The following is a 72089-nucleotide window of genomic DNA, read 5'->3' on the forward strand; positions in this document are numbered from 1 at the left end:
ACCGGCAGTGTTTAGCTCAGGCAGGTCAGATACAATTTGGAGATACAATTTGGTAAACCAGAGTTTGAAATCTACCTCTGCCTGACACACCTGTGAAAACGCTATAAATTAAGGTGGAGTTTGGTGATTGGACTGAACCATCTCCTGACGGCTGTGGAAACATATAGGCTGTTTATCTGTGAAACTGTGTTCTAGTGTTTCTGTTGGGTTTTTAGGGGCAGAGGATAAAGACAGGGAATTTAATCATTGTTAAATTTCTATATACCTGGCAGCTGACCTATAGAAACTTAGTTAATCCTCTTAACACTAGGGAATAGGTACATTTCTTACCATTTTGGAGATAAGATAACCAAACTCAAGAGACACTGTCTCTTTTCCTAGTTCACAAATTCAGTGAAATGGCTGTGGAGCTGAGATTCAGGGCAAGTTTCTGGAATCCGAAGACCTGTGTCTTTCCATTATTACACACAGTCTCCTAGAAGTAAAGTAAAGCACATGGGTCTTTGTCTCCTCCATCCATTTACATTTTATATTATGTTTTCTGTTCCCATCATGTCTCATGGGCAGTGTTTATCTTCACAGTGTTTGTGTGTACCCATGGTGATGCCTTTAAATGTGTTTCTGGGGGCTTTCTCTTTATTGCTCTAGGTCTGGGGTAAAACCTAACAACCTTCCCATAAAATTCTCTTTCTTTTTAAGACAGGACTCTTTGAGGGATTTTAAAGCAATTATAGTTGAAAAACCTGAGGAATTAAAAACAAATTAAATTCCTTTACATATAATTGGTACTCTATGAGCAGTTTTGCTAAATTTAAAGTAGAAAACAAAGCAGAAGTCAAAGACCAAAAGCCTCAAACACCGTGCCTGCTTACAAGGAAGTCAAAGAAATCTAACCTGAAACCAAACCCATCATTCTAGATTAAAAGGAACTTAAAACCAAAACTTGTAGGTTGACATGGTAAGTGTGACAGACAGTGACATAATCCCATTTTCTTTCTATTTTTTAAATTGTATTTTTTTCCTTCCTTCCTTCCTTCCTTCCTTCCTTCTGATGCTCCCTAATGGCCTAGTGGTTAGGATTGGGCGCTTTCCCTCCCCCTTCTTTCTTTCTTTCCTTCAATCCCATTTTCCCTTCACTGGAAAATCCTGACTTCTCTTGAGCAAACTGAGTCCTGGATTGCCACCATGATTCTCAAGGCTCTCCTAGCATTGCTCATTGTCCCCCTCTGCTTGAGTTCCCTTTTTCAGCTTGAATAACATGAAAACCCTCAAACCCTGCCTGTTCTTCTATACAATAACCCTATAAGCAAAATACGCTTGAGTCTTTGGTTAATTCATCCTAGGTTCCTAAAGCGTGTGGGATCACTCTTGTTTATTCTCAAGCCCTTAATGATAAAGAAGGTAAGATGTCCCAGCAGGCAACCACAGACCTCCCTCCTGTGGAGGCTTCTGTACTTGAGATGCTAAAGAGACTTTCAAAATGCAAAGGCACTCCCTTCTCGCCTATTTTTTTCCAGGTCTGAGACCTGACACTTACAATTCTTGGTCTGGGTCCTTTGGCGTCATTTCCCTCCACTGGAACAGGCTCTTGTAGGAGATGAGCTGTGTTTGAAAGTTCTGCTGGATGCTCCTCTTTGTTGACAGGGACTGCTGCCTTTTCCACATCTCTTAGAGGCCATCTGGTCTCCCAGAAACTCTGGGGAGTACCAGGAAGGAACTTGGAGTTTACACCTGATCTGGCCAATGACAGCCCTTTCTGCCAAGCGGCCTGCTCTTCCCTCACTGTACTAAGTGCTGCAACAGAAGGTTTCTCTTTCAAACTCTGCTCCGAGGGACGTGATCAGCCACACCTGAAACACACATGTGTGGCTCAGCAAATGACTGCAGCGACGATCACATGACCTTCTCGGCCAAGAACTTCATTTAATCATGGCGCTGGTGTGGGGTCAGTTAACACTGACCCCTTCCTCATGAGGACCTATGTCTTATTCCCATCTTGTTGTCTTTCCTCCCTTCCGAAGACAGTGGCTATGTGCCACCTCAGAGCCCCTTCCGCCATTTTCCCTGAATGGGCTTCAGCTTCCTCCTGTTTGCATGAGTATACATTCTTATTTTTTTAATTTAATCTCTTAAAAGATTTTATTTATTTACTTGACAGAGAGAGAGAGAGACAGTGAGAGAGGGAACACATGCAGTGGGATTGGGAGAGGGGGAAGCAGGCCTCCCACTGAGAAAGGAGCCTGATGCAGGGTTCGATCCCAGGACCCCGTGATCATGACCTGAGCCGAAGGCGGACACTTACCAACCGAGCCATCCAGGCGTCCCTGACTATACATTTTTTACACATGCCCAGGGCACCTGGGTGGCTCATTCAATTAAACATCTGGTAGCATCTACCTTCAGCTCAGGTCATGATCCTGGGGGGCTCTCTGCTCATTGGGGAGCCTGCTTCTCCCTCTGCCCCTCCCCCTGCTTATGCTTACTCTCTCTCTGCCAAATAAATACATAAAATGTTTAAACCACCCCGCCCCCCCCCCCACCAAAATGCCCAACACAACAGCTTTGGTAATCATTGTGAGTGCTGTGAAGTGTGTAAAACTGGTGATCCACAGACCTGTACCCCTAGGGCTAATAATACATTATATGTTAATTAAAAAAATTAAAAGTTAAAAAAAATTATTTGACCATTTTCCTAAAAAAAAAAAAAGATATTATCAAATTTTTTATCACCCCTGCCTTATCTGCTCTTTCTATAATCAGAATATGCTTTTTAAAAAAATTTTATTTATTTTTTTCACACTATGCTTTTAAAGAAATGTTCTTTGTGCTTTATTCATTATGGTTCTTTGCTCATGGTGGGGGTTCAATAAATATTGACTGATGATGAATCTGTTATACTAGAGAAGGCCCTTTCCCAGCAAAGTTGATCTTTTTTACTCTTTTTTTTTTTTTTAGGTGTTCTATCATATCACTAATGCAAATACTAAAGTTGCTTATTAATTAGAAACATTAAAAAAAGGACGTTAAAGTTTTTTATTTTTTACTCTGTATCAAAAATCCAAACAATCATTTGGCTAAACTCAAGTGATAAAAATATATTTTTAAAAAAGAGTTTATTTATTTGACAGAGATCACAAGTAGGCAGAGATGCTGGCAGAGAGAGAAAGAGAGGGAAGCAGGCTACCTGCTGAGCAGAGAGCCTGATGCAGGGCTCTATCTCAGGACCCTGAGGTCATGACCTGAGCCGAAGGCAGAGGCTTAACCCTCTGAGCCATTCAAGTGCCTCACAAATGATAAAATATTTTTAAGTATTTAATGAACTTTAATCTGTGACCACTGTAAAACAAAATCTTATCTGTTGAGATGATTTACTTGCATAGGAAAAAACTGAGATGAAGATTTACAAATGAGAAGGAAGTCTAATTTGTGTGAGTTCAAAGCTTGATACTAGAATGAGATTTCCAGGCATGAGATTATTAAGAATGTAGATAACTTTTATTCTCTATCCTTCCTTTCCTACTCTTTGAATCAAAATTTGTCTTTCCACCCTGTGTTGGATTGAAGGCATCAATGATCTCAGTTAATTTAATGGCCTCTGTCCATACCCCTTCTCCAACAACCTTGTAGTTCCTGCCCACTCTAACTTGGGCTGGTCTTGTGACTTGCTTTGGCCAGTGCAATGTGGCAGAAATGATGGTGTGATGATTCAGAGTCTAGACCGCAAGAAGCCTTGTGTGTTTCTCTTTCCTCTCTGGCTTCCCTGTGGTCACCATGACAACATGTCGGACTTTGGGGCACACTCCATGTGAGGCCACATGGAGGAGAGCTGAGTCATTCTAGCCATCATGGATGCTCCAGCTCCCAGTATGCCTGCCATCTACCCAGACTGAGCCCGCCCCAAATCTGGCTACGCCATATCAGTTGAACTACCTGCCAACCTATAGCCTCCTGAGAAACAATAGTTATTTTTTAAGAAGATTTATTTATTTACTTTAGACAGAGAAAGAAAGAGACAGAGAGAGAGAGAGAGAATGCATGAGCAGAAGGGGCAGGGGATATGGAAAGAGTATCTCAAACAGACTCTATGCTGAGTACGGAGCCAGAAGTGGGACTCGATTCCAGGACCCCGAGATCATGACTTGAGCCAAAACCAAGAGTCAGGCACTTAACCGACTGTATTATCCAGGCATCCCAAAACAATAGTTTTTTAAACCCATATGCTTTGAGATGTCATACAATCATAGCTAACTGCTTCACATCCTATATTAGTAATACTTATAGGATAAGATGGTGGTAGCTCCTCCCAGGGCTATTATATTTTAATTGTTGTCAGTCGTTTGAGCTAAATGAATGTGTTTTGAGGGTGTCTTTAGTTTCAGTAAGTGATGATGGGGGAACTTAGGGAGTGCAGTGGAATCTTCCCGAGATAATAGTCCCATATACTTCGGAAGCCGATTATCATTAGAATCAAGAAAAAAATAGTTTTAAAATCAGGTAGATGACATCTATTAAAGATCTCAGATTTGTTGTTGGTAGGTCAACAAACTGTTGCCATTACGTCCCCAAACCATGCTACCCACCCTCTTGGGCAGAGTTCCCACTCCACTTGGCCTCCAGGGGCAGCGGACAGCTGTACCCTCCATTGGCTCCTCGTGCATCTTTTTATAGAAGTCCTTCTTCTGACTGCTCAGTCAGCTCTGCTGGAGGGCTTTGCATTTAAAGGGCAACACCGACAAAACTGGCCTTCAACCATGTCTTAGGCCTCATGCTATGCCCTCTGACCCACTAAGGGTTTGGTATTTGTGTACTCTAGTTTTCTTTCCTGCAAAATGGTGATGGGGAAGATCTTGGCTTGTCAGTCCAAGGTTCTTTTGATCACTGGTAGAGATAGTTTCTGCTGATTTAGAAACTTTGTGTTATGGGCCAAAGCTTTAGCAAATATTAACTCTCATTTTACTGCCCTTATTATTAGCAGCCAGATAAATGGAAGTTCAGAGATTTGACACAACGTGGATGGATCCAAAGTCACACGCATGAATGGAAGCAAAACCATAAATATAGTAAGTTTGTTCTTTAGAAAAAAAGTGGAAGATCCGTCTCCCTCTTCATATTAGAATAATATATAATTATGTATATAATTAATATATATATATAACATATAAGAATCACAATAGTGATTCTTAGGCCAGTCCTTGTAAAGTACTTGTAAGCCCTTCAGACCCAGGAAGGAACTTGAGGCCCACCAGGGGCATCTTATCAACCTCAAAGTCTACTGTTGACCCCTCGTTAACTCATAACTCAGTGTAAAGGAAAATAGCAGGAATAGGCTCTCCGATGAGAAGGTTGGGGCAAGCAGTTTCATAGTTACAGTCTGTTTTTTAACAACAAACTCCAGGCCAGGTGACTTTATCCCGTTAGTGCTGTTTTCTCATCTATAAAATGTGTGTGTGGAGTCAGTCAGTGCTCTCCCAAACTGTGGTCTGTGGACAGTTTCTCAGGGGTGGGTGAGTCGGGAAATGCTGCATATGAGGCCTCTCCCTTAGAGACCTTTGTGAGGGTCTGCATTCAAGAAATCTGTTCAGCTTTATTACCTCAGGCTTCATAGAGATCCTGGAAACCTCTAAAAACCCTACAGGAAGAATCTCATTTTGGAAATGTGGAGGCAGACCATTCTCAGGACTTCCTTCAGCTTTAAAGACATCTGAAGATTTTGGTTCTATTGCAATTTACTACTGAGTCCATTTTTTACCCAGGAAAGGAATAAGAAAAAAAAATCATTATTTTTTTGATTGCTCTGTGTCAGACACTTAAATATTTTATATATTCTTTTGTTCTTTTTTCTTTTTAAGAGAGAGAGAGAGAGAGAGAAATCTTGTGTACAGGCTGGAGGGAAGAGGGGCACAGGGAGAGGAGAGAGAATCTTAAGCAGGCTCCACACCCAGTGCAGAGCCTGATGTGGGGCTTGATCTCACGACTCCCAAATCATGACCTGAGCTAAAATCAAGAATCAGTTGCTTAACCAACTGAGCCATCCAGCCGTCCCCCATATTTATTTTTTGCAATACCATATGGAATATGATTATTCTCACCAATATGGATCTTGATGACATCATTTTTTCCCATAACCACTACAGTGTTATCTGTTATCAATGTAGTTAGTAGGCTCAGTCTCTGATATTCTTTTACATCTATACACATACTATCCAGCTGTTAAATAATATTTATATGATAGGATAGGATATTATCCAGGCTTTAAATAAAATATATGCTGATGACTATTAAATCTCATAAATCCCCACTGACTGTTCCCATGTTAAGTAAACATTTCAAGCTTTGTATGGCCAAATGAGGATTTTAAATTCAGAGCTTTCCTCTAGACTTTTCTTGCCCATTTTACCCTTCATAATTGGTCTCCCCATCTACCTAGTTGATCAAACAGGAACTGAGGTGTTGTTGATTCCTCTCATGCCCTCATTCCCCACATGCAGTCCATCAGCAAGTCTGTCCTGCCAGAAACACTCCAGAATGTGACCACTTCTCTCCATGGCCATGCCTATTTCTAGTCAAGCTATTATCATCTCTCAAGCAACAATTACTGCCACGTTCCAGATGTTCTCTATGCTTCCATTTATATCCCCTTTGCAGTCAGGAGCTAAGATGATCTAAAAAGTAAATCTATAGGCGCTGTCATGGCACCTTTCCTGAGGACAACCTCCAGCCTGGTGGGGTTGGTTATATGTGAAAGTCCACATGAAAGGCTAACAATGTTGTACACAAAGATTCTTGATGTTCTTGAGCAGATTTCTGAAAATGCAGCCTATAGCACATATTCAGAACAGATTGCAAATGAGAAGCTGGGTCCACTGGTTAAAGTGGAACCAGATGTTAAGAAATTAGAAGACTAACTTCAGAGTGGCCAGCTAGCAGAGGTGATGCTTGAGGCTGAAAATGAAGTAAGTCTGGCAGGAAAAATGATACACTGGAAACCATGGGAGCCTTTAGCAGAAGAGCTTCTTGCCACCAGTGGAAATGACCAATGTAGTCATCATTAAATGACTAGTGTGTCGATGGGAAACCAATGTAATTAAATGTTGTGTTACAATAAATAAATAAATAAGACCATGTTGCTTTCCTCCTTAAAACCTTTTGGTGATTTTCCATTATATCTATCTATAGATAGATATAATTATATATATATATATCAGTCTCTGACCTTGATAGGGTCTTTCTTTGTTCATGTCTCCAACTTCATGGGGCTGATGCTTCCCTACGTTGGCTTCCTTCCTCATCCACCATGTACCAGGCTTGTTTAGTCCCAGATTGCTGCCTTTGCTCTACCCTCTGCGTAGATGGTTCATTTGTTCTTTTATTTATTTATTTATTTTGGTTCATTTGTTCTTGGTTCATATGCTGCCTCCTCAGTGCCTTCCCTGACCACCTTGTCAACACTAATCCCATCTTGTGCAGAGACTGTCACATCATTCTGCTTTACTTTTTGGAAGAGTTGTCACTCTTGTTATTTTATTCGTTCGTTTGCTAATCCCCCCATGTTTCTCTCAACTAGATGTATAAGTCCAGGAGACCTTCCATCTTCCTGTTGTATTCAACCTCGGATCTCCCCATTAGTGTGTACCACAGTGCCTGGTACATACAGTGGCTCAGTAGATATTTATAGGATTGATAAGATAAATGTTATTTGCTTTGTTCATCTTTCCAGCCCTTCCTTCTTTCCTCCCTTTCTCTCTCTCTTTCTTTCTTTTTTTTAAAATATTTTATTTATTTATTTGACAGACAGAAAGAGAGATCACAAGTAGGCAGAGAACAGGCAGAGAGAGGGGGAAGCAGGCTCAGCCTGATACAGGGCTCGATCCCAGGACCCTGAGATCATGACTTGAGCAGAAGGCAGAGGCTTAACCCACTGAGCCACCAGGCGCCCCTTTCCAGCCATTTCTGTTGAATGCACATTTAAAAATAATTAAATGCATGCAGGACTGCATACATGACCTCAAGTAGATTTCAAACAAATGGACAGTACAGAGAATTTCTCTCTCTCTCTCTCTTTTTTTTTTTTTTGTACAGAGAAATTTTTAAATGACATTATTATCTGCATGGGATTTGTTAATGTGCAAATCTCTGAGGAAGAAGAGAGGACAAAACTGTTAACAAGTTGTCAAATAGTTTTGCACTGAAGCAGTGGGAGTTTGGAAAGAATAAACGCGATTCTTGTGTAGTTTTGAAGTCGTGGTTTTGGGGAAAGGGCAGGGATTGAAAACTACAAATGGCTAAATACGGCTTTCGGGAACTTGTCATATAATTATTTTTTGTCGAATCACTCCTCGCTGTTGAGGCCAGTACTTACAGTGGATTTTCTTCTTCCAAACATTGCACTTGAAAGGGACAATGCTAAAGGAAAGTAGGGGCAGTGCTGAAAGAGCCCCCCTCCGGGGTCCCTGCGGAGCAAGATACTTTGTTATGACCTAAATAAGTTCAAGGAGAAAGTGCCAAACTCATACTGAGTGGAGAAAAGGTGTGATACACCCCTTTTCTAAAAGCTGGGGAGATGTGGAGAATAGAGAGAAAAGGGAAATATACTACTCACTGTTCTCTCAAAGGAAACAACGCCGGAGTAGAAATTTTCATCTTTGAAATTCTGGCGCCACCCAGTGGTGAATGAATCCTGCTTTAGCGTCATTTTCGTAACCGGTTGTCCTCAAACTTTCTGCTCTTTCTCAGAACCACACAGTGAGCTTGTACAAATACTCCTACAGATCCCAGAATTCTACAGGTTCAGTGGAAGGCTTGGGCATCAGAATTTCAAAAACGAGTTTCCCAGGCGATTCTGTACAATTTTTGGGTTTCTTTTCTTTTTTAAAGATTTTATTTATTTGACACACAGAGAGAGATCACAAGTAGGCAGAGAGGCAGGCGAGAGAGAGGAGGAAGCAGGCTCCCTGCCGAACAGAGAAGCTGATGAGGGGCTTGATCCCAAGGCCCTGGGATCATGACCTGAGCCGAAGGCAGAGGCTTTAACCCACTGAGCCACCCAGGGGCCCCTGGTTTGTTTGTTCGTTTGTTTGTTTTTTAAATAATCATTTGTCAAGTGGATCTCCATGGAGGTGTTTCTGGCCATCCTGCAGTAAGTTTGTCCTAGAAAGAACAACCTGGTCACAGATCAGTTTAATTGAGGTCACAGTGTCTGAAAGGAGAAGCTCCAGGAATTCATGGAGATCCAAGGTTTGCATTAGCACCTTAGAGGCCCAGGTGTTTCCCAGGAGACCTTTTATCTAAGACTTCCTGAAGCATCACAAGGAAATGGATCTTCACATATGACCACAGATACAGAACAGCACATGCAGCTGGCTCAGTGATTCACATGTGCTCTTAGATTTCAGCTGTGGCTATCCTGGACCGTTCCATGCAGGATTCCACTCATTTTAAGAATCTAAGTTTCCCCTTCAAGTGCTTTACCTAATACCTCAGGATTTCCTTGGGGGCTCTAGATGCTGTAAAGAACTTTCTAAGTTATGGAGTATGCTCAGCTTGGAAGCACAGGGTAGGTTAACACATCTGGGAGAAACTCTAGATCAGTGGGGAAGGGGCCAGTGGGTCTAGACTCCTGCCTCTTCTGCTTTGGAACAGGGCCTCATGAAGAGCTATGAAGGGGAGGCTCAGGACTTTATCCTGTAGGCAGAAGTATGCTGGAAAGGATGAGTGATGGCAGGGAGAATTTTAATTAGGATCTTCGATATTTTGGTGGTAACATGGAAGTGGGATTTGTTTGGTAAGTAAATGGGGGGGGGTGGGGAGGCAGATACTAGGAGTGAAATATAGTCGCTCCAATTTGAAATAAATTGGCTCTAAGTTAGATGAGAAACCAAAGTAGAAATTTGAAATAGGAGACCTGATAGTGAAGCCCCAACTCTGTTAGCCTGTTTTGCTCGCTGAATGGGTATGTTACCTCATGTAGTGGGCTCGGGGTGCCTCTCTCAACTTGTTGCTCTGTCACAAACCTCCCTCAATTTAGGGACTCACATGAGCAGTTTATTGTTGTTCTTCATGAAGTTGGGCTGGGCTCAGCTGGGCATTTCTTCTGCTCTTCCCTGGGGCATTTGCACATAGTTGTCTTCTGCAGGCTTCTTGGTCGGTGTCTCAGTCAGGGCTCTCTAGAGAAAGAGAACCAATAGTTACATGTGAGGAGATTTGGAGGAATTGGCTCAGGCAGTTATGGAGGCTGAAAGGTCCCACAGTCTGCCACCTGCAAGCCGGAGAGCCAGGGAAGCTGGTGGGATAACTCAGTCCATGTCCGAAGGCTGAGGACTAGGAGCTCCAGTGTCTGAGGGCAGGAGAAGATGGGTATCCCAGCTCAAAAAGGAAGAGATTTGCTCTCTCTTCCCCTTTTTTCCCTATAGCTTGGATGCTGCCTGCTTGCATTTGCCTGCACTGGTGAGCTCAGATCTCTTCACTCAATCTACCAAATCACTTACATACTACAACATGTTTTACTAGCTATCCCGGTATCTGTGAGGCCGGTCAGGTTGACACAAAAAATTACCCATCACCATCAGCGACTGCAGCCCAGAGAGCTTGTCTTTGCTTTACATGCTGCCCTCCCCTCAGGGGCTTTCTCCTGTGGAGGCAGCAGATCCGGACATGACAAGACAGAGCTGAGAGTCACATTTGTCACATCTGCCTCATTGTGTTGGTCAAAGGAATCATAAGGTGCTCACTTGTGGGGAAGTAGACTCACTCTCCTGGTGGAAAGACATAAAATAACTTAAGACCACTTTTAATTTACCACACAGTATATTTGAGTGGCCAATGAAATGAACTTTGGATGCCCTCTTATATCCGGATCTTGGTTTTAAAGCCAGGAATAAAAACAAACAATCCAGAAATCTGATTATTCATATCGTGACCGATCGCACCTACTATCTCTCTTCTGTGGTAAATACCCAACTTCCCTATTCCCGTTCCTGAAAAATAGTTTAAATCTGTGACAAGTTGAATTAACCTTCTCTAAATGGAAGGATTTAGGGAAAAGCTTAGATTAAAAAAAATTTTTTTTCCCCCAGATTCACTGGAATCAATTAATTTGTTTTAAAAACTATAGTAGATGTACCTCAAATGAGTTTATTTTAAACTAGCACAAGTTTTTTGTGTGTGTGAATTTGGGTTTTTTGTAAGGAAGAAGAAAAGGGTATTTTTATTTTCAAAATATGACACTGATATTTGTGAGATTATTTTGATAATTACCCTAAGAAGCATTTTCATAATGGAATAAAAATAATTTATGTTTTAAATGCATGTAATTTTATGAAGCACTAGTAAAAATTTCTGTATCTTAAATATTAGAATTAGCTGGTAGCAATAGTTTATTAATTTTATAAACTTCTATGGCATGGTAGCTCACCATAATGGAAATCCAAAAACTTAAAAGGAAACCTTTAATAACCTGTGTTTAAAAGAAGCAAAAACAGAGGGCACCTGGCTGACTTTGTCAGTAGCGTGTGTGAATCTTGATCTCAGAGTTGTAGGTTCAAGCCCCACATTGGGTGTAGAGATTACTTAAAAATAAAAATATCTCGCGGGGTGCCTGGGCAGCTCAGTGGGTTAAGCCTCTGCCTTTGGCTCGGGTCATGATCTCAGGATCCTGGGATCAAGTCCCACATCGGGCTCTCTGCTCAGCAGGGAGCCTGCTTCCCCCCTCTCTCTGCCTGCTTGTGATCTCCCTCTCTCTCTCTTTGTCAAATAAATAAATAAAAATCTTTTAAAAAATCTTGAGTGGCACCTGAGTGGCTCAGTAGTTTAAGCCTCTGCGTTCAGCTCAGGTCGTGATCCCAGGGTCCTGGGATCGAACCCCGCATAGGACTCTCTGCTCAGCAGGGAGCCTGCTTCCCCCTCTCTCTCTGCCTGTCTCTTAGTTTATGTGTGATCTCTGTCAAATAAATAAATAAAATCTTAAAAAAATAAAATAAAATAAAATAATCTTGGGAAAAAAAAAAAACCAAAAGGGCAGAAACAGAATGAAAATGTCTTTTTTTTTTTAAGATTTTATTTATTTATTTGACAGACAGAGATCACAAGTAGGCAGAGAGGCAGGCAGAGAGAGAGGGGGAAGCAGGCTCCCCACTGAGTGAAGAGCCTGATGTGGGGCTCCATCCCAGGACCCCGGGATCATGACCAGAGCCGAAGGCAGAGGCTTTAACCCACTGAGCCACCCAGGCGCCCCTGAAAATGTCTTTTCATGGAAAGAATTGTTTGGAATCATTTTATATGAGGAATCATTTACCATACAGTGTGAGAAAAGGTGGCAAAACCCGATCCCTCATGGAGGTGCGGCCATCAGAGAGCAGCTACAGAACGGCATAGGCAGGAAAAAAAGCAAGATTTTGCGAAAGAGATGAGAGCGAAGACAACCTGAATCGAAATAGTTTCTGAAGGGCCAATTTTCTTTTCTTTTCAGCTAAGAGAGATGTTTCAGTTCTGGGCATTTCTTTCCAAGACCATTTTTCTGGCTTATCTCATAGGGCTCTTTTTGGTGTTTTGCATTTCTCACCTCAAGCAGCTGCTTCTTAGCCGTTGACTTCAGGTTATTTCAAAAAGTCATCTCGTTCACTGTTTCCTCTTTTGACTAAAGCTTTTTTAATATTCTAACGCCGAGCTCCACGTGACTCTTGGCACATGCGAAAACAAAAACGCATCTCAGAAAGATCACCTGGAGCAAAAGAAACCAGACATTCTGGTATACACTATATGAGTCCATTCATGTAAAGTTCAAAAACAGACAAAGCTAACGTACCAGAATATGGGCTACTTAAGTAGGTAGACTGGCAAGTACATTCAAGAGCAGCTTTGGGGGTGCTGGGTATGATTAACATCCTAGTGACATTGCTGGGCTTCCTTTGCGAGCATTGATTGAACTGTGCACTTAGTATTTGTGCATGTCTCGATTTCTTTGTTACATTTCTTTTAAAAACGGAACAGTCAAGGAAACACGTTCTTCTCGTTGACTTAAGGGAAATCTGAGTCTGGGTATCTCTAGTGATTTATTAAGGAAAGAATCATTAAGTTGGCAACATTTATATGTTTTTCAGACTCACGTTATTGCAGTGTTGCTTTTGACTTCATCGGGTTTCAGTGTCCATATGAACCATGCTTAGGAGACCAAGCATTCAATAAATCAGTGGCAATTAGAATGAGAACAGTACGAAGTAATGCAAAACAACACATGATTAGGATTGCAGGGCTGTAGGACTGTGTTTTATTGAAAAAACAATTGTCATGCTTCGCTAAGCCTAGAAACCCTAGGAGGAAACTGGAAACTAAACATTGATGTCGCTGAAACCAATATTATCTAGACAACTTCTCTTTCTCTTTCTTTTGTTTCCTGAAAATACCATCAAAGACTAAGTTATTTGATATTCCTTGGCTGATTGTTCAGTAGAAAGTTCTGTGTTATTGGAAGGGGAAAAGAAAAGAAAGTCATAAAGACTGGTAAAGTTAATGAACTATTTCACATTTACCAATATTCACATTTAAATGTTACTTCTATATTATTGGCCGACTTTTGTTTTTTGTAACAGTATTGGCGGCTTTCTCACAGTGCATGCCTCTTCCAAAACTTTTCGATTTTAATAGGATGTTGGACATAATTCATGAATTCATTATCCCTCCTTACAGCAGAAAGAGTTCAAATGTTATCAATGTTACCATCCCGAAGACTCTGACCCCTTGGCTGGGTTAAGGACATTGGAGAGGGTATGTCCTATGGTGAGTGCTGTGAATTGTGCACTGTACCTGTACAGACCTGTACCCCTGAAACAAATAATACATTATATGTTAATTTAAAAAAAAAGACTCTGACCCTTGCATATAAGCTGAAAGTTAGTGGAGAAAACATAGATTAGTGATGTCAGTTGCTATGATATATCAGGAGGACAACTGTGGGGGTGAAAATGCACTTCATCCTTAGGACTCAGAACCTCAGCAGAATTGAATGTTTGATCCCATCCAGTTATACGTCTGTTCCACAGGTTGAGGGATTGAATTCACTTCAACAAACATTTATTGAGGGAAAGTTAACGTACAAAACATTAAGGATAGGGTGCCTGGGTGGCTCAGTGGGTTAAGCCGCTGCCTTCGGCTCAGGTCATGATCTCAGGGTCCTGTAATTGATCCCCGCATTGGGCTCTCTGCTCAGCAGGGAGCCTGCTTCCCCCTCTCTCTCTGCCTGCTTCTCTGTCTACTTGTGATCTCTCTCTGTCAAATAAATAAATAAAATCTTAAAAAAAAAAAAAAACATTAGGGATAAAGCCAGAATTGTGAGAGAGATAAATATTTACATAAAAAATTATTATACAATATGATGAATGCCATTGTATAGAAATATAGAAATGGCTTCACAGGCAGAAAAGAGAGCAGCTAATGCTGCTGGTGGCATAAAAGGCTGTAGAGGAGGATCTTAAAAGAGGAGTGAGAATTAGCCATGTTGACCAGGTGCTGAAGGATATCACAGGAATGCACAAAGGCTTGAGTTTCTGTGGAGTGAGCAGGAAATACTGGTTGGGAGAGATGGGGGTGCTGGGGTTAGAGCAGGAATCCCAAGCTAGGTTCTGGGACGGTCTTGGCTGCCCTGGGAAGGAGTTTGGATTTTACTCAAAGAGCAGTAGAAGGTTTATAAAAAAGGGGAGTAACATGATTTTCCCTGTGTTTTAGGAGAGGGTAAGGTCAGCTGTGATGTGGTTAGTGCATTGTAGAGGGGAAAGCAGATAAGAAGGCCAGTTAGGAACTGTTGGAATAATCAACACTGAACCAGACCAAAGAAGCAACTTCTTGGAAGGCAGAATTCATCCTGGATTTAAATAAGTTTTGGCATGTAGATGAAGGAATACTGTAAGAGCATGAGGACAATATTGTTGATCAATTTTTTAAAAAAGATTTTACTTATTTGACAGACAGAGATCACAAGTGGGCAGAGAGGCAGGCAATGAGAGAGGAGGAAGCAGGTTCCTGTTTGAGCAGAGAGCCCGATGTGGAGCCAGATTCCAGGATGCTGAGATCATGACCCGAGCCAAAGGCAGAGGCTTTAACCCACTGAGCCACCCAGGCACCCCAATGTTGATCAATTCTAATGATATAGAAAGATGTTCAGAAGTATTGTTGAATAAAAAAGTTTACAAAAACACAAGCATTGTGATTTGGAACACCCTCCTCTCCCTATCGACCCATCCGTACCTCTACAGAGAAAAAAGACAGAGAACAATAATATTTACTTGCTAGTAGGCTTTTCGGTAATTTGAGAAAAATCAACTAAAATATAGTATGAGGAGCTTAGAAAAACGTTTTCTTTTTCTCATTCAGACCCTACTGAAACCTTGTGGATAGTCTGGCATTTCAGGAGGAGAGGGGGATTTGCAGAACCAAGAGGAGTATATAGCAGGGTTGAAAGACACAAATAAAATAGAAACAGAAATAGAAAAATAAAAATAGAAATATGAGCACAACATGTGGAAATGGGGTTACTGAACTGACAAAGAGAAGACATGCAAATAATTTTATTTAAAGTTTGTGTTAAAGGTTATCTCTGAATGGTTTTCAGATTGTTTCTTATTGTCAGTGCCTAAGGACGTCACTCTGTGAAGGTGGTGGTGGTGGTTGGAATGGCCTATTTAAGGACTCTTCCTTCCAGACATAAGATTCCTCATGGCATCGGGTTCCACTGTTACCACTATATGAAGGGGACTAATAGCCTTATATTACCCCTTGTATTACTTTAAATATTCTCTCTTCTATGTTTTTCACAAAATAAAATTGCCCACAGATGCAAGATTGATAGAATTGATGCTTTCGGATAAAACAACTTACATGCCGTTGTGTGGGGCCATATTGGTTTTACTGATTCAGAAGAAAACCCATAGAAGGGTTGGGGTTTGAAGAGGTAGCTACCAGAAGGAGGAGGTATTTAGAACAGAAAGAGGAGAAAAGGAATAGAATCACTGAGGTTATTTTCAGGAGGATAAATATATTTGTGATGAAAAGGGTTAGTAGTCATGCTTCCTTTTTTTATTTCACTGTTGCAAGAAGATGAGGTTCAAAGGAAGAGGGACCAATATTAAGTCTGTGAACCAAATCCACCTTGGGTTTGTAATAGGTGCCAGTGACGCATCATCTCTTGAAAGTGCTCGTTGTCCTGGGTCCTTGGGTGATCTAAGTTCCCCTCCTTTTTCTTTAGATCTTGGTTGCTTGGTTTACGTATTGATCTCCACTAATCATTCTTTCAGCAGTACTTCTTTCTGGTTATTTAACTTCTCCTTGTTTCAGTCCCTTCATTTTTGAAGGTATAGGGTTAGCTTCGATTGTTTAAAAAAATTAAAAATCATGTACCCCTTGAAACAGGTAAGCTTAGCGTTTTGGTGGTTGAAATTGGGGTAGAAAGGCTGAGTATATCTGACTCTTCTTTCTCTTCCAAGCTCTCCCCAAAGGGGCATCCATGGAGCCAGGATTGAAAACTCCTGGACCCAAATCCGTGTCTCCCAGGATCAGGAGAGGTTACCATGGCCTCTAGTATCTTAGCTACCGTAAAGACATGTGTGGGGATGGTATTTTACTCTTCCACATTATATTTTCAGTTGGTTCTCTTAACAAGAAACATTTGTCTAACTGTGATTGTGTAGTCATTGGGGACCGGCCTCAGTTCTTGTGTTAGAGAAGATGAAATGTAACTCTCAGAGTCAGGAAAGCAGTTTTCCTGACCTGCCACTGTCTTGCTGAGTGCTCTTTTGAAAATTGCTCCAGATCTTCACACCTCGTTCCCTCCTCATTTTTCCATAAAGACCTCTGACGGCAATGTGCATCATTTTGTGGTTCTGGGAAAAGAAGAAGCTGGTCTCTGTCCTTCAGAGTCATGTGTTTGTTCTCAGTTGAGTGGAGAAGGTTTGAACTCTTCTGGACCTTGATGTCTCCCTGACTATCTCCTAGTTCGGTAGAATACTCTTAACCACTTAGCTTCTCTGGGCTCAAGTAAAGAAAATTGTTATTACATCTTTTGTGGAAAGCGTTTTCTGCTTCTATTTTGGTCTTCCCCTCTGAGCGTATTGTATGAAAAGAGTGGAGGATTATCCTCCTTTAAGGGAAAAAGAATCATTTTATCGTTTGGTTGCTGTGTCAGGGGTCCGAATCATTTCCAGTAGCTGGCCCTTCTCTGACCCTCTGAGGCTGCTGGTTAGCACCGACTGCAGAGAGCTCGGAGGAACGCTTTCAAGGATTGATTCAGAGGCAGCAGAAACCTCTTACGCCCACAACCTAACAACCTTTCTTGGGATTCACTCAAAAGGCATATCTGGGACCTCCACTTTGTGGCTTTTGAAGTAATACATCTTCATTAGGAGTTAGAAGTAAACATATATTTTTAAAGCTCGAAGAAGGAAGCAATTTGTCTTGAGCACAGTAGATTTGATCTTTAGAGAGAGGTGAACGGCCAACTTTTTTTTTCAGCAAAAGCTAAGGATGATGAATGAAACGCCCAGGGCTAAGAAGGCCCCTTCACGGCGGAGAGCGTTATCTTTAGAAGGATTTTTAAATCAACACGCATCTAGCTACCTGGCTAAGGAGTACTGGATCGGTGGCTTTTTCATGGGCTGTTTCAGAAGAATAAGACCCCGATATTGTATCTTGCATTTGTGAAAGAGTCAACATCCTCAGTGTCAAAGGAATTTATCTTATGAATTATAATTCACAAGAACTCTATAATAGATAGAGTCTTTGTTGAGAGGGTAAGCCCTTTTCGCCTGCCTGGTGCACAAGCTACAAAATACATGAGGCTTGTCCTCTGGAAATCTGCCCTTAAGTGAAGGCATGCACAGTTCTTTGACTCTTCCTTTATATGTGTCTTTTTATATTTAGACACTTTTTTTTTTTTTAGAAGATTTTATTTATTTGAGAGAGAGAGAGAAAATGTAAGCAGAGGGAGGAGCAGGGAGGGAGAGGGACAAGGAGACTCCTCGATGAGCACAGAGCTCAACTTGGGGTTCATTCCTAACACCCTGGGGTCATGACCTGACCGTAAGCCAAGAGTCCAATGCTCAACCAACAGAGCCACCCAGGCACCCCTAGGTAGACGCTCTGGGTATATGTGGGCATTGCCATCTTGTGAGAGTAGATGTTGCAGCGAAGTACTTAAGATGCGGTTTTATTTATCTACGTAATTAGAGGTTTGGTTGATGTACTAATCTAGAATTTGAGTGTCATTGCAAGGTTTTTACATTTTAATAATTTATTTTTGGTTTTTTTATTTTGATTTTGCTGGTTTAGCCCCTAAGCATTTGATGTTAAACAGACAGGCATGATCCCCTTCCCCACAAAAAAATCTAAGAAAATGACACAAATACATAGTACTCCTGCATAGAGCAGTAGGAGAAAACGTGTTTCACTGTAGAATGGTCTGATTTATGACCTGATTCCAATGAAATCTTAAAAATGGCCTAGATTTATAGCACATACTTCTCTGTGTGCTTGAGGTACATTATATCATTTAATCCTTCGAACAACTCCACGTGACAGGTACTATTATCACTCTGTTCAGCAGGAGAGGAAACTAAGATGTAGAGAACACAAGTAATTTGGCCAAGATTGCCTCGTTAGCAAGTGGCAGAGCCAGTGTTCGAACTTAGCACTCATAGTGCAGCGCCCAGGTTCATGACAGGAAGCTCCAGCATCCCAAGGAAACAGGATGGCCTGCATTTATTGAGCACCTACTACAGCTTGGGTTGACCAGAGAAAAGAGACACCGTATCACCCCATGAAGAGCATAGTGTTAACCCTGGGATAATGCATCCACTGAGGAAGGTGGCATACCAGGCTGATTTCAGACCACATAAGTACATGCTAGGTCTACATTAATTATCCTCCAGAATATGTAATTTAGAATCATTAAGATCTAAAAAAAATTGGAAGATTTAAAAGAGTTGAATGAAGATGAGTTATAACTAGCTTTTTTTTTTTTTTTTTAAACAAAAAGGCCTAGAAAAAAATTTTCTTGGGTAAAGAAAATGAATTTTCAGTTGTAGAATCTATGGAATGATTTTTTTTCCCCCATCTAGGCTAGAGATTCTCTCACTCACTGAAATCATCACATTTGGAGGCTGCCACTCTACCACCAATGCTCACTGAACTCATCCCCTCTTAGTGTTTGGTTTGAGATGACAACCATTGGCTCAAAGTTGACAACCTCCATGCACACACACACAGATGTGACTCCTCTCAGCCTTTGGGGGGCAGCTGGGTGTGGCTTGGGAAAACCATTATGGATGAAGACCCAAGAACCATGGAGCACACCTCTTAAGGCCTTGGCTTAACATAAACTCCCCCAAACTTAGATATAATCAGGGAAAAGGGAGGAATTCCAACTAAATGGAAATCAAGTTTCATTACTTTTGCCAAATGGGAACTCCAAATGTAAGTCAAAGTGTTCCACCAGTAATTTTAACATTGAGGTTTTGGTCTTAGCTAATATCATCACAAAGGATTGATTGCCTTTGAGTCATGCAGTTGGGGAATTCGGACTTTTTAAAAAGATTTTATTTATTTATTTGACAGACAGAGATCACAAGTAGGCAGAGAGGCAGGCAGAGACAGAGGGGGAAGCAGGCTCCCCACTGAGCAGAGAGCCCCATGTGGGCTCGATCCCAGGACCCTGAGACCATGACCTGAGCTGAAGGCAGAGGCCTAACCCACTGAGCCATCCAGGTGCCCCTGGATGTTTTTTTTTTTTTTTTTTTTTTTTTAAACAGAAGTGTCATTGATGGATTTATGGATTGTTCCTGAAGAATTTCACACTTTGGAGATGGGTCTTAGAGCAGTTGGGTCCACTGTGGAAAGGCAGATGAAACTAGGAGCACAGATAATAGTCGAAAAAATCATGGAGGCCCACAAATCTAAGGAAACAATTCTAAGATTTTAACATGTGTCTGAGTTAAAAGTGCTCACGCTTACAAAGGAACAAGTTCAAATGTTCTTATGTGAAACAAAGTCCCTTTTTCAAAAGCACCATTGACAGAGAAGTTGGAGCCTGCTGTTAACCTTCTCTAGGTAGGAAAGGGTACACGGTACAGGTTTTTTGCCTACACATGAGACGGTTTTCTCTGCACTAGGGCAGGGATGTGCCTGAGCACATAAAAAAATTTTCTTTTTGCCAGGCTAAAACTTTTTGGAGTCACTTTTTATAAAGCTCTAGAAACTTGGGTTTATTTCATGATCAGCTATACATAAAAATCTTCTATATCAAGAATCACTTTAGTAGAAGGAGAAAATGGGACTGGGTGGGTGTTAGTGTTACCTCAAGCCTCTCTGGTTCTTGCCATGGAAGCTGGTTCGTGCATTATGGAATTTCTCCTTAGCTTTGCTCCATGGTGAAAGGTGTCTTGTTTTAGTTTTTTTTGTTGATACTCATTTCAGCTGGTGCTTACCTCTTTTGCTTTCCAATTTTCCTGTCTTTTCTGGCCACTGACCTTAATGATTGAGGATCCACAGACTGTACTCATGTTTGGAACATACTTACTTTTCCTTATTGCATAAGCAATACGAATGTATTATAGAAAAATACAGGGGCGCCTGGGTGGCTCAGTGCGTTAAAGCCTCTGCCTTCAGCCTCTGCCTACCTGTGATCTCGGTCTGTCAAATAAATAAATAAAATCTAAAAAAAAAAAAAAAAAAAAAAAAAGAAAAGACAAATACAGACAGAAATAATAAGAATCAAAGGGAAGAAGCGACAAAAGATAAAACCAACCATAATCATATAATCTAAGGCATTGCTGTTAGCCACTTTGCGTAGAGCATTTCAGGGTATGTTAGCAAAACAGATAGTATCAAAGTGGAATCATTTAGAAACTCTTTTAGACTCTGCTTTCCCCGCTTAACATATTAAATATATTCCAATGGTATCACTAACTTTTATCAAACCAATATAAAAGGCTGAATGTTATTTTGAGCAATGGCAGTACTTGAGCTGGTTTAGCATTTCCAACTGTGGTCAGACAGTTTATTTCTAATTTTTCAATTATAGGCACCACTGTAGTGACTACCCATGTGCCTGTACCACCCACATGATTATTTCCTCAGGATAAATTTCGAGGAGTAAGAGGGCCAGGTCAAGACATGTGCAGAATTTTAAGTCCCTTGGGAGATCGCCAAATTGCCCTCCAATTTATTCGCCCACCAGCCGAACATCAGAGCCCGGCGCTTTGCCTTGGGTTTCTTACTTGCTTTTCTGGATACGATTTTCTTTTCTGTTTTCGTCCCCTTAGCTTCCTTTTATTTGTTTGTTTGTTTGTGTGTCATTGTTTTAATTTATTTTTTTGTTGACATACGGTTGACACATAAGGTTACTTTGTTTCAGGAGAAGTACAGCACGGTGATGCCACAAGTCCATACATTGTGCGGTAGCGCCCATCTCTCACCGTGTAACCCTGCTAAGGTACCAGTGACTCCGTTCCCTGTGCTGTACCCTTCATCCCTGTGACTAATATGGATGTGGCTTTCTGTGCTGGCTCTTGCCCAGACGCACTACAGATCCCCTTCAGGCTTTGAGTGGCGAAAGCCAAACGATATAAAATAAAATGATAGTCAAACAGTGAACAAACGTGGTAGGACGTGTATATTTAGGTTGAGTGGAGAGAGATGGTCAGGCACTTTCTGCTTGGCTGAGTGGGTTCTGGGATCTCCCCTCTGTGCATAGCATGGCTCTTATAGGCAATGAAGATTCATCGTGCCCAAGGCTCTTCACAAGGGGTCCCTGACCCTCTCCTCCCCTGAAAATGGGTACTTTTAGCTTTACTGCCTGCAAGCTTTTTGCAGAGTGTCCGAAACTTCCTTCAGATTTTCCGAAGGTCCTCTAGGGCTGACAGGTGCTACACCCTCAGGAAAGGAATGATTCAGTATTTTGGCTTCTGGTCTCATGAAATGAAAAGAGAAGAAAAGAAGGAAAGAAAGAGATATTTTTCATTTACAATGAAAATTTTGCTAAGCTCGTATCAGGGTGCTCTGAGAATTGCTATATTATTTTTGAAGTCATGATTCCTGAAGTCAGGGATAAAAATGGCTCTTTTGAAATGGCCCGGCATTTGCTTCTGTGCCTCCTCTACGCAAAGAGATAAGTCAGCTTTGTCCTCCATTTGGGGAGGGATTATTCTGGAGTGAGGCCTCCGGGTCAACAGCCTAGGTCAAAAACCTGCCTATTGGACTTGACACCAGGTCTAATTGCCAGACGTTGTAATTGTGTAAGAGGGAGGGCCCAGCATCATAAAAAGAATGCACAATTCTTCTATTTTTTTAGGGAATTAAGGACAGGAGTGCCTGGGTGGTTCAGTCAGTTTAGCATCCATCTTCAGCTCAGGTCATGATCTTGGGGTCCTGGGATCGCATCCCATATCAGACTCCCTGCTCAGTGAGGAACCTGCTTCTTCCTCTGCTCCTCACCCCACTTTTGCTCTCTCTCTTTCAAATAAATAAAATCTTTTTTAAAAATTGAGGACATTTATGAAATAATTGAAAACTATTAGAATCCTTCAGGGACTTCTATCACTTAAGAGTCCAATTTTTTATTTCAGCTCAAGTCATAATCTCAGGGTCATGAGATCGATCCCCCCAGTCCCCTTCTTGAGCTCTGTGCTCAGTGGGTAGTGCTTGAGATTTTCTCCTCTCCCTTTGGCCCTCCCCTGCTCTCTAAATAAATAAATCAATCTAAAAAAAAAGAGAACCTTTTCTAGATATTTGATGATATGATGGCATAATGAATATCCGTCTATCTCCACACACACAGATACTTTTGTATTGTGGTTAATTATATGTTCTGATTTGAATTTGCAACGAGATAGCAGTAGCAAACTGAAAATAGAGTTGAGGATGATTGGGTGAAAGGGGGATGGGAGAGGACGGTCTGACTCTGCAGTGGCCGGGGGCCAGGTTTTTTTGTTTTGTTTTGTTAGATTATTTATTTATTTATTTGACAGAGATCACAAGTAGGTAGAGAGGCAGGCAGAGAGAAGAGAGAGAGAGAGAGAGGAGGAAGCAGGCCCCCTGCTGAGCAGGGAGTCTGATGTGGGGCTCGAACCCAGGACCCTGGGACCATGACCTGAGCTGAAGGCAGAGGCTTTAACCCACTGAGCCACCCAGGAGCCCCAGGGGCCAGGTTTTTAAGCACTACAGTTGAGATCTGAAAATGGGTTTTATTTCCAGAGCACACATAGGTGTGATTTCTGGACTTTAAAACAGATTCTGTGCTAATTTTCCACACTCTCTTCTGCCCTACTGTTTGGTACTTCTTGGGACCTAAAACATGAATCCCAAACATCCAGGATTTCTCTTAAAAATCCAGCATTCATTGCTCCCAAGGGCCTCTAACACAAATAGATTAATAATAAGCAATGATGCTTGTTAAAAAGCATTACCCTTCTGCAATATAAACATAAAACATTTTCCTTATGCAGTTTTATACCATTTAACCCCAAAGGTGTTAGAAACTGAACATTCTAAAAGTTTAAGGCCTGTTTTGGGTTGAATGACTTAAGCAGCAATAATAATAGCCTTCAAATAATCATAATTGATTAAAAATAAATTCTGAAGAAATGAATCAGTTAAGAATAGATCTAGAAGTCATCATGTAGCTTGATTTGAATTGTGCCAAGACAATTTTTCTAAATATTACCTCCATTTCAAGTACTGAGAATTTTTAATGATATCATGCTGCCACCTGGTGTTTTTGTTCTGTTACTGCAGCAATATTTGTGTCCTTGACAAGTAGCTGCTTCAGTGAACAGTTAGAATTTTCTAGACTGTAATTATTTGCAGTTTTATTGGAGAATAAGTTGAATGTATTTCCCATAAAACACAAATTCTAATGGATCCCAGAATCCTTGTATTCCCCTTAGAGTACCCCAAATGAAAAGTGAGAGACGGGCATCTTTCCCTTATCATAGGCACATTATGCTAACCTTTCTGTCTGTCCCAGTTATTAGAGAAAAACCCACTTTCACAACCATGCAGTATTGTGGCTTGAGCTAACTTTTTGCTTATTTATTTATTTATTTATTTATTTTTAAAGATTTTATTTATTTATTTGACACAGACAGATCACAAGCAGGCAGAGAGGCAGGAGAGAGAGAGAGAGGAGGAAGCAGGCTCCCTGCTGAGCAGAGCGCCCCATGTGGGGCTCGATCCCAGGACCCTGAGATCATGACTTTAAAGCCTCTGAAGGCAGAGGCTTTAACCCATTGAGCCACCCAGGCGCCCCTTGAGCTAACATTTTAATTAAATTGTGTTTGGAGCTTAGAAGGAGAGCTTAGAAACAGAAATTTAAACTGAAAATAATATGGGGTGATAGAGAAAGTGAGAAATTTCTGAAGGTGGGGGTTGTTTATGGGAATAGAATCTGAGTGCCCCAGGTTTTTAGCTATCATGTATCTGAAGCAATCAATGTCACTCCTTGTCCACGGATGAGATTTGCATAGACCAAAGAGATTTTCTTAAAAATTGCTCTAGATCCCAACAATAAAAAAGGATTTCTGAGGTCTTTTGGGAAACAGACTCTCCAATTGGCAGGCTGATGTTCCCAGCTGTAGGATTGGCTGGGGTGTGTGGTGTTGGCTCCCAATCCTACCAGATAACTTTGCCTCATGTACCACCCTGGACTCTGGAGCCATTTGTTTGTAGGGCCTGCCATACAGTTTCTAGATTTGGGTGGCAGAAAATAAAAATTAAAGCTGTTAGTGCTGGAGAAGAGACCTGAAAACATCTAATCTGGTCTCTTTCTTTTCAAGAAATGAAAAAGAAAGGCTGACTTACCTAAACTCACCTGCTTAGGGAGAGCTAGAGCTGGGGCTTAGGACTTGCTGCAAGTCTGTTTATTTACTTGAGGATGTTTACTTATTTATTTACTTTTAAAGATTTTGTTTATTTATTTGAGAGTGCACTTGCACAAGCAAGGAGGGGAGTGGCAGGCCGGGGGAGGTGCAGACTCCCTGCTGAGCGGGAACCCTGACACGGTGCTGGATCCCAGGACTCTGGGATCAGGTCCTGAGCTGGAGGCAGATGCTTAACTGACGGAGCCACCCAAGCGTCCGCTAGGCGGGGATTTAGATTTCACATGAGTTCCTGACCCAGAAGGTACCTTACTTGCCGCATTTGTGCAAAGGTTATAGAGTTGCCTTTAACTTTCCCAGAAAAACACTTAATCTGGTTTTTAACATCCCACATTCATGGTACATGTGAGTACAGTAGGACATAAAAGCCATATAGTCTTCAAATAAATGCAACAAAGAATTTTGGGGTATTTTGTATCTATTCGATACTATTCAGTATGATAGATCCTACCCACATTTGGCTATTTAGATTTACATTTAATTTAGTTGAAATTAAATACAACTCAGTTTCTTTGTCTCACTGGCCACATTCCAGGGCTCAGTAGCACATGTGGCAGTAGGGGCTATACTGGAGAGCCTCGATTTAGAACATTTCCCATATCGTACCATGTTCTGTTGGCCAGCAGTGATATGGCTAAGGATGCCTTTTCTGTCTTCCTTCCTCCTCCTCCTCCTCCTCCTTCTTCTTCTCCTTTTTTTGTAAAGATTTATTGACTTACTTTAGAGAGAGAGCTGGGAGGGAGTGGGGCAGAAGGAGAGGGAGGGAGGGAGAGAGCATCCAACAGACTCCCTGCTGAGCTGGGAGCTGGATGTAGGCTCCATTCCATGACCATGAGATCACGACCTGAGCCGAAATCAAGAGTCGGACACCTGAGGGACTGAGCCACCCAGGTGCCCCCACCTTCTTCTGTTTTCTTTCTTTTTCTTTTTTACTTTTGAGATCATTTCCGTAGCCTTACTTTACTTTCTGTGATAAACAGAATTAATCAGAATTACTTGGTGGGCAAGGGTGTGGAATCAAAACTAGGGAATGTTCCATGAAATAAGAAATTTCTATGTTAAAGAAAGGAATAAAAGGCACCAAATGCAGGTGGTGGTGCAAGATATGCTTTGTCCTGAAATGAAGGGCAGTTGGATGGGCTTGAGCTTCTAAGAGCTGAGCCCGGTAAGTCATTTCTCTAAGCCTCATGCCATTGTTGTGTGTACGAGTATGCCTGTGTGCAAGGACTTCACGTGTATTTGGTACCAGCACAGGGGAGGGACCTCCCATGCAGCTCTGTGGGGCTCGCAACCTGGGAAATTGCATCCCAAGCAAAATGACCTGATCCTGGGAATCGTTGGATTTGACTCATCCTTTTGGTGATTCTGGAGAGAGCATCTATTATTTTCCCATCATTACCCTGCTTTTCATCCTTTTCTGAGACCTGGTTGCTTACCTTGCCCTTCCATTTCTTAGGAATGTCTCATTTCCTTCCACAAACCCAATTTTTTTTTCTTTGCTAATTTTAGCCAGAACTCATTTTTGTTACATTAATCCAAATAATCCAAACCAACATGATGTTACTTGGATGTTATGGTGGATGGAAATGGGTTTATAGGGCAGAAAGGAAAAGAGGGGTTCCTCTAGGAGCAAAACAAAAGAGAAAAGGAATGAAGGGAACCATAAGAACACAGTGAGTTTGAGGGGTGCTTGGCTGGCTCAGTGGGAAGAGCATTTGACTCTTGGTTGTGAGTTTGAGCCCCATGTTGGGTGTAGAGATTACTTAAATACACTTTTAAAAAAATTTTTTTAAAAATAGAAAGAACACAGTGACTTTGAGTAGATGGTACAAAATCTGTACTTGGTGAGCTATTGTGAGAGAGGAAAAGGCTTCATTTCGATCCAGAATGTTCATTTCTGGTCCCTGGAACAGGGAAGAGAATGGCTACCCCGTACTTCACACCCTCTGGTGGACACCCCATCACTGGCCCTATTCTCTTAACTTGTATTGATCTCATTTTAGTTCGAGTCATTATCCCGTCATACCCAGAGAGGTCTGCAGTGGTCTCAGTGCTTTCCCTTCCGTCTGACTCTTCGTAGAGTTTACCTACATGGACCTCCAATTTAACTATCCACCAGAATTTGCTAAGAATTTGAAACCACATCCTCTTCTGTGGACTCTGGGAAGCCCAGGGTTCATAAGGCTACTATGGAGCATTAAGCGAACTCAATTGTATAAAAGGAGATTACTGCCCTTGGGGTCAAGGTATTGAAATGCAAAGCGTGGATTCTGAGCCTGCAGTTTTAACCCGCTGAGCCACCCAGGCACCCCAGTAGGCAGAGAGGCAGGCAGAGAGAGGAGGAAGCAGGCTCCCCGCTGAGCAGAGAGCCCAACGTGGGGCTCGATCCCAGGACCTTGAGATCATGACCTGAGCCAAAGGCAGCGGCTTAACCCACTGAGCCACCCAGGTGCCCTCTCTGAGCCTGCAGTTTTAAACCAACCGGGTTTCAGAAAATGGGAGGCTCTTAATGAAGGCTCTGCGAATCCTGTAGCTAATCCCTGTACTCCTAATCCCACTAGTTGGCTGGGAGGGTGTTTTTTTTGTTTGTTTGTTTTTTGTTTTTTTGTCCCAAAGGCCTTTGCTGTCTTTTCCCGATTCCTTAAACTCTCTGAGTTTTGTTGTATTTCTGTTGATTGCCAGCATATTTTCTAATGAGGGCAGAGGGGGGTCTGTAACAGCCTTGGCTGCACATTTTCCATAAACTCTTAGTGGCTACAGCAGATGTTTCTCTGTTTACACCAAGTGCAGTGGAGTTTCCTATTAGGAGCCGGAGCATGGAGAGAGCACACAAACCTTCACATTCACAGCACACCAGGGCCCGAGGAGGACGTGTATAGGGTTTATCTGAAATGCTACAAAAACTGCAGTGACTTTTAGGGGGTGCAGACCAGTATACATGCATTCATAGGAGCTTTTGTGGGTTACAGAGATTGGATTGTATACTGGAATCTCATGTTGAGTGACCCTCTAGTTTTATAATTAGTATCCCTTCCTTCCCCCTCTGGATTCCCATCAATTACTATTAAAAAAAAAAAATGGCCCAACAAACCAAACAGAACTCCTAGAGGTAAGTGAAGAGCCTCGTCAGTCATATTGTTAAGCTTTTGTTGCTGTATTCCTACTCAAGTGTTACTGCCTTTGGCTTTACTGATTTCGAGGACCATACCCGGCAAGTGTGCGCCTCCAGCAAGCATACGCTGGTGAATTAACAGCCTAACTCAAATCGATGTCTTGACCATCAGTAACTACATAAATCCATAAAAAATGGGACGATTCCTTACGCTGACCCACTTGATGGTGAAGAGAAGCTGCTTATCATTCTTTCAGGTTTCCAAAACAAGAGAGAGCCTCCAAGTACGCAACATGATGATATGATACTGTTTTTAAGGCCCTGTATCAGTCTGTGTGATTCAGCAGTAACTGCTACCTGAATCCAAGAGGAAGTAACAATCAATAAACCCAGTACCTTGTACCTAGGGGAGAAGCCTTGGTTCCATGATAGAACCGTCCTTCAGGTCAGTGCTGCTCGTGTCATCAGATGAAAGCCACGGGCGTCCAAGGCCTCAGTCTCTCCCTTTGCTGGCTGTATTTCTCAGGTGTCCAATCTGTGCCTGGAAGACAACTGATCATAGACGGTGGTTATATTAATCCTTGGTGCGGAGAACTTCTAATGGCATGGGACAAACAGCTGCGATATAATGTAGTGTTCCTGTCCTCCATTTCATGCTGTACCTGATTTTTTTTCTCTCCCTGTAACATTGATTGATTTGGTAACGCGGAATGTTTGCTTTCCAGCTGGCAGATCTAATTGTAAATAAACAGCTGCTCGCTGCCTTTAGACAGTGGGTGATGTTAGCAGGTACAAGACCAGGCTGGGCTGGTTGATTTAAGGCCTGTGCAGGGGAGCGTGTGGGAGGCTGGGAAAGGAGACATAGGCAGGCACACGGCAGGTTCGAAGTCCTCTGTGCCTCAGTCTCATCCGAAGACCCAGTCTTTTACTTTACAATAAAGTAGGAACGAGTACATAGATTGTGAGGGCTTTTGGTAGCCTCGGATACGGACTGAATGTAAGAGACATAGAGACTCTCTCTTATCTAGGAGGCCCTGATTTTGAAGGATGGAATCAGATATTGGACTTATTCTTCGGGATTGTTTCCCTGGACAAGGTAGATTGGAAAATGCTGAACGAAAGCAGCAAGTAGATGACTGTGTGAAGGGGAACTCTATGTGGTCTATGAGAGGACGTGAAAAGAGCCCAATAACAATACTAAAACCACCCGGATCGCTGTCCATGTCATTGCCTAGTTCAACTCCCACATTCTCTGGTATGGGACACAGAGCAGCACAGGGGAACAGAATGTTTCCAGAGACGCTTAGTGTTTTAGAGCCTGAACAAAAATGCACGAAAGCTGAGGGAGGGTCATCGCCCGCATCATCCGTTCGCGTTGGTGTTAGCCAAAGTCGTCACATCACGTGTCACCTGAGTCAAAGATCCACAGTGATTGTCCTTTTCATTGCTCTCCTGTGGGGGGGGGGGGTCCCTCATGGGGCCAGTGCCTCATGGTCCCATCATCCTTGAGTAGACGTGCCCCTTTCCGTGGCTCAGAATAATCGCAAGCCTACCTCATTTTACTTCCCCTTGTACCTAGACTGGGCAGGTAAAAGATGGGGGTTGGTGTGGGAGGGAAATTCCCCATGGCCAGCCAAGGAGGGACCAAAGAGTCCCGGAATGGAGCCAAGATGGGGGTGGGGTCTCCTTCTCAGCCAGGACAGTGGGGAGATGTTCTTCCCTGTTATAGAACTAAGGATGTAAAATAAGCCTAAAGCAAGGAGGATCTCAATTATACCACAAGACTAGCAGCAAGAATGAGTGAATGGGGGGAGAGGAGAGTAGGTGTGACGTACCTGGTGGCGTCAGAAAGGTTTAAAGCATCTCTCCATCCTAGCCTTCGGCAGCTCCCCAGCCCAGCTAAGGTGAAGAGAGGCTCCGGGCAGAGCAAAAGCAGAGTCTCAGGTAAGGATGGAGGAGTGACGTGGAAGCTAGAGACTGATCTAGGAGCGCTCCTGTGTTCTCCCGAATTCTCCTTGGTTTTTGTCACAGACTGTCCTAGTGGCCCTCTTTCTTGAGCTTTACGTCAGAATATCCGGATCGTTTCAAGTTCTCTTCCTTCCTCCCTATACTGCCTTTTATGTTTACTAAATTTTTGTGGTGGTTGTTCTTTGTTACAAATACCATTTAGGTCTCTGCAATCTTTTCTGATTTTTTTAAAATTTTTTATTCTTACCTGTCTCACCCGAAGCCCCCTCCCCCTTCAAGTCTATTTTCCTAGTCATCTCTTCGCTCAACCATTTACGAACATATTGGCATGTTAAAACTCAACCCACCTGGGGCCTCTGGGTGGCTCAGTCAGGTAAGCGTCCAACTCTTGATTTCAGCCCAGGTCCACGATTTCAGGGTCATGAGATAGAGCATTGCCTTGGCGGGCTCCTGGTCAGTGGGAGTCGTCTTGTCCCTCTCCATCAGCTACTGGCTCTCTCTTTCTCTCTCTCAAATAAATAAAATATTAGAAAAAGAAAAAAAAGTCGGGGCGCCTGGGTGGCTCAGTGGTTAAAGACTCTGCCTTCGGCTCAGGTCATGATCCCAGGGTCGTGGAATGGAGCCCCACATCGGGCTCTCTGCTCAGCAGGGAGCCTGCTTCCCCTTCTCTCTCTGCTTGCCTCTCCCCCTACTGTGATCTCTGCCTGTCAAATAAGTAAATAAAATCTTAAGAAAAAAAAAAAAAAGTCAACCCACAAATTCCCTGGAGGGAAACTACTTTCCCCAAAACATTTTGGGTAGTGGAGGGGGAAGGGTAGAGGAAGCCTACTGGTTATCTCTTTAATCTTTGAAATCCACCACTGGAGCATTTACCATTATCTGCATTTAATAGTAGACAACCAAGGCTACTAGAGAGGAGTAACTTGCCCAGGGCCCCAGAGCTAATGACTGAATAGTCTTCATTGCTTTCAAAAAGCCTGGCTGCAAAGGCCACACTCTACTACCCATAGGGAGGGGCTTAGGCACTTTGTGGAGGCCAACTCTCTTGACACGTCTAGTCTTCTCAGAGTCCAGAGAAGGAGCCTACGTAAGCTATGGAGAAGGAGAACAGTTTCTCTTGTAAACTGTGTAGCATATTCTAGTTTATAAAAGGCTGTGTGTCTGGCTTCAGTTTATTCTCCTTCTGAAATAGCCCGATAATCTGTAATAAGGAGGATTTGAATCTATAATCTGAATTTACTTAACAAGATAATTAAATATTTAAAGTCAGTTCATTTAGAGGCTAGAAGGGATTATAGATAGCACACTCACAGATTTCCATCCCTAGATTAGTATGCACTGCAGCACATTCTTAATTTTGGTTATAGCTGTTTTTCGGTTCTCCTATCTTTGCATTTGCCATGGCAATTAGGGCTGGAGGGAGCTTGTGGTGTCCTTGGAACTGAGAAGGAAGAGAAATTATGACACTAAATAATACCAAATGGGCCTAGTTCTCATTGCAGTAGAAACCACTCAGAAAAGTTAATTAAACTCAGGAAATAGGCTGCAAGATAATTAAGTTTAGGCCTAATTTTACACTGCAGGCATTCTATATTGTTTTTGCAAAGGTCCAAAGGAACATGAGATAGAAAATCTCCAGGTTGTGAGCTAGATTCATAAAGGATCGTTATCTGCAGTTAAATGGCCAGAGAAGATGGTTATGTGTGGGCAGCAAATTGTATTTTGTAAGGTAAAAGTGATAATTACGTCGCACATATAAGACATTCATAATTTCTTTTAATTATCCATAAAGGGGAGAGTTGTCAGTGTATCTGGTGTAGGAAATGATAAATGTATAAACCCCACATCCAAGACATAAGACATTATATTTTCTAAAAAAAATGGTGGATAATCAGCTCCTGAGTCTGCTGTGGGAGCTTAGGTGTATTTTAAACCCTAAGGCTGGAGGCAGTCTTGATTGCTACCTTGTGTGTGACGGAATAAAAAAAAAAAACAACCTGTCACCAGTCCAGAGCAAATATGCGTCATCTCTCCTTGGAGCATGTGTCCCCATTAGAGGACAGGATGTTTGCGTTCTGACTTGACTTGCTTTTCACAAAGTCCCCGCCGGCTGTTACTCAGTACCTCGTGGCCTTCAAGGGCATTGGCAATTGATTAAATTTTCAATTGTCTAGTGTTTATCCTGGTTTTCTTATGCCTGATGTGAACTCGGTGCTGCTTTTGGATGAAGCAGAGAATTTATTTAAAAATTGATCTGGTATTTGCCGTGTTCCTTTCATCTAGTCCCCCCCCCCCCCACACACACACACTTTGGTTTAAAAAAAAAAAAAAAAGATTCTGTAGGACAGAAGGAAATAAACCAAATTCTATCTGTTGACTGCCAAAATAAATCGAGTCCATTTTATTTCTTATTTACTCTTGCTGGGAAGTTCTGCGTCAAGTCAACTTGCCTTTGGTTAAATTTGATCAGCCGCCGTACTTAACACTCAGTGCTATACTATTTCCCCTGCTGGCTGACCCCAAAAGGGACTCTTCAAGGCTCTTTCTGTCATTGTATATAACTTCACTGACATTTTCAGGTCACCTGAAGCTTCCAAATGCATTTAGAGGTGAAGAAGTCACCAGGCAAACACAGGTATAAATGTACCAGTTTCTCATGCTCATTATTTTGATCTAGAAGCCCAAAACTGAGGGAATTGGGCACTGGGTGGCCCCATGTTCCACAGAGATTGACAAGCAACAGCCAGACCTCCACCCCTTTCAGTATTTAAGAAGGAATGGATGGAAAGAATTCAGTACTTAAGAGCAGAGTTGATGGAAAGAAGGCATCTCTTTGCATCATGAGCTGACTTAGTGGGAGTCTGTGGTGTTGTGTTCACCTCCATCCATCCATTCAAAGTGCTGATTGGGATGACGGTGCCAAAGAAAGGGTAGCAGCTGCGTTTAGAGGAATGGTCGACTGTCCCTATTCTTAGAATACCGTCTAGCATGGGCTTAGACAAGTACCTAAGGAAGAAATGCATGGCTGTTGTACCACACCTGGCTCATATGGGTGGATAATTACACTCCCCACACCCACCTACCTGCTGCCTGTTTTAAATGAGATCTGCCAAATGAAGACCATACCTCCTAACTGAAGAGAGTCCATGGCTCTGGCCCCTCAGAATGTCAGTGTGAGTCAGAACACTTCTTCTGTGGCATGTCCTTGGGACTTTTAAGAACCAAAAATCCTGTATTGATAGCTAATCATATTTAATGCATTTATTAACCTTGCACCAGGTACTATTCCAAGTACTTCATATGTACAAGCTCATTTAGTTGTCACAGAGAGTTCATGATTGAAATATTTTCTTCTCTTTATTAGGGTGGTACAGCTGGCAGGCAGCTGAGCTCCACGTGTGGACACCTTTCTACCTCTTGTTGTGCTGAAAGTATTCGGATTGCCTTGCTCTACACTCTGGGGCCCCTGAGATTGCTCAGTCACAGCATCTTGGACCCCACAGCTAAAAAAAGGTCTACCAGCTGCCTCCTACTGCTGACAGAGCAATGACTTCAGGGTGACCGCAGTCTGGCCACCGCCCTGAGATGAGGGGCAGGGGCAGGGGAGTGTCTTAACCCTAGGCTTGACTTCAGGGGTCTTGCCCATGCCCAGCCTTGCTAGGACACTGGACTTCATAACCATGTTGGAAGCCACTGGGCACTGAAGAATATAGCGTGCTCTCCTTTGAAAATTTCCTAGACGGAGGATTAGACCCGCTTGGAACTCACCAGGAAAGCCCGGCATACTCTGAAGGAAATAGCATTGAATAGTTTTGTTTGGGGTTTGGAGGCTGAGGTGGTGAGCCCAGGAAAAGAGGTTCTTTTCATGTCCGAAGTAGGAAAAACAGAGCCATTCGTTTCGTGACATAATTATCTTTTCCTCTGTTCAAGTCAAGGAGGGTGCCAGCTGCCATAGAAGAATGGACTTGAGTAATCTGAAACAGCTGTGCATGGAAATTCTAAAAGGACATGGCTAGAGCTTGCACTGCTTATCATGATTTGGGGGCTCATCTAGAAAGTTAATGCAAAATCATCCTGAATGCTGGAGGTAATCTGAGAGACTGCTAGCTTCATGAGAGATCTGAAAGACCTGGAAGAACCCTTTGGCCTCACCCGGTGATCATTTTAAATGATTTTGAGAGACTAACTATAGGTTGCCCCTGAATAATGAAACTGTTCCTACTATTGTTAGTACAAGATCTGAGATAGTTTTATTTCTGGAAAAGATATATAGTGTGTCCTGTAATATTTGTTAACAGATTTGACCAGTGCACTTCCTCCTACATCTACACTTAAAAAAAAAAAAAAAAAGTGACCACCAGCAGTTTGCATCTACCTGCATAGGACAGTCATAGATTTTCTCTGCCTTGCCCCAAGGGTGTGTAAATTTTCTTGCTCTCTGTCACACTGTTGATAGAAAGGATTTTTAAACCACTTGGAAACCTGAAGGCTTTGCTTTCACCTGCTGCAGAGATGATGTTTTAATTAGGAGAAAGAGAGAAGCTGTTTTCTCCTTCTTTATTACGTTTATGACCTTCAGGTGGTTAAATGCAGGGATGCTCATGAACTCTTCTAGGTGGGCACTTCCTTGGGCGTTCCCCTAGTTGGAACCAACACTCAGACTCAAACCAAACTTCTCTGGCTTAAAACTCCTTCTTATAACTACAAATTACTGTGCATTTCATAAAGGGAGTTTTATCGTAAGTAGCGGGCTTACGAGGATGGAGTAGAGCTTCTCCTGTTTCCTTATTAGAAATAGGCATTGACCTCAGCCCCTCATGCAGCAAAGTGATTCAAATACTCTATAGACAACAGGACAGTCCCTCATTATTGATTTATAGCTGTTTCTGTGTTGTCTTATATTCTTTCAGTGATGCCTGAAAATGTTTGTTATTGTGTGAGCAGTGCTGTAATGGGAATGAAGAGAGGTAGTGACCGTGAGCAAGGGACGGAAGCCCATGGGAGGATGGGCAGACAAACAGGCTTCCTTGTGGTCTGGCTTAGGATTGAGTAAGAAACAACTCCTCTTGCCTTAAACTCATTAGAGATGACTCTTGGAAGGGGGAAGAGGTGGGGAGGGTCCCTCTGTTTTGACTTGGGGGAGGCACGTGAATCATTTGACTTAGCTTTCTAGGAAAGGGTGACTCCCCCAAGTGGTGGCAAACTTGTGATTGGGCAGGTGACTCGGGTCCTGTAATGGATTCTGATTTGGAAAGGAAACTTAGGTATTTCCTCATCTTCTCTATGTAGAAATGAAGACCAAGAGAAATTAAAGTTATGGCAGAGTTATACTAAGACGTACATTTCCTGATGGCTGTTTCCAGTACGTTTCTGGTGACTCCATTTGAATATTCTCCATAAAGTCTTAAAATAATAACACTGAAAAAAAATCACTTCTTTATTGATAATTATTGACTGGTATGAAGAGTCAGTCATCATAGCTGTGCCTTCTAGCAAAGTGTTACTCTTAACAACTCTTTATGGTTGGTGAAAGGTGTTACAGCATCTGGCCCAGATCTCATGGGATTACTATACCAGGCCCACCCCTGACTAATTAATGTTAGGTGTCTGGCTCCTTCTTCGTCTCCTTGGGCTTCAGTGTCCTCATATGTAAAATGTGTGAATTAAATAGATTAATATGTAAAACAGTAGATTGTCCAGCACAAGGGGTGTGACTATTAGGTGTTAGCTAACGTCATTGACCTCTACTGTGTTATTGTAGTTATTTTAATGGATCAAAAATCAGAAGGTGTAAGAGTGTAGAGAGTGAAAAGTCTGCCTCCCTGCTCTACCTGCTCACCGCTCAGATCCCACCCACAACTGACATTTCTTTTTCTTTTTTATTTTTTTAAAAGACTATTTATTTATTTATTCAACAGAGAGAGATCACAAGTAGGCAGAGAGGCAGGCAGAGAGAGAGAGAGGAGGAAGCAGGCTCCCCACCAAGGAGAGAGCCCGATGCGGGGCTCGATCCCAGGACCCCGGGATCATGACCTGAGCCATAGGCAGAGGCTTTAATCCTCTGAGCCACCCAGGCGCCCCCTGGCATTTCTTTTTCTTATGTCTCCTTCCAATGATTTTATAGGTAAATAAGCAAGTGTGAATATATATCTTTCCCACTTTGTTTTCCAAATGGTAGCACACTATACACTGTGTTCTGCCCCCCTCTCTTTTTTTTTTCAAGAAATATTTATTTATTTGAGAGAGTGTATTAGCAGGAGGGGCAGAAGGAGAGACCATTTCAAGCAGATTCCCAGTGGAGAACAGAGCCCAGTGTGGGGGCTCAATCCCACGACCCTGAGATTATGACCTGAGCCAAAACCAAGAGTCAGGCGCTCAACCAACTGTGCCACCCAGGTGCCCTGCCCTTGCCTCTTTAAAAATTTACTTAATAATGTTTATCATTATTATTATCATTACTAGTTTTTATTTTTCATTTATTTTTTAAAGGTTTTATGTATTTATATGACACAGAGAGAGAGAGAGGGAGCACATGCAGAGGGAGCAGCAGGCAGAGGGAAGGGGAAAAGCAGACTCCCTGCTGAGCAGGGAGCCCAATGTGGGGCTCGATCTCAGGACCCTGAGATCATGACCTGAGCTGAAGGCAGCCACTTAACCGGCTGAGCCACCCAGGCACCCCTTACTTAAGAATGTTTTTGAGCTTATAAATGGAAAGAGGATCTTACTTCAATCGCTGTGTCATGCTCCATGGGAAGGATTTACAGTAATTTTTCTTGCTTGACGCCTGTTCATGGACATTTAGGTTAATACTCTTCTTCTGCTATTATTAACCATCCTGCAACAAAGAACCTTGGACATATGTTATTTGCATATGTCTGTAGGATTAATCTCTAGAAGTGGCATTGCTGGGTTAAAGGGTATGTACATTTTAAATTCTGGCAGATATTGCCAAATGGCCCTCCACAGGGGTTGTAGCGTTTAGTCTTTACAACACTGAATGAAAGTGACTTTCCCCTCTACTGAGGCAGAGCGTTATCAAACTCCAGGGTTTGCCAATCTGATAAAGGAAAAGTGTTATTTCTGTGTAGTTTTGATTTACATTTCTCTTACTATAATTGAAAATGAACATGAAAAAAAAGGTTCAAGAGACATTTTTACTAACTTTTTCTTCCTGAGAAGTATTTTTTCGTGTCCTTCACTCTTTTTTTTTTTTTTTTTTTTAAGGATTTTCTTTATTTATCTGTCAGAACGGGAGAGCACAAGCAGGCTGAGCAGCAGGGGGAGGGGGAGAAGCAGACTCCCCACTGAGCAGGGAGCCCGCCGCGGGGCTTGATCCCAAGACCCTGGGATCACGACCCGAGCTGAAGGTAGTCGCTTAACCAGCTGAGCCACCCAGGTGCCCCCACTCATTTTTTGTTACATTGCTTTCATTTTATATGAATTTGCATATATTTTCTTTAAACATTGGAGGTAATTATCAAAGTGAATATGCACATATTAAGTTCAAAAGTTATGGAAGGGAGTAAAAAGATAACTAAAGCTTTTTTTCTTCATCTGCCATCTGTTGGATTCTGCTTCCCAGAGAAAACCATTCTTAAGTTTCTCTTACAATGTTGTATAAATTTTATGTGTGTGTGTGTGAGAGAGAGAGCATTTATGTGTATGTTCTTTATGTACAAAGATGGGAACAACTGATACCTAATGTTTATCGTTTTGCTTTTCTTATTTGGATGCATTTCCTCATTTGTATTCGTAGAATCATTTCATTTTTCAGTGACTACATATCTTCAGTGGTCTCTTAAGTATGTACATTCACCTCAGGATGATTCACTGGGTTGTGGGAAGAAAATATTATTAGCTCGTCCACTTATGTTTATCTTATTGAAAAGTCAAAATTTGGGGTATCTACTTTGTAACATACACACTATAGTATCTAGTTTCTATGTATATAATTGGAAAATAAATGTAATTCATGTTATGTATATAATTGGAAAATATAATTCATATTTTCATATCAGACTTGTGTTTCAATTCTCTCTTTTTTTTCTTTTTTGCTGAAAGAGTATGCTGTAAAAAATGTTTGGAAATGATTGCCATACTTCCTTTAATTTCATTTCATTAGTAGATATTTAAGTTTTTTACTATAGTGATTTAAAAATACATCCACAAATTCTTTGGCATTCATTTTTTCTGAGATGGAGCCCAGCTTCTGTCCTCTTGAGTGTGGGCTAGATTTGGCGATTCAATTCTAAAGAACAGAATATGGTAGAAATGAGTGTATGCCTTTTGAGTCAGTCATATAAGACACTGTGGCTTTGCCTTTGATCTTGGATCATGTTCTACATGTTCTAATAGGATATCAGCTACTAGTTGTAAGGACATTCAAACAGTCCTCTGGAGATGATGCCAGTCTTTCACCAAAAACCAGCACCAGTGTGTCCACTTGGATGTGGACCCTTCAGCTCTAGTGAATACTTTAGCTGACTGCAACCCCATGAAGGAACCAGGGACAAACTATCCTGTTGAAGTTTTCCTAAATTTCTGACCTGTAGAAACCACAGAAGATAGTCGATGTTCACTGTGATTTTAAGCAGCTACATTTTCAGAAATTTTGTTAGGTATTTCTGTCATAGATAAGTAATGTACTTCTTATCTTTTATTATGATAAACATTCCAGCAAAGAAATTTGTTTGTATCTGTGTATCTCTCCCAAATAAATTAATTAATTGATTTTAAAAAAAGGATTTAAGAAAATGTTATTAAGAAAATCATAAGGAAGAGAAAACAGGTTTACAATACTATGATTTATTTATATATATATATATATTTTTAAAGATTTTATTTATTCATCCGACAGAGATCACAAGTAGGCAGAGAGGCAGGCAGAGAGAGAGGAGGAAGCAGGCTTCCCGCTGAGCAGAGAGCCCGATGCGGGGCTTGATCCCAGGACCCTGGGACCATGACCCAAGCCGAAGGCAGAGGCTTAACCCACTAAGCCACCCAGGCACCCCTATTTATATTTTTTTAAAAAAAACCTGTGTGTAAGTAGATCTGTGCTGTTCAAACCTGGTTTGTCCCAGAGTCCTGTGTATATTTCTATTTGGCTGAGCTACTCCCCTGTTGTTAGATTTAGTTGTTAAGACTTCTTCCTGGTCATTTAAAAACACTTAGTCTTTCACGTAAACTTCAGAATGGCTTTTTTTTTTTTTCCTGTTGAGATGAAAAAAAAAAAGCGAAAGAAAAAAGAAAGGAACAAAAGAAAAAAATCTGTAGGAATTTTCGTTATATCACATTGAGTCTTAGATTAATTCCAAGAGGCTTCATAATTCCCTAATCACTCCTAAAAATAGGTCTTCCTGTTTAAAATTTCTTTTATCTCCTTCTATCCCTAATCAAACCTTAAAAAAATGTAGTTTTTACTCATTTATGGTTTAATTTATAACTTCTTTTTTTCCTTTCTAAAAGTTTTCTTTTTTAAGTACATTTTATGATTCTTTTACCTAGAAAATCAGCTTTTATGCAAATGATTTTTAATCAGTTTACATCCTTTCACAGGACTAATAGCTTTTTAAAGAACCTATCTTTGAGTTTCCACATCTATAGTCATATATTTTACAAATATTAGTGTTACATCCAACAGTCTTCTAATGTTCAACCATCCTCTTATTCCTGATAATATTATTTGGTCATGGCACAATAATCTGTTAATAAAACTCTTTGAGTCTACATGCTAATATTCAATATAGCACCTGTACAAATATAATCAGGAAGAGATTGGTTGGTAGTTTATTTTTCATGCTGTACTTACTAAGTTTAATATCATTCTTACCACAGCTCTGTAAATTGTTTTTTATGGCCTGGAAAAGTATAAACAGGATCAAAATATCTGCTTATTATAGGTTTGAAAAAATTCACCCATGATACCAACTCTTGTTGGATATCCCTTTAATGGCTTTTTTTGAGATACCTTTTATTAATATTGATCATTTTTTCTCATTACAGAAAACGTTCATTCTTTGTATAAAATTTGGAAAAGAGATACAGACAAAAGAAAAAATCACTAATAAGTCTATGGCCAGATAATCTTTGTAAACACTTGTTTCTTTAATTGTGGTTTAAAATATCTGTGTGCAGGGGCGCCTGGATGGCTCAGTGGGTTGAAGCCTCTGCCTTCAGCTCAGGTCATGATCCCAGGGTCTTGGGATCAAGTCCCCCATCGGGCTCTCTGCTCCGCGGGGAGCCTGCTTCCTCCTCTCTATCTGCCTGCCTCTGCCTACTTGTGATCTCTGTCTGTCAAATAATTAAATAAAATCTTTAAAAAAAAATTTGTGTGCATAGTTTGACAAAATTTTACACATTTACTTCTTTGCAGCCACCACTTATACCAAAATGTAGATTATTCTTTTAAAATTTGATTTAATTTTCATTCCAGTGTAGTTAGCAGTGTTATAGGAGTTCTTTTCAGTTGTTTTTAATGTTTACACTTCTGTCTTTGTGTATAAATATCCTATAATAAGCTTTAAGCCACTGCAAATTATATTTTTAAATTGATTAGCTGATAGAACAAAATGTTAGTTATTGCTTTTATTGGTGTTCAAATCTTGCACTCACTGAGGGCACCAGAAAAAATAAGGAATAAGGAATTTGGGGATGGTGACAGTGAGGGGAAAATATTCTGGCATGCTCTATTTCTGTTGACTGAAAATTAGATACCATTGATGAAGTAAAATATTTGCTGGCCTTCTGCAAAGATGGAACAGGGTCTTTTTTTCTTTCTTAAGAAGAAATAGGATGTGAATCAAGTAGATGAAGGAAAAATTATACCCCCTTAAAAATGAAGAATTGCAGCAGAATTTCTTTTAAATTATAAATGTAACAATTTTCCTCTCTTAATGTATTTTTAAAGGGCTTTGTTATTTTATTACAAACATACATTGTAATGTAAACTGCAAAGCCCCTTTAAAGTCATTACTTGAATATTTGAAGTTGTTGGCACTTTTCCCCCCTAATATAGATACAATCTTAAAATGAACAAGATGGTGCATTTACTCTTTGGGAATTTTTTTTTTCATTTTTATACTTACTCATTGGGTATGACAGTCTCAAATGGGTCAGCACAATGATCTAAGGGTAGATAACAATGAAAGAATGTGGTTCAATCTTTGTAGGTGGTTTCTATTATACTTGGGGAGTCCCAAGTATAATAGAATATATATATTTTGATATATATCTGTGCATATACTCAGAAACCAAGACTTTTCTTCCCTTGATTTTCTTAAAAATGTGTCATTTTTTGTAAAAATAAGTCAGTTTCTAAGCTGTTTCATATGGTCCTCATAATATCTATTCACTTCCTGCATGGAAAAACCAGAATTCTATTAATTTATTATGGAATGACAACAGAACTAATAAAAATTAAAAAATCCATTCTTTGTTCTCCTGTTTTGTTCTTTGATTTTAGGTAGCTATATTAACCCAAGGGAATCTTTTTGATATTTTTGCAATCTGAGATGTATAATAAACTATTTATATCTCCCCCTGTTTCAGAACCCTAAAGCCTATACTTTGAAATTTTGAACAGGCAATCTTGCACCAACAATATAGCTTTCTTTTTCTGGACTAACTATATTGAAAGCTGACTTTTCTCTGTCCTCAGAAGTATTGCTACTAAACTTTATGAATTAAATTTAATACTACAAGCCAAAATATCTGTGTTTTTCTACTTTCTGCAACCATAGAAATATTACCAGTGGAATTACTGGTAATTGTGAGTCAAGCCTGAGGCTCTGAATGTCACTGTGTTTCTCCAACTTGGAGATTTTTCCTTTTCAATTAGACTGAAGCACGTACGATACAGGCGGGAAGAGCTTATTCAAAAGTAAAAATTACAATTACAACCTTTCTCTTCAAGGTGGAAAACTGTCTTTGCTGAGCTGTTGTTAACATTTCTTTCTACAAGAAGTTGGAAAGGTTCTTTGCTTTTCTGTGTTTTTTTTTTTTTTAACTTAGTTTTATTTAGAATATTCTCTATGACATTGAAATCTTTGTGTGCTATTATGGTGTCCAGTATAACAAGATATTTAATGTGCAAAAGACTTGAGCTTCCTTTTACTCTTTGTCTTATTGTATGATGTGGGAAACAGACATACATTTTATCTCTCCTATATTCAAATCTCTGTTTTATACAAGGGAAAAATTCATCCCAATAGAGAATAGTAATATTCATGACTTATAAGAGCTATGGTTTCTTCTTATGTATGACCGTGCATACGTGGGAATGGTTAATTCCAATTTCCGGCAGCTCATTGTCAGGTACTCTGGCCTTGAAATGGAAAACCTTAATAAGCTTAGTAAACTTAGTATGAAAGCAAGTTTAGTAAGAAGGCTAAGATGTGAGGACACTGGTTAAGGTAGATTAAACAGTGCTTTTTACATTTTGAGCAGTAGGACAGAAATGTTAATTGAGCCTTGATATTGCTAATTGAGAAAATCTGTAATGTGCCCAGTAGGAATTTTTCCCCCTTCTCTGTGTCTGTATTCTGATATACAAATTTATTATACATATTTTCTGAAAGGAAACTCATTATGCATATTTTTAAAAAGGGGCTTTACCAAAAATAAGCCTCACCTTATTATGTTGAACAAGAAAACTATTTCAACTGACAATTAAAAAAGGAGAATTGTGTTTTTCATTCATCTTAGTAGAGTTATTTCAGTAATGCTGATGCTGAACACATTGATAGTGGGGAATCACCTGGGGCCTAGGATACCTAGAATGCCTTAATATGAATATTGGTAAATTATGTTTCATCAAAAATTATTTAAAATATCTCCATACATTCAAAATAGACATTTGAGGGGTGCCTGGGATCAAGCCCCACATTGGGTCCCCAAGTCAGTGGGGAGCCTGTTTCTCCCTCTGCCCCTCTACTTGTGCTCTCTCTCTCCCTCTCAAATAAATAAAATCTTGGGCACCTGGGTGGCTTAGTGGGTTAAACCGCTGCCTTCGGCTCAGGTCATGATCTCACAATCCTGGGATCGAGTCCCGCATCGGGCTCTCTGCTCAGCAGGGAGCCTGTTCCCTCTCTCTCTCTCTGCCTACCTCTCCGTCTACTTGTGATTTCTCTCTGTCAAATAAATAAATAAAATCTTAAAATAAATAAATAAATATATAAATATATAAAATCTTAAAAACAATTAGATATTTAGTATGTGGATTAAATATAATATTGTACTTTATTCAGATTTACCTTTCAATCAAGACCATGAAATTAACTTGTAACTGGCTAGTATACTCAGGAAATGTAGGAAATGCTCGCATGCATGATCCAAGAGACGTTTGAAATTTCCTTTTTCCTGTATCATCTAGGAGAATATTCCTCTTTTTCAAGTAAGACTTTTCCCTCTTTACCTTCTTTGTTTTTATTTATTTTATTTTAAAAAAGATTTTATTTATTTATTTGAGAGAGAGGAGAGTGAGCATAGGTGGGGGGTGGGGGCAGAAGGAGACTTTTAATTTTAAATATTTTTATTTTAATTATTTTATAATCAAATAGATTTAATCATATAATATATTAATTATAATAAATTATTATTTTAATTATTGATATCAATTAATTGATTGATATAATTAGTAATTATTTAATACTTTAAGTTTGAATTAGTTGATAATATTCTTTTCCCTGAAAATTCTAAAATGAATAAATATCTCCAGCTGCTGCTGAACAAAATGAAAAGCTTCAGCTGCCTTCCACTGGCTACGGGATGACAATGCTGTTTGATTGTTGCACAGAATTTAAGTTCTAACACTTAAAAAAATTGCATAATATTGTTGTTATTCAAAAAGTAGACACATTTAAATTTGCCATATGCTTTATCCTTGTCTTTGCTGATGGTACTTACTTCCCATTTCTGCTCCTAGAAGTTCCTTCCTTTTGCCAGTAGTAGCACAGTCCAGTGAAGGTCTGTGGATAGTCTTTTCAGTTCTGAATCTGGTGTTACTTTTGCTCTCACCTTAAGATGACAATTTGTGGGCTTCTCAGCGGCTCAGTTGGTTAAGCGTCTGCCTAGAGTTCAGCTCACGATCCCAGCATCCTGGGATTCAGTCCTGCATTGGGCTCCTTGCTCAGCGGGGAGCCTGCTTCCCTCTCTCCCACTCCCCCTCTCTGTCAAATAAATAAATAAAATATTAGAAGTTGACAATTTGCTCATAGTTATTTTCCTATACACCTTTGAAAATATTTGTCCATTGACTTCTGTTCCTGAAATGTTTTCCTGATGTTGCTATTATAGGATGTCTATTGCCAATCTGCCAGTTTTGGCAATTAATGCCTTTTCTCTTTGGAAGCTTTGAAGAATTTTAGTTTTTAAAACTTTTGATTTTAGTACCAATATGCTTAGTCAGGGATTTTTTAAAATAAATTTATTTTGTGTGACACTCAGTGGGCTTTTCAACTGGAGGTGTTATGTCTTTCTTCCTTTTTTTAGATAATTCTCTGGAATTATCTCCTTGAATGTTGCTTTTCCACTATTCTCTCCCTCTGGCATTGTTCAGTGCATTTGGGACTTCTGCATCTATCTTCTGTATGTCCATATCTTATCTCCTTATGGTATGGTTTAAAAGGTTTTTTTTTTTTTAAGATTTTATTTATTTATTTGAAAGACAGAGATTACAAGTAGGCAGAGGCAGGGAGAGAGAGAGAGAGAGAGAAAGAGAGAGGAGGAAGCAGGCTCCCTGCAGAGCAGAGAGCCCAATGCGGGGCTCGATCCCAGGACCCTGGGATCGTGACCTGAGCTGAAGGCAGAGGCTTTAACCCACTGAGCCACCCAGGTGCCCATCCTTATGGTATGGTTTGAGAGATTTCCTCAATTCCATCTTCCACTTCTGCAATTTTCTCTTTGGCTGTGCCCAATGCACAATGTTTAAATTTCAGTGATTACAATGTTCATTTCTAGGTACCTCTTGCTTCATTACCCTTGTTTTTATTTTATGAACCATAATACCATTTTTACATCCTTAAAGATCTTTATTCCCCCAAGTTTTTATTTAAATTCTAGTTTAGAAGCACCTGGGTGGCTCAGTTGTTGGCCGTCTACCTTTGGCTTAGGTCATGATCCTGTCCTGGGATCGAGCCCTGCATCGGGCTTGCTGCTCTGCGGGAGGCCTGCTTCTCCCTCTTCCACTCCCCCTGCCTGTGTTTCTTCTCTTGCTGTGTCTTTCTCTGTCAAAAAAAATACATAAAATCTTAAAAAAAATAAATTCTACTTTAAATTCTATTTAAAAGTTGTTTCACATACAGGGCAATATTAGTTTCAAGGTGTAAAATGCAATGCTCATCACAAGTGCCACCCTTAATAACCATCTTAAAAGATCTTGAACACTTATTTTAAAGTTCTTTTCAGCACATCACCCACTATTATTTTTATTTTACATGTATATGTATATGTATATACATACATACATATACATATATATACATATATACATACATATACATGTGTGTGTGCATGTGTATGGCCTCAAATATTGTTCATTTGTTGAACAAAATAAAAAAATTAACTTACCAAAACAATGCATCAAAAAGTGGATTGTTTCAGAAGATCTTCAGTCAAATTTTTATTTAAAGGTTTGAAGCCTACCGACCCTTCCCATATGTTTTCTTTGTAGGAAGCAAATGAATGTAGCAATTGTTGTAGTTGTTTCTTTTATTGGTGCTAATCACACTAAGATTTATACACACCTTTACCAGAAATAAAATGTTAGAATATTGCAGCAAAAGAAACATGTAGTGAGTTCAGAATTCCTATTAAGAAATCTCTCTCTGGGATAATAGTTCCAGCATCTTATTTAGTTTTCATATAAGAAACAGAGAGACTGTGCTCGCTTCGGCAGCACATATACTAAAATTGGAAAGAAACAGAGAGACTCATGCTCATTGAACATGCTCAGATGAAGACATGGATATTACTGAACTGTCACTACCTTGGGATAGATTACGAAACAAATTAGAACACTGTCCCAATTTGGAGACATCTCCTGGTTGTGGGCAAATCTTTACTGTCTATTCTCTATAAATACAAAGTAGATATGGGCGTCGGCCTCTGCTGTATTATCTAAAGCAAAATATGTCTCACTGAGGGCAAAACTAATGCAATGCTATGGTTATATCTGATTATTGCTGAAATATTGATGATAGAAAAGAAAGGGCAGCTGAAGTACTTTTGGACTTGTCTGTTGGTTTCCCTGTATTCTAAAACTCTGCCTCATTCATTATTGCTTACTTTTATTCGTTACTATTCTTTATTTCAAAAGAATCGAAGTTACCTCTTGCTCAATAAACAGAGACACCTTGAATTTTAGGAAGTCCTTAAAACTCCTCTGTCCCAGCCCTATGGAATGGCTTTTCCGTTGGTTGCTTAGTGTGGACTCTTGCTTTGTGCTGTTGGGGTGACCCTGGGCTCTGTACTCTACACCAGGTAAGCCTGGGTTCTGCTTCCTGTGGGAGATTCTACTTTGTCCCCAGCCACAACTCTGCACAGGTGACCAGAAGGATTTTTGGACAAGCAGCTCCCAGCTTTAACAGCAGGAAAGCCCGGTGTGAGCCACCTGTCTTGTATGAGGTGTATTTGAATGCGGTCCTGTGAGACTGTTGAGGTCCCAGTGTCAAGATTCCAAACTCACATCCAAATTCCCTTGATCTGTGAGTCTTTCGTATCGAGTAGTGAGTTCCCCTCTGTTTGTAAACCTTTAGAGGTTTTACGTTCTTTTCTTCAACAAATAAATGTGTTTACATGTCTGTATCTTTATCCATGCTATTTAAGCTAACATTTTAAAGTACTGGCTGAGGTAAGGGGGAGATTTTAACATGCTGTCAGTAAGTCGTCTTGATCTGGATCCTCTCTTTTAATGTTGGCAAAATGAGTTCCATTTTCCCATAGTACCGCTGACTTGTTAGATCTTTAAAAAGGCTTTTCCTGTTATAAGGGAACATCCTAAGAGGCATAGAATTTAAAATTTAGTTAATAAAATAAATCCATTTTTCTCTAGAGACAGTCTTGTACCACATGTTCTTTTAGTGTTGAAATTTAATTGCCTATAACTGCTGACTTCCGGTAACTCTCAGCTGGCTCTTTCCAGGTTTGGTTCCAGACATAGTCGTGACCCCCACAGTAGTGAATGTGCATGTGTATATCACAAAATACTCAATGGAAAGAAGTGAGCACAAAGACAGAGTATTTATATTTTTCATTAGAGGGAACTAATTCACTGGGAGTGGGGTCCATTTACATTTTACCCATTATGTAAAGAATTTCATGTGGAAACATGAGTTAATTGGCACCATATTTCTGATGTCGTCTAGCCATGTGTGGGGACCCTTTATAGACAGGATCCCAAGCTGCTGCCCTGTGACCCATCTTTGAAATCTGGTTCGACTTTCTTCTTCTGGTTTTAAGTCATTTTGCTATGAAGCCTAGAGTTTAATGAAAGGAAAATGCCATCAGTAACTTTTGCCAAAATGGATGTGAAGAGTCTTTGAACTGTGGACTGTCCTTGTAGTTTTTCTCTGTGTAGCGTTGCTGTAATGCAATCTTTTTGTTCTATTAATAATATGTTATGCATGGTCACATCCCTGGTTAATTAGACTTGCAGTTTTCAATTAACAGCATTTTTTGATGATACATTATTATCCTTATTAGTGAGGTCGTAGACTATATTATAACAAAGACTGAAGACTCTATTGTCAGCATAATCTTGAAAGACCCATTTAACTTTATGAAATGTATCTGGTGAAGGAACTTCATACTTTATTTGATGTATAATTTGACCCCCATAAAGAACCAAATGATTCTTTTTTCCCTCCCCTTCTTAGAATAAAACGTCCAGCACTTCAGATGGTCTGAATATTTCTCTCAGTTAAAATGAATAACATTGTCAGAAAATGAAATCTGAATTTTTAAAAATTGAGTAGATGAGCAGTCAGATATTCTTATTCAGCGATTTATCATGTCTTTAGATGAAACTTATAGTTCTATGTGAAACTGATGAACTCCATTAGATTTTAATTATTGTTCCAAAATCAATACTCTGACGAGCTTCAGGCAATTCTATTCACTCATCTGAATAAGGAGGTGGATTGGGGGTGGATATAGTCTTTTAGTTGGTACTGAAACACTATTTAGTGTAGATTGTTAGAATTCATTTGGTGTGTGTGTGTGTGTGTGTGTGTTTTCCTACTGTTCAAATCAAAAGAAGTTAAAACCTATAGGGATCAGAGGAGATCTGAGACAAGATTTTATCTTAACTGCCCAGGAGCTATTGAATGATTGATTTTGCTTCCTTTTGTCTTTCCAGCTTGGGAGGCCATTGTGGTATCTCACGCTCTAAGAGATTTGCCAGGGACCTTGGTGGTGTGGCAGGGAAGGTGTAGCTGGGTGTGGGTGCTTCTCTCCAGTTGTGCTTGCTTCATCTCACTTTTTTTTTTTTTTAAGATTTTTTAATTTATTTGACAGACAGAGATCACAAGTAGGCAGAGAGGCAGGCAGAGAGAGAGGGGGAAGCAGGCTCCCTGCTGAGCAGACAGCCCATGCAGGACTCAATCCCAGAGGCTTTAACCCACTGAGCCACCCAGATGCCCCTCATCTCACTTTTAAATGACAGGGTCAAGGACACCTTAGTGGCTCAATCGGTTAAGCCTCTGCCTTCAGCTTGGGTCATGATCCCGGGGTCATAGGATTGAGCCCTGCACTGGGCTCCCTGCTTAGTGGAGAGCTTGTTTCTCCCTCTCCCGTTCCCCCTGCATGTGCTCTCTCTCTCTCTCTCTCTCTCTGTCAACTAAATAAATAAATAAAATCTAAAAAAAATAAGTAAATAAATAAATAAATGATAGGTCACATTTAAAGACTGTGGTCAGCTGTACTACTGCCCTCTAACCAAGTTATGACATTTCCTATAATGAAACCAACATGTGGCTTCTGTCACTCCTATTAATTTTTCTTATTTGAACTTCATATATACTAAATCCTAACATGTATCTTTTCATGTCTGGCTCCCCCAACCCCAGTATGACATCTCTCGGGTTTGTCTTGTTGTGTGTAGATAGAAGTAGTCGCTCATTGCTTTTCCTTGCTGTGTAGCAGAGCTTGGCAAACTTTTCCTGTAAAGCTTGTGATAGGCACTACTTCCAGCTCTGTAGGCCATATGGTGTATTTTGCAGCTGATGGACTCTGCAGCCTTAGATGATGCCGTCCATGGGTGGGTTTCGCCCACTGGCTGTAGTTTGCCGACCCCTGATGCAGAGCATTTTATTCAAAGACTGTTTCACCATTTCTCCATTGTTGATGCATGTTTGGGTTGGTTTTGGCTTTGAGAACCTATGCACAGGCTGCTGTGAACATTATTATATGTGTCTTTTGTGCATCATATATGCTTTTATGTTGTAAAATCGTCTGATAATAGGGATTCATTTGTTGAGCTTTGGCAGATACTGACCGCACATGGTTTTACTAGCGTATACTCCTATTGCTAGTGTTCCAGATGATTGAAATTTTTGCTAACACTTGGTATTGTCATTTAAAAAATGTGATTATGGGATTGGGAGGGAGACAAACCGTAAGTGACTCTTAATCTCACAAAACAAACTGAGGGCTGCTGGGGGGAGGGGAGTTGGTAGAAGGGGGGTGGGGTTATGGACATTGGGGAGGGTATGTGCTTTGGTGAGTGATGTGAAGTGTGTAAACCTGGCGATTCACAGACCTGTACCCCTGGGGATAAAAATACATGTTTATAAAAAATAAAAAATTTAAAAAAATGTGATTATGTAGTGGTAACTCATTTTCCTTATGATGAGTTATGTTAAACATCTTTTCATATCCTTATTAGGCAATTTGGAGAATACACACAAACACATATATGCACGCCCATCCAAAATACCCATACAAGAATTTTTGTCCCATTTTTTAAAAATTGGATTTCCTGTGTTTTCTGATGGATTTGTAATATTCCTTATATATTCTGGACGTGAGTTCTTGGAAATGAATATTGCAAATATCTTTTACTACTCAGCATCTTATCTCTTTCACTCTTATGATGGTGTTTTTGATGTATATAGATTTTCTTTTTTTTTTTTTAAAGATTTTATTTATTTGGGGGTGCCTAGAAGGCTCAGTGGGTTAAGCCTCTGCCTTCGGCTCAGGCCATGATCTCAGGGTCCTGGGATCTAGCCCTACATCGGGCTCTCTGCTCAGCAGGGAGCCTGCTTCCCCCTCTCTCTCTCTGCCTCTCTGCCTATTTGTGATCTCTCTGTCAAATAAATAAATAAAATCTTTAAAAAAATGATTTTGTTTGAGAGGAAGAGAGAGAGAGCGAGAGAGCAGGACTAGGGAGAGGAAAGTAGACTCCTATCTGAGCAGGGAGGCTGACGTGGGGCTCGATCCTGGGACACTGAGATCATGACCTGAACCAAAGCCAGATGCTTCACATCTGAGCCACCCAGGCGCCCCATATGTATAGATTTTCTTAATTGTAGTTAAGTTCAGTTTGTCAATGTTTTCCTTTATGTTCCTTCCCTGTTCTACGTGAGAAATCTTTCTTTACACTGAGATTCTAAACATATTCTGTGTTAACCTCTAGAAGCTTTATTATTTTGTCTTTTTTATATTCATATTTATATCTAACAGAAACTGATATATATATATATTTTTTTTTTCTTTTTTGGTATTATGTTATAAGGTAGGGATCAATGGTAACTTTTTTTCCATATGGATATCCAGTGATCCAATATCATTTATTCTAAACACGGTTTAAACTGCACTGCAATGTGATGGCACTTGCATAACCATAAATGCATGCATTGGTTTCTGGACTCAGTTTTGTTGAACTGTTGTCTTTGTGTCAATAATGCATTATTTTAAATGTTATAGTTTTACCACTTATTTAAACCATTTTTCTATTTTTTTTTTTTTTTTTTTTTTGGTTTTTGCTTTTTTATTAAGTAAACTCTATGCCCAGCGTGGGGCTTGAACTCAGAACACCATGACCAAGAGTCATGTGCTATAGGGGCGCCTGGGTGGCTCAGTGGGTTAAGCCTCAGCCTTCGGCTCAGGTCATGATCCCAGGGTCCAGGGATCGAGTCCCGCATCGGGCTGTCTGCTCAGCGGGGAGCCTGCTTCCCCCTCTCTCTCTGCCTGCTTCTCTGCCTACTTGTGATCTCTGTCTGTCAAATAAATAAATAAAATCTTTAAAAAAAAAAAAAAGAGTCATGTGCTATACTGAGCCAGTCAGGGGCACCAGTTATTATAATTTTATAGTTAGTCTTTGTATGTTCTACATATCCTACTTCAAATCCTCCAACATTGTTGTTCTTCTCTAAAATTGTCTTTGCTGCTCTTGTTCCCTTGTTTTTCTATATCCATCTTAAATACTTTATTACATTTCCACAAAATGTCTTTCTAGAATTTTTTTTTTTAAGATTTACTTTTGGAGAGAGGGGTAGAGGGGGATCTCAAGCAGACCCCACACTGAGCACAGGCTCAACGTGGTCCTGGGTCCCATGACCCTGAGCTTATGACCTAAGCTGAAACCAAGAGTTGGAGGCTTAACTGACTGAGCCACCCAGGTGCCCCTTTTTCTGGAATTTTGATTCTGATTGCATTGGGTCTTTAGATCAATTTGGAGACAAATGATATCTGAACAAAACTGAGACTAATCCATGAACATTATGTTATCCACACTATCCTGCTCTGTAATATCTGTAGAGAACATCTCCCATTTCAGTTCCCCTGTTGGTAATTTGTGCCTTCCATGTTGCTAGGTCCTGTCCTTTCCTCTCTCCTGAGATTCTAATCATATGTATGTTAGAGCATTTAATCATGTGTTACTCAATATCTGATGCTTTCTTCTGTATTGTCCTTCCATTTTTCTGTTTAAGATTCAAGCTGGGCATTTCTGCAGACTTCTCTTCCAGCTTGTCAGTGATCTTTTCCGTTTTCTTTTTAAATATGCTATCAAATTTGTCTGTGAAATCCTTAAATTTGGTTATCAATCAGTCCATCCATCAGTCAGTTAATCACCTTCAGTGAGATTGCCTTCAATTCTGAGCTACTGCTTTCAGTTTGCTTCTTTTCTTGTGCAATGAGTCAGAAAATGGAATGGGGGGAGAATGTGGAGGCTAATGTGAAGATTACCTCTGACATGCACATAACACTTGTTTTCTCTCTGGGATGTAGTCCTTCAAGTTCTGACTAACCTGCTTGATCTCTATGGACTCCAAATACTTGTTTTGTGCATCTTATCCATCTTTTATATGTGTTTTCATTTGGCAGGTCAGTCTAATACAAATGACTTTGACACATAAACTGCATCATTTTTTTGGTTGTTGTTTTGTTTGATTTTTTTTTTTAAGATTTTTTAAAATTTAATTTTATTTTTTCAATGTTCCAAGACTCATGGATTATGCATCACACCCAGTGCTCCATGCAATACGTGCCCTCCTTAATAGCCACCACCAGGCTCACCCAAACCCTTACCCCCTCCCCTCCAAAACCCTCAGTTTGTTTCTCAGAGTCCACAGTCTCTCATGGTTCATCTCCCCCTCCAATTTCCCCCAACCCATTTCTCCTCTCCATCTCCCAATGTCCTCTGTGGTATTCCTTATGCTCACAAGTAAATGAAACCATATGATAATTGACTCTTTCTGCTTGACTTATTTCACTCAGCATAATCTCTTCCAATCCCATCCATGTTGATACAAAAGTTGGGTATTCATCCTTTCTGATGGAGGTGTAATACTTCATTGTATATATGGACCATATCTTCTTTATCCATTCATCTGTTGAAGGGCATCTTGGTTCTTTCCACAGTTTGGCAATTGTGGCCATTGCTGCTATGAACATTGGGGTATAGATCATCCTTCTTTTCCCTACATCTGTATCTTTGGGGAAAATACCCAGGAGTGCAGTTGCAGGGTCATAGGGTAGCTCTATTTTTAACTTTTTGAGGAACCTCCACACTGTTTTCCAAAATGGCTGCACCAACTTGCATTCGCACCTACAGTGCAAGAGGGTTCCCCTTTTTCCACATCCTCTCCAACACTGTTGTTTACTGTCTTATTGATTTTGGCCATTCTGACTGGTATAAGGTGTTATCTCAATGTGGTTTTTGATTTGTGTCTCCCTGATGGCTAATGATGATGAACATTTTTTCATGTGTCTGTTAACTATTGTATGTCTTCTTTGGAGAAGTGTGTGTTCATGTCTTCTGCCCATTTCTTGAGTGATTATCTGTTTTTTGAATTAAACCACATCATTTTAAAGCAAAAGTTTTTATTTCCATTTATGGTTGCATTTGGTTAGTTCAGTTGGGGAACAGAAACCAAATCCAATTTGCCACATTTCAGAGGCATTTTCTTCTTTTATTTCCCCTTCTCTTCCAGAGATCTGCTCCTGGAAGACTTTCTGGTGGACAAGGCTTTTTTCAGGTTTCGGTGCAGTCCCCTCATGATTTGTTTTGCCGTAGCTCAGCTCTATCTTATTTTCTACTCGTTTTATGATTTTAAGCCTGTACTAGGGAGTGCTCATAACTAATACCATGGAGTGTTTATCATTTACAAACCACATTATAATACATTATCACATTTAGTCCTCATAACAATATCCTGCAAAATGGCTGGTGTTACTACCTCCCTTTAGCAGCTGAACAAACTCAGGCCAAGTCAGGTTAAGAGGTTTGCTCTAAATAGCAGTCCGCAGATGACAGATTACGGGATGACATCCCTGCCTTCCCCCACATGTTTTCCCTCATCTTGTTCTTACTCTAATAATGACCAGGCGATTGGCTAGAAAATAAAGCCACAGACATAATGAAAGCAGTGTTTACTCTCAAGAAGTTCCAAATTTAGTGTCTTGTACCGTATGGTGCTCCAGGAAGTCGTGTTGTTATTTTTCAAAAGTGCCAAAGCTAAAATTTCCTCAGGCTTTCACAGAATCTGGGCAATGAAGATATGAGTAGAAGAGAAAAAGGAGAATCAAATTTGGGAAGTTAGGGAAGGCAGACCCAGAATTTGCTCTACGTACATTTTTATAGATCAGCGATTCCTCCTTTGGCTTCAGGGGATATAGACTAGTCATGTACATTTCACATGAGAATCCTCTTCTGCAAAACTTTTTTTTTTCTAAAGATTTTACTTATTTATTTGACAGAGAGAGATGCCACGAGAGAGGGAACACAAGCAGGGGAAGAGGGAGAGGGAGAAGCAGATTTCCCACCAAGCAGGGAGCCCAATGTGGTGCTCTATCCCAGGACCCTGTGATCATGACCTGAGCCAAAGGCAGACGCTTAACTGACTGAGCCACCCAGGTGCCCCTCTTCTACAAAACTCTTAGCAATTTAGGGAAACCTATGTCATCCTGACCTTTTTCAAATTGTTTAATGCTTATGTGTCTTTTCCCATTAATTTATCCACCTTGAGGGGGAAAAAAAAAGTATTTAACAGAGGAGTCTCAGAACTTACGTTAGGGTAGATACCTCCCAGAAAACTATATACAAGGCCAGAAACAGACCCGGGGTTGCCTATATGCATCTACAGAGCCACCTGAGGCTTGTCTGTGTGTCCTTGGACACATTATCTCCCTAGGTGTGTTTGGAAGTGTGCGTGTGGCTATGTTTCAGTTATCACCATGACTTTGATAGGGGGCACATCTGATGAGTACTTCCCCTGGTACCTCAACATTGAGTGGCTTCTTGCCGTTTTGAAGACTTTTGTATTTTACTCCGAAAGCAGTGATGAGTAACTGGATGGCTGAAGTCACTGTGGAGAGAAGATTAATCAGGTGGTGGTTTAGGGTGACTTCCGGAGGTGGAGGCTGGAGGCCAGGCACCAGGTAAAAGGTTTTCCACTAACAGATAGAAGCAGAGACACTAGGAGTTCTATTAGAGTGTGGGAGTGAAGGGGCACTTGGGGGGACTCAGTCATTTAGGTGTCTGCCTTTGGCTCCTGCTCTCAGGCTCTCAGGCTCTCAGGCTCTCAGGCTCTCTCTCTCTCAAATAAAAATGCAAAACAAAACAAAACAAAAAAAACAAAACCAGGAGTGGAAAGGGAGTGTTGGCTACAGCGTCTTCATAGTCATTCCACAGCATTTGTGAGGGAAGAGAAAGGGATGCTTTTCCATATTTGTGGACACGAAAGAGGGGAAAAGCCACTTAGCTAATGTCAGACACAGAACGGAGTGGGGCTGGTCTGCATGCCAACCTACCTTTTCTGTCTGATGCTCATTAGGCTGTGGTTTTGACAGTGCATGGAAACTTTCTATTCTTTAATCAGCGCCAGAAACCGATCCAAATACGGTTCAAATGTCTCCTTTTCCCAGACCAAAGTCGTCAAATACTGGTCCTCAGTGAAAGAGTAAAACTGTATCAGTGATTTCTCTGATAAGGAAGACAGGTACAAGAGCTACTCAGAGATGCTAAAAGGTGATTTGCGACGTTCTGGAAACTAATCAGGAGTTCAGGTATTTCTGTTGAAATAGAAAAACACGGCTTTGTTGTTGTTGTTACATTTATTACTTCTGTGTGGATTCTGGCAGTTCAGTGAGCAGCAAATGAGATGTAATAATTTGAAAACCTTGTGTCTTCTCTCAGGGATTTAGATAGATTTGTGAAGAATTCAGTTTTAAGAGCACATCCAGTAATGATTTCTTCTAGAGCATAATTGCCTTCTATGTGCTTTCTCTTCCATTCACACTTAGCATATGCAACTTTCTTTCTTTTTTTTTTTTTAAGGATTTATTTATTTATTCATTTGAGACACAGACAGCAAGCAGAGGGGCAGAGGGAGAGAGAGAGGATCTCAAGCAGATTCTGCGCTGAGCACAGAGCCCTACATGGGGCTCAATGTCCCGACTCTGACATTTTCACCTGAAATGATATCAGGAGTCGGTGGCTCAACCAACTGAACCATCCAGGTCCCCCAGCATATGCAACGTTCATATTTTAATCAACCAAAAGAAAAAGCCTCAAATGTACAGGTTAAAAAAAAAAAAAATCCGGGCGCCTGGGTGGCTCAGTTGGTTAAGCGACTGCCTTCAGCTCAGGTCATGATCCCAGAGTCCTGGGATTGAGTCCCGTGTCGGCCTCCCTGCTCCTTGGAGAGTCTGCTTCTCCCTCTGACTTTTCTCCCCTCTCATGCTCTCTCTCACTGTCTCTCTCTCGAATAAATAAATAAAATCTTAAAAAAAAAAAAAAATCCAGGCTATTGTCACAGGCTTAACCAATAGGAGCTGCTTTTGTGTGTGGCTGCCTAAGTTCCAAAAAGTTATCCTGTATGTCTACGCGGAATTTGTTTATACATAGGTCCGTGTGTGAGGCTTATGCATTTATTTCCTCAGAACCCTAGGTGCCACCTCTTGCTGAAGACGCCAACTCTTCATTCCCATATCTTAGAAAAAAAGAGGCTGTGTCCAGGATTGGCAACGCCACTATACATCCCATATTCAGACCACAGAGTCTCTACTCCATTGATTAAAATCCCCGACCACCCTAGCGCCTAGGCTTCCTTAAGCAGCTTTGCACACAGTGTTGCAAAGTTTAGAGGCCTCTAAACCAACCGGAGATGAGGAAACAGGGTCCTGAGCAGGCTAGGGCAGTTGGCCTGCTCTGCTCTGTGTCCAGGTTCTGTTCCCTCTGAGGTTCTGGTGGGGGAGGGGCAGGGAGGGTACAGGCTGCTGGAGCACATGCCTCAATTATTCTCTATTCCTTTGTGTCTGTCTTTGTGCCTTGCTCGTAGTAGGTACTCAATAAATTTTGATTGACCAGATCGTTGGGACTTGGCACATATATCCAGAAGCGGTAGTCTTCATTGTGGAATATTGTATGTGTTACTTATGAGCTGATATGTTTCTAATTCAGCCACACAAAGATCTCTTAATTACATAAAATGATCTCTTATTTTAATCTGGATTTTTTTGTGGTTTTCACAGGTGTGTTTCAGCAGGGCACAATTTAAATTGCTTGCGATTTAAATTACTTCCTTATTCAGTATATGTGGCAAGGGAAGCCCTAACATTCTGCTAAGGGCTAGGGCTCACGGTCTTTGAGTTTTAAAGTCTTTTTTGGAGAAATAGATTATGCACAAATGCCTTGCTTGTATTCCAAGAGAGTGTGGGTGGAACTGGGACCATGGCCATGTGCAACAGAAGCCCTCCATTTGCACATTGGTGGGTATCTAATTCCACAGCCCTCTGTCAACCTGGTGTTAACATACACGGGTGTATCTGTGTGTGTGCTTAAGACACATTTGTGTTTAGCACTGGCCGTACAGTTGCACAGGTGGTCACTATAGCTCCATAATAATTTGGGGAATTCTTTAGTTCTATTATTGTTACTTGCTTTCCATATTCTCAGCAATTCCTATGTTTTCAGTGTCTACAGGAGAAATCCTAAACAGAAACTTAGCTTCAGTGCGTTATGGAAAGCATCGTTTTGACTTTCTCTCAATTTTCCTTCCTTGTGGTTGGCAGTTAAGGGATGGAACAGGTAGTGCCTGAGATGGGAAGCACAATGTGCAGGTGTGTGTGTGTGTGTGTGTGTAGGAGGGGGGAATTCATGTCCTGTTCTGGGGTCAGTGTCATTGAGAGGTCAGTCAGTGTGCTTTCCTGATACCTTGGAAGGATTTTTGTCTCAGGTAGAATTGCTTCTGAACTTTCAATTTTCAACAGAGCAGATCTTTGACTTAACTTCGGTTGAGTGTACCTAATTTGAGAACATTGGTCATTCAGCTTCTGGGAAATGTCTGTTGAAGAGCATAGACTTCAGAGTTCAAGTCTTGACTCCAACAACGACGAGCCTATGGTACTGGGCAAATTAACCTCACTAAGGCTTGGTTTTCTCACCTAAAAGCACGAGATTATTAGCAGAAGCTGCAATGGTAGATTTAATGCTTGGGCAACACTTAGCTTAGGATCTGGCAGTTAGAAATTGCTCAATAAATGCTAACTATTATTATTTCTAGTATGTCTGCTGGCTTAGCACCCTTAGCACCCTTATTTCCAGTGCAGAGATGTCCGATAATTTCATAGGTGGCATTTTCAAGAAATAAATTCCACAGTTTTGCTCAATGTAGAAACACTGGGTAAGATTTGACTGATCTCCTCGTTCAGCCAAGAAGTGGCACACACCAAGCCTGTGACAGAGGGACATGTGAGGAGGGCAATGCTGTATTTCTTACTTGGAATTTGAGGCCATTCTAAAGTGAGCAGAAAAGATAACCTGTGTGCTGATGAAGTGACATTGATTCAGCACAGATACGTGAGCAGCTAGCAAATGTAATCAGATCTTATGCAAATCAGACCTCTGTGCAGCATTTTAATGACGACTCTTCTCCAAGTAAGACTTATTTCAGGATCCTATTTATTCTTGTTAAATGAGCCTCACGTTGTTTGCATTCCTCAAAAAGGAAAACTGTCAGTAGGAACTCTGAGTCATGCTTCATGCAACATCTACACCGGCTTCTTTGATTTGATTGAATATATATATTTAAGGCAACGGAGAGATTTTGACTTTCATGTAAGTGAGTTAAACACCCTTCCTTAAAAATTGCACTGGAAGTTCAGTTCAGACTCGTTTGGAGAGAGCTTTAGAAGAGGTCACGATGTGAGTGCTGATTTCTTAGTAGAACCTAGATTTTCGTTTGGCAAAAGTTGGGTTGTTTTTTTAATTTTGCTTTTGCTTTGTTGTGTGTGTGTGTGTGTGTGTGTGTGTGTGTTTACAGTCTAAAGGAAAAACTTGATAATGGAATTGAAATCAATTCTGAGTTTTACTTTCGGCATGTGATGATGTACTAATTTTCTTATGATTTTTAGATGTTTGAATGTTTAAGTTCAGATCTCTCAGTTTTCTTTAGTGACCTGAAATTAGAACAGAGGTATAGGTATCTACACTGGAGGCAAAGTGTTTGAGAAGTTGTGTACATTGTGTTTCTTCCACTCTCAACTCAAGCAGATAACTACTTGCTAAAAATGGAAATTAGAGTTGAACTTGACCTCAGGAGACAGCAGGCACTGGCTGTCCAGAGAGCTTCCTTGTGCAAACCCACATTTCCCCGATTTGGAAAATCTGCATTACCTTTAGCCATTTGAAATTAAACCAGTTGTTTTGATCCAGAGTTTTGAAATCTAAAGACTGATGCTTTGAGCACCCTTTCTCATATTCTCTTTAATGAATTTACAAACTGCTTTGGAAAATGGGGACTTTTGGCAGGGAGTAGGTGAGTATTCTGTCTCAGAAGCCCCTTATGTCCACTGCAAAAATAATGCATTTTATAAAAAGAAAAATGAGCGACACTTTTCAATTTTTGTGTGAGATTAACCAAGGGTTAGTGTGGAGAATTGTTTCTGAGAAATATTTTCATGGGAAGCAGAACAACTTGGTTTCTGAATATTCAAGGTGATATGCTGCAAGGGAAAACATATTCTACCCTTTCAGAGGAAATATGTCTGAGGTCATTCTCCTAACCTTGCTGAACTCTAGCACATCAGGGGCAATGTAATAATTAAAAACTCATTTCACAGCAGCTGATTAAGCTTTGATTCACAATTAAACTGTCTTTCAAAAGTCTCCTTTATCTGAGCATTTTGAAAATATGATGGCTTCATTATTTGTTATATTTCCAAAGTTAGAGCTTCAAAGGAGCTGCAAAAACTTTCTCAATCATCTAGAAAGTCATGAATAAAACATGCATACCCAGAATTTTAAATTAAAGTAATTAGGCCACATTAGAATCTTAAAAAAAAAAAAAAAGATTTAACATCCCTGTCAATGTGGAGAAAGATGCCCTTCATTAAATCATATCATCTTCCTGTCCAACATTTTAAACTGCCACTTTTAATGTAACATTAGAAAAATAATTACTGTGATTAGGATAATTTTAAGAAGTAAATGTTAGAAAATTCAGACCACAACATTTTCAGAGTATCAGTCCAATAATTTTTTTCTATAAATTATTTGAAATTAACAAAACAGTGTCCTTAAATTTTTTACCAACTTCCAGAGCCCAAATTAATGAGTGTAAACAGGAGGCTGATACTTAACTGAAGACCGAGTCTCTCTGGCATAACTTAGACTGGGACATAAAAACATCTACCATAGGGTGTAGGACCATTATAGCTCTATGAGAGGCAGTTCTCCAGATCGCAGTGGGAGGCTACATTGGAGACCTGGGAGTGCTCATTCAAGAGACTTTCATCTGTAGGGAACATGCTTGCAAAGCAGCAAAGACAGAGCTGCCTCCAGTGAAGGAAAATGGAGACCGGTAGGGGAAATCCTGTGGCTTACGAATCACAGAGTTGTATTTTTGTGTTAAGCATCTCCTAGTACATAGTCAGCTTATTAAACCTGTCTTGCCCAAGCTCTCCCTCTTGGGTCATTTTCCCATGGACAGAGACACCTCTGTTGTTGTGATGACAGTCAAGGGAAACACAGAATTTGTTGGATCTTACAGCACAGTTTTCCCTGTTAGCATAAGAATGAATGGCCAGGGATGCCAGCCAGGGGCAGTGCAGTGAGCCACTGCTTTAGAGCAATGACTTTGAGCCCTGTGTGCCCCTTATATTCACCTGTGCAGTGCTCTGGACTTTCTGATTTAATTGTTCTGGGCAAAGGGCAGGTCATCCATAGGTTTATAGTCTTTACAAGTATGTAGATAGGATTGGAACCTTTTTTTTTTTTTTTTTTTTTAAGATTTTGTTTATTTGTCAGAGAGAGAGAGAGAGAGAGAGAGAGAAAGCAGGTGAGCAGCAGGCAGAGGGAGAAGCAGACTCTCCACTGAGTTGAGAGCCAATGTGGGCTCTCAAGGTCCATCCCAAGACCCTGGGATCATGACCTGAGCTGCAGGCAGATGCTTAACTGACTGAGCCACCCAAGTGTCCTAGGATTGGAAGCCTGGAGCCTGAGTGATCACAGCATTGTCAGGCCCAAATAAACCACAGAGAGCTCTACTCACTATACTTGAAGCTGCAGGAAATGTCAGTCTGGTCTCCACCTGCACAAATTGTCTGTCCAGGATGTTTTGGGATGGTAGTCTGTTTCTCTGGGGCAGATAGTATTGGATGACCAGTTGATGTCAAATGGTTGTTGTTTGCTCTTGTCTGGATGAACAGAATTGTTAGCATTGGGTCTTTCAGTATGTTTGGAGCAGGCCTTCCCTTGACATGTCTGAAGAGATTGAATGATTTGGTCAATCAGGTGTTCGAGTAAAATGTATTTTTTCCAGCATCTTCTTGCCATTCTGCAAATACCTGCATTTTGTTGGGTTTCCCCCATAGGGAGGTATCTAGCTAAGTACCCACTGACACATCAATGTCCTCAAAACTTGGCTGTTAGGCCTCTGAGAGAAGCTAGCTTAAGCTTAGGGGGAGGGGTTGGGAACAGGGCTAGATGTAGGGGGGACCTCCTTTAGCTCACGCTCAGTCTGGGTTTCCCAGAAGGGAAGTAGCTCACTGTGACCCAGCTCTGCCCATGATTGGGGCTGGAGGGGATACGTGTATGGGAGGGGAAGCTCCTGCCTGCTGGAGGTTAATAGCTATCCTCTCCCACCTCTGAGCCTTTCCATGTGAGGAGTGCCCTCAAGGGGTTCATTGAGAGAACATGGGTTCTAGAAGTAGAAGTAGAACCCCAACCATCCCATTTTGCCTAGGACTGTCCCGTTTTAGTGCTGAAAGTCCTGCATCTCTGAAAAATCCCACATGTCAGGCAAATCAAGACTGTTGGTCACCCCATACGAAGGCCCAGATCTGAGTCCCCACTCTGCGCTTAGCTTTTCTTCATCTGTAGAATGGGGATAGTAATACGGGTCATGGTGAGTACTCAGCACCAACATGCAGAGAGCTAGCCATCTCAGGCACAGTTGCCACTGAATAGATGGTGTTTTCTAGTTCTGTGTGATAGGCTGACGAAACAATGTAAAACACACCTCAGCATTTTATATGACAGAATCAAACAAGAGCCCTAAGAAGCCTTACAAAAGACCAAGGAGGCTTAAGCATGGGAGAGCTCCTATGCCTTTGGGAAGATCATTGAGGATGTAACATTTGGAAGATGTCTTCCCAGACGAGTAGAATCATGACGGGCAAAGGTTGTAGGAAAGCGTTCTAGGTATGGGAACAGCAAGACAAGGTAGAAGCAGGAACACGCGATTTACATCTAGGGACTGTATAATTCAGGTGACTTGGCTGGAACGAGTAATTGTCATAGCAGATAAAATTAGAAGGGCAAACTGGGAGGCTTTAAAATCAAGGAGAAGCATTGTGTAATTTACTGCAGAACTGAGATTGCTGAAATTTTGCTTGTTTTTTGGTTTTGTCAATAAGAGAATATAGTAAGGAAAAAGGAAGAATGTAGAAGAAATACCTTGGAAAGAATTTGTAAGCATTTTCCTTCAAGTCAATACTGATTGTAAAAACAGGTGCTAAGTCTTTTCCAAGTGATTTTCCAAGTGGAAAGAAATGCCCTTGAGAAGCTGTCTTATTTAAATATGTGCTTACAAATACTGGAAATCAAGGACACTCTCTTCTCTCTTTAGTAATCACCGGAAGGGCTTAGTCTCCCAAAAAAGCTATCCATTTATGAGGTGTCAGACGATCATTTGAATGGTAGTCATTCCATTTCAACTCCGAGCCCAGGAGCACGTCCTGCAGGGAATACAGGACATGATGTATACAAGGTGCATTTCCTGCGTGCCGGTAACCCAGCATAGCTGCGGAGAGGAGACTGATCCATTCCTAGAAATTATCAAGTGGATCCTGCAGACCTGTTTGTGACCAATCAAGTGATCCATATTTAGATCTTACAAAACCAGGTGAATTCCAGCACCGAGACCCGTTATTCCTCTGTTTCTTTCGTCGCTCTACATTGGTCGCGTGCACCTAGCATTTGACTAAACACATAAAATGAAATGCAAATTGCTCCCACAGTAAAAAGCTGTCTTTATTTTGATCACAAATACATAAATCACAAGATGACTCTTAAAGTTCATCCAGGGGAACAATATAACTCTGTGTATGAGCAATTCACAGTGATTTACAATCATCTCATTTAAAAGCATATCTACTCTAAAGGAGGTAAATAACAGCTAGCTTTTTGGGGGGAGGGATTCAAATGAATTATTTGCCTTTTTTTTCCCCCCGTAACTAAGTTGGGTGGCTAATTTGTACAGTTTTAAAAGCTGGCTTCTTGCCAATTAACTTAAAACAATTTTAAAGGGATATAAAATTCAATTTACCTAAAACTAATCTAAGAGTGAAGGAAATCTACTTTTCAAGCTAATTTTTGGGATGACTTGAATCAGAGAAAGTCTTTAGAGCTTTTAAAGACATTTAAACACAAAGCTTTAAGAAAACATTTCTAGCAGTTTGTGACACTAGAAAAATTTAAAGAACTTACATAGTGCCTCCATTTCGTTATTGGTAAATTTCACAAGGTCAGTCAAACTGTATGATCCTTTATCTCCCCTCAAACAGTTTTCAGTGAAGTTGTGATGACTTATGTGCATAAAAACGAAATATCAGGCAACCTCTAAAAAATGCTCATTAATTAGGAAAAAGGTATATTAAGATAGTTTGATAGTATTTTTTTTTTTTAATTTTGAATTCAGATGACACTGTAGATTTGACATACACGTCATAAGTCATCACCATTCTATTTTAGGGCAAGTTAAGTAGAATTAACAAAGACTAGTAGAGAGAAGATTTTGATAGTACAATTAATGTTAGGTATTTTTGTTGAAAGAAATTGGATGCATTTCAATTAAGAAAATGATCCACTGTGAATAGACATAAACCCTACTGCACCCACCTGGACAGAGAAGAATTATAAATAAATAAATATATGTATTTTCAGAGGTCCGGAGACTGATACAACTACTCCACGATGTCAACAATATCATCAAGCATTCAGGCATCTTTTTTGCCATCATTCCTTGTTCTTCACTGTTAGAAGATGGCTACAGGACCTCAAGCCATCATTTTTGAATATAAGAAAATGGAAAGGTGAAGTCTGAGTGGCCAAGGGCTGAAGGGAATGCCAATCTGCCTCTTCTGAGAAGCTTTCTCCCAAGTCCCACCCAGTAGCCTCTCCATACAAATCCCCGGCTAGACCTGGGTCATGAGGCCACACACAGGTGCAAGGAGGAGGTGCTCTGATGTCCCAGTGGTGAAGCTGAGAGAGTAATGGGAGAAGGATTCTGTGAAGGGTTTTGTATAGTCTGCACTCACTGTCTGCCCTTGTGACTTCTGAATCTCATTAAGTTTGAGAGAGGATATGCCTGTTTGCCTGAGATAGAGCTGGTTAATTTCTCACATCCTGGTGTCCCATCTAGTTCAGCATTTGTACTGTTTCTTTTTCCACTTAAAGACCAAGTCTTATTACTGTTAGTTGTCTTGAAGGAAGCTGGGAGGTATTAAGTAGACCTCCATTTTGTGTTTCTGGATTTTTCCATGGTCTTTTCTAGAAGTATGTGGGACCTATGAGAGATGTGTTGGCAATGTAACCAGTAACTCCCGGTGGAGACCAGCATGCAAGGTGCTCAAGAATAAGAATAAAGTGTTCTTGGTCAATAATAACAAGAGACACCTAACTCCTAACAGTTTGGAGCAGTAGTAGACATATTTGGTGCCACTGCTGCTTCAGGTCTCCTAGTGGACAAGCCAGTTACACTGAGGCCAGTGCTTTAGCCCAAAGTGCTTGAAGCCATAAGTTTGACCTTAAGGTGGGATCAATAGGAAATTCTGGATTAGGGGTTCATGAAATGGAAGCTGAAATAGAAGTACACAGAGAGAATAGTCTGACTGCTCTTGCATAGAGAGAGTTCACTATTCATTTCATGGTATAAATCTACAAAGGTCTTAGTTTTGGCAAACTTTAGAATGCACATGCTTTATTTATGGATAGCAGGTAATATCAGTCAGGTAGAAGGGAAGGGAATCAGAAAGGAAGGAGGCCAGTAAAGGGTGCAGAGTTAAGCCATCTTCCATACTAGATGGCCAGAGCTTAGCTGTACAGAGAAACTGTGGGAGTGGTACAAAACATACATTTGGAACTTTCCCACTGAGAGGGCACAGCACTGGGGGGTGGGGTGGGGTTCTTTCTGTAGCTACTCTGAAGAATTGTTAGTTGGGGGTTGCAGCAAACCTTTTGGTCTGCAATGACATAAAAAATGGAAGTAGATGTATACTAAAAATTAAATACTGAAAATTTTCTCAATACATTAGATAATGAATTTACCATTCACCATGAATACCATAGTGGCACCACTGACCACACGAAAAGCAGAAGACAGGGAAGTACACATTAAAACAATAATAGGTACCACTATATACCTATTAGAACATCCAAACTTCAGACCGCTGGTAACACCAAATGCTGGAGTGAATGTGGAGCACTAGGGGCTCTCATTCATTGCTGGTAGAAATGCAAAATGGTACAGGCACTTTGGAAGGCCCTTTGGCAGTTTCTTACACGACTAAACATACTCTCACTGTATGATCCCACAATCATGTTTCTTGGTATTTACCCAAAGGAGTTGAAAACTTAATGTCCACACAAAAACCTGCAAATGGGTGTTTATAGAAGTTTTATTCATAATGGCCCAAATTTAGAAGCAGCCAAAATGTTCTTCAGTATGTAAACGGGTGAATAAACTATGATGCATCTAGACACTGGGCTATTACTCAGCACTAAAAAGAAATGAGCTATCAAGCCATGAAAAGCCGTGGAGGAAACTTATATGCATATTACTAAGTCAAAGAAGCCGATCTGAAAAGGCTACATACTGTTTGATTCCAACTCTATGGCATTTTGGAAAAGGCAAAACTATGCAGACAGTAGAAAGATTAGTGGTAGCTGCAATGGAGAGGGAAGAAGGCTACATAGATGGAACAGAGAGGGCTTTTAGGGTAGTGAACCCACTCTGACTTCAACTGTAATAGTGAATATACATCATGATACATTATCTGAACCCATAGATTGTGCAAAAACAAGAGTGAACCCTAATGTAAATATGGACTTTGATGATGCTGTGGCAATGTAGGCTCACTGATTTTAGCAGTTGCAGCACTCTGGTAGGGGATGTTGATAACGGGGAGGCTGTGCATTTGTGGGTATAAGGGGCATATGGGGTATCTCCGTACCTTCTGTTCAACTTTTCTGCAAACCTAAAACAACTCTCAAAAATAAAGTCTATTAAAAAGCCACAACAAAACCAGAAGACACTGATTTGCTAAAGGATCATCAGCAACTACTCGGAGAGTTAGTAGTTTTAAAGACTTTGCCCAAAGGCAACAATTTAACATGTCCCCCCTGTAGAAGGTATATTTACCCTGTGACTTAGGACATTTCTTTAGATCAAATGAGTCTTCCTCTAAATTAATTATGCTCCTTTTCAACTTCAAGTTTTCCTGTGCACATACAAAAATGAAGTCATAGTTCTTACAGCTTTGGCTCTATTAGAAGAAGAACTGTGCAAACAGTGATCTACGCCAATATTTTGTAAGTGTCCTCAGATGCTGCCAACAGAAATCAGTAATTCCAATAGTAATTCAATTTTTGTTCTTTCAACTTATGGAATTAAAGTGAAGTTGCTGTGGCTTCATTTTGTTGAAAGTGACACAAATGACCTTGTTGGCAGTGATGCTGTAAGATGCACTAACAAAGGTCAACATGAAAATAATGAACTTTAAAGAAAGCTGTCGTTATCACACAAAGATAAGAGAATGACAAAAGTTTTGTAGCAAAGCTGATGTACACAAAGCCCAATAAAGCTCCTTCTCTCTCTACTGCCCATGATTAATCAGACTGTGGAAATGTTTGAGCCTTCACATAGACTTTTAAGCTGGCCTAAGTGTCTCACACTAACACTAAACATTTTTATAAGTAAACACCCAATATCTTTTTGCATATTATTCAAAATCCGCTAAAATCTTCTAGCAAACAATTCCACAAACTTTAACATCAAAACTTCAGTTTTTAGCCAATTTCAATAACTGGAAACAACACTTACCAAGCAAGAAGACACTGAAAGTTATCCTTACAAAACAAGAGCATAACCAAACTATTTAATCAAATGCAGTGGGTTCGGGGCACCTGGGTGGCTCAGTGGATTAAGCCGCTGCCTTCGGTTCAGGTCATGATCTCGGGGTCCTGGGATCGAGTCCCGCATCGGGCTTTCTGCTCGGCAGGGAGCCTGCTTCCCTCTCTCTCTCTCTCTGGCTGCCTCTCTGTCTACTTGTGTTTTCTCTCTGTCAAATAAATAAATCTTTAAAAAAAAAAACAAAAACAAAAAACAAATGCAGTGGGTTCAAATTTTAATTTTGCAGTTTTGTTAAAGCAATTGGCAATATCTCAATTTTTTGGATGCATCTTTTGATGGAGCTATGTTTTTGGTAAGATAAGTTTATGTAATGACTGGACCGAAATGGAGAGATGCTAAAGGTTTTGCTGCATTTAGAAGAGTCAGAACAGAAAGAAAAAATCAGAAACAGGAAAGAGATAATGTATACATTGTATGGAGGTAAAAAGATAGTACCTGTGAAAATACCGATGGAAGGTATTTCAGTAAGAAAAAATTTAGTGTTCAGACCATCTTCCATTTAACAGTCTTCTCTGAGCTTATCAGGTATCAGCCTCTTTTGAGAGAATATAGTTTTAATTTAAAAATATTATCATCTGTATTGAAGAGTCACTTGAATGTGTCAACAAGTTTTAATTGATTAGCCAGCTATGCAAATTTAACAAAGATTTGAAGGTAATTTTGTGAAAAATTAATACTAACAAACTCACCGTAGCATATACACTCTTTAGAAAAAAAGTTACGTGGCATTGCAAGTGCATATGGCCAAGAGGTTGAACAAAATGGATATGTACTCGGTGACTTAATATACATAGATGTAGTTTTTTTAGAAAGAAATTTTATGTTTGAGAATAATTTTTGATAGCAATATTTTATAGAGCCATTGATGTAATCAAGCCTCTTTTGGCCAGTAATTATTTCAATAATTATGCAGTGATTTTTAGTACCCTTTTTGTTATCAAGATTGCCCTCGTCTTAATGGTGTATTTCATTATCCACTTAATTAAGCTTCTCCCTAAAAAGCTTAATGTTTCTAGCATGGCTTCCTCATTCAGTAGCATCTTATCTATTCTTTGTAGTGATTATGGGTAATGTGTTAAGATTATATACTGTTCTATTATATTTTTCTTTTAAATAGGACTGGATTGTTTTTCAGATGTGGCAGAAATAAGTTACATTATTTTCTGGTATAACGACAATTGTGTTAAAGTCCAAGACTCATAATTCAAACATCTTTGCCATCGCTGCATCTGGTCTTATTGATTATTTTATTTCTTGATGATGGGTCATATTTTCTTGTTGTTTTTCTTCTTGGTTTTTTGAGTGTATAAGAAGAGGGAGACTGAAGTAAATAATGCTTATTTTCTGGAAGAAATACATCTTCTTCTCTCAGGCCATGAAAGTGGTAGTTTGGGACAATCTAGTCCATAGGGAGTTGAGTTTGGGCTTTGTTGTTGCATTAGTTATGATGAGTGTGCCTCAGGCCTCAAGGTCCCCCCGTGGTTCAATGCTGCTTCCTCCTCAGCATGAGGGCTGGGGTCTCAGATGGTTTCCTTCAAATATCCTGCCCTGAGACTTCAACATGGCACATGTGCCTTTGCCTCAGTGCTGGGTATCTCTCAGCATTCCTTTCCCTCCTCAGTGGGAGACTGCTGCTGTCTTGGACTCACACGGGATTCCCAGTGCTGGAAGGTTTCTCCTGTTCACCTGCTCCAGCATCAGACCCAGGGAAGCTCCGTAACGTCTGTGCCACAGAGCAGATCTCTCTCCATTCTTCCACTTTTTTCTTAGGCCAACTTGGTTTTGGCCTATGAAAAAGTCAATGAGTAAGTGTAGACTCTGTGTGTCTTGAGCTCCCAGGGACCCTAACTTGTTATACCAGCCCTATTTGGCTTTTAGGATTTTGTTAGATTTGTAGCTTTTTTTTTCTTATTCCCCTCCATGGCAGTTTCCTCCTCTTCTTGCTGCTTTGGCAGAGGTGAAATAGTGAGTGATTCTTGTCTCCCCTTAGAGGAGCTTGTCACTCTGGCTTTTCGTTCGTTAGTTTACCCAAGGACTTTGGCTCTCTCATGGGCTCTAAAAGTGTTCTCTGAGTATCTTTCAGCTTGCTCTTATTGTTGGGGTGAGGATACCTTTCACTTGTGACTTTGTATATTCAGTGTTGGCAAACTTTGATCTGTGAGCCAAAGCCTGCCCATCACCTGTTTCCATTAATACCGTTTCACTGAAACACAGCCATGTTCATTGTGTTTACATCTTTCCTGTGACTAAAAATCGAGTAGTGGTGACAGAGACCATATGGCCTGTAAAGCAAAAATTATTTACCATCTAGCCTTTTACAGAAAAAGTTGGCCAACAGTCGTTCCACATCTTCAGTGGAAGCAGAAGGCCCCTTGACACTACTAAAATTTTGTTGCATCCTGAAATGAAATTCCATGCTTTGAAGGAGACTGACTGTGTTTATGGGTTAGAAGTGAGAATGTCTGTTCTCTGTACTACACATTAATGATTTTTTTTTTAACCAGTGCACATGTTTTGTGTTTGATTAACCAGAATCTCAGATCCAGATATTAGTTTGGCAAATGTTAGATCTTGTTCTTGAAAAATGGTGTGTTTGTGGGGCACCTGCATGGCTCAGTTTGTTAAGCATCTGCCTTTGGCTCAGGTCATGATCCCAGGGTCCTGGGATTGAATCATGCGTCAGGCTCCTTGCTCAGCGAGGAGTCCGCTTTTCCCTCTCCCTCTACCCCTCCCTACTGCTCGTGCCTTCTCTCTCTCAAATAAATAAATCAGATATTTTTTTAAGAAATGCTGTGTTTGCATCAGAAAGGATGAATTCCCAACTTTTATATCAACATGGATAGGACTGGAGGAGATTATACTGAGTGAAATAAGTTAAGTCGAGAAAGTCAGTTATCATATGGTTTCCTTATGTGGAGCATAAGGATTAACTCGGAGGACATTAGGAGAAGGAAAGGAGAAGTGAGTTGGGGGAAATTGGAGGGGGCAATGAACCATGACAGACTATGGACTCTGAGAAACAAGCTAAAGGTTTTGGAAGGGAGCGGGTAAGGGGATGGGTTAGCCTGGTGGTGGGTATTAAGGAGGGCACGGATTGCATGGAGCACTGGGTGTGTGGTGCATAAGCAATGAGTCTTGGAACACTAAAAAAATAAAATAAATTTTTAAAAATGATAAGGACTGAATTTTGAGTTGTTTTTCAATGAAATTGTTTAGCTTGCGATAATCTATTTCTCCTCAGCCTCCTAGAGACCAAGAACTTCCTTATAAGGCCTTTGATAGATATTTTCAGGTTATTGGCATAGTTTTGAAAAAGGAAAAAAATAAATATCATTTACATGCAGTTCATAATTTGCATGGGTAATTTACATGACCCTGTTATCTCTGTGACTTCTTTGCCTGAATGTTTAGCCCGGTCTATCAATGTGAATTTATAACTATTTTAGGCATCACTGCTGGGAATTATGAAATATAGTAATCAATTTTTTTGAGTTCTAATTTGTCTAATTATAAACAAATCTATAAGGAAAATTACAAAGTAAGTTAATCTTGATCATTTTTAACACTCTTTAATTTTCATCTAGACCTTTTTAAAAAATATAGCCGATTTTAACATTCTGCCAAATGTTTTTCTGCATCTATTGAGATGATCATAATTTTTTTCCTTCATGTGGTTAATGTAGCATGTTGCACTGATTGCTTTGTAGATGTTGAATAATCCCTGTATGCCTGGCGTAAATCCCACTTGATCATCGTGTATGATCCTTTGATTATACTGTTGAATTTGGTTTGTTAATATTTTGTGGAAGACTTGCATCTATGCTCATCAGGCATATTGGCCTATATTTTCTTATGAGGTCTTTGTCTGATTTTGGTATTGAGGAAAAAGCTGGTCTCATCAACTGAGTTTGGAAATATTCCCTTCTCTTCTATTTTGTGGAAAAGTTTGAGAAGGATTGGTATCGAATCTTTAAATATTTGGTAGAATTCACCAGTGAAGCCACCTGGTCCTGAGCATTGGTGTGTTGGGAGGTTCTTGATTAATTTAGTCTCTTTACTAGTAATTGGTCTGTTCAGCTTCCCTATTTCTTCATGATTCAGTCTTGGCAGGCTGTTTATAGGAATTCATCCATTTTTTCTAGGTTGTCCAATTTTTTGGAGTAGAACTACTTAGAATAATCTCTTATGATCCTTTATATTTCTGCTCTATCAGTTGTAATGTCTCCTCTTTCATTTCTGATTTTACTTATTTGTGTCCTCTCTCCTTTTTTTTTTTTTTTTTTTTTGCAGAGTCTAGCTAACGATTTGTCAATATTGTGTTATCTTTAAAAAAAAACAAACAAACAAACCCACAGCTCTTAGTTTCATTGATCTTCTCTATTGTCTTTTTGGTGTCTATTTCAGTTAGTTCTACTCTAATCTTTGTTATTTCCTCCCTTCTTCTAACTCTGGGCTTTTTAGAAATTCTTCTTTTTCCTAGTTCCTTGAGATGGTTAGGTTATTTATTTGAGATCTTTCTTATTTTTTGATGTAGGCATTTATCAGTATAAATTTATGTACTTATCATTATGAATTTCCTACAATATTTTAAAATTCAGTCACTCTTTGGACATAGAAGCTCTGTGAAAAGGTGGATATGCCTAGTGATTTGTATGTGGGATGCCCTGGGCAGAGGGAATTCCCAGAAGCTAAGCTGTTGCTTGCCTTTCTTAGGGTCACAAACAACTTCTGTTTGTGTCTCAGCATTAGCTGGGTTCACTAACATTTATTGCCAGCACCCTGCCCTCCCCTCCCAGCCCAGCCAGAGGGCCTGTGACTAAGCCAATGAGAGATGCCATATTTGTTTTCTGTCCTTGATGACAAAGAAACTGTGATCTCATTCTGTGGAGAATGTTCCTCCACCCTTTCAAGTGTACCGTCATCTCCTCCACCCTTTCAAGTGTACCATCATATTTTCAGCATTTGGTT

General features: G+C 40.4%; 1 long non-coding RNA gene across 1 annotated transcript; it reads right to left on the bottom strand.

Annotated features, from left to right (window-relative positions):
• Positions 1-8933: 8933 nt before the first annotated feature.
• On the bottom strand, positions 8934-28657 carry LOC131831417 (uncharacterized). The gene is made up of 4 exons (XR_009353643.1): positions 28235-28657; positions 12557-12715; positions 10033-10163; positions 8934-9147 (listed from the first exon to the last, which is right to left on the bottom strand). It is a non-coding gene; the product is annotated as an uncharacterized LOC131831417 (long non-coding RNA).
• Positions 28658-72089: the final 43432 nt, after the last annotated feature.

This window comes from Mustela lutreola, chromosome 5 (genome assembly GCF_030435805.1).
Source record: "Mustela lutreola isolate mMusLut2 chromosome 5, mMusLut2.pri, whole genome shotgun sequence".
Classification (NCBI taxonomy): domain Eukaryota; kingdom Metazoa; phylum Chordata; class Mammalia; order Carnivora; family Mustelidae; genus Mustela; species Mustela lutreola.